At 42.8% G+C, this 72,089-nt stretch overlaps 2 protein-coding genes across 2 annotated transcripts; one reads left to right on the plus strand and one right to left on the minus strand.

Moving 5' to 3' along the window:
- The first annotated feature begins 9,234 nt into the window (after nucleotides 1-9,234).
- On the plus strand, nucleotides 9,235-15,304 carry LOC127341583 (polynucleotide 5'-hydroxyl-kinase NOL9). The gene is made up of 9 exons (XM_051367445.2): nucleotides 9,235-9,664; nucleotides 9,748-9,845; nucleotides 9,962-9,995; nucleotides 11,396-11,547; nucleotides 11,657-11,837; nucleotides 12,589-12,769; nucleotides 13,384-13,483; nucleotides 14,075-14,202; nucleotides 15,010-15,304. The coding sequence occupies exons 1-9, from the start codon at nucleotides 9,387-9,389 to the stop codon at nucleotides 15,157-15,159; spliced, it is 1,302 nt and encodes a 433-aa protein (XP_051223405.1). The 5' UTR covers nucleotides 9,235-9,386; the 3' UTR covers nucleotides 15,160-15,304.
- Nucleotides 15,305-15,777: 473 nt separating this feature from the next.
- On the minus strand, nucleotides 15,778-16,559 carry LOC127341584 (17.5 kDa class II heat shock protein). The gene has a single exon (XM_051367446.2). It carries the CDS (start codon nucleotides 16,453-16,455, stop codon nucleotides 15,976-15,978), a length of 480 nt encoding a protein of 159 aa, XP_051223406.1. The 5' UTR covers nucleotides 16,456-16,559; the 3' UTR covers nucleotides 15,778-15,975.
- Nucleotides 16,560-72,089: the final 55,530 nt, after the last annotated feature.

Consider the following 72,089-nt stretch of genomic DNA (forward strand, 5'->3'; position numbering starts at 1 on the left):
TACGTGCGCCTGTGTCTGAAGAAACGAAATGGACTGACCCATTGATATCGCTAGGGTCCTTCAGCCCATAACTTTTTTGTGTACGAGCATGTATGGTTTTTTCATCTGTCAGATTTAGGTTACATGACAGTACTCCAAAGCATCAGCATCAATATGACTTTGCTGTTGAAAGTTAATCAAAGACATCGAAGGTGTCGCGCTATCCTGTGTGCAGGAAACACGAGATCAGTTTACGCTTTAGTAGCAACCGGGGTTCCACCGACTCTTATATCTACTAACTTTCATGCTCTGGCCTAGGCACCATCCTTCTATAACAAAGACATGTTTGACATGCATGATCTCAGAATAAATCATGCATGGGTGAGTAATATAGACGGCGTGCACTGTAGTGAAGAATAGTTTTACGAGTAATTTAGAAAGTCGCCGCACATGAGTAATATAAAGATGTGACCATACGACCGCGGTCGTGTGACAAGTACTCCATGTACGTGCTTCCTAAATGACACCGCCCGTGTGTATAAAAAAATATGGTGCATTTATGTGCACGAGCTAGGGCTTGTAACGAGGGCGGGAGATTGAATACATATGTAATTATTTGTTGGCTAAATGGGGTAACTATTTATTTCTCAAAACTTACATGATTCATGTGGTTGATTGCGCACCGGTCATTGTCGTAAGAAGCAAACAAGCATTAGTTAATCCAACCACCATGGTTATCAATGGTTACAAACTTGCATCTCTTAATTTATGTTTTTAAAAATAAACTAGAAAAAACATGTTCATATGTAGTATCTTTTTTGGGGGTCTAAATCTGCTTGTAGACAAGGTACCAAAAAAATACTTGTTGGCAACATAAAGAATGATGGTTCTTGTACACTTAAAATGGCGCCATCATTATTTTTCCCTGAGGTGTCAAAGTCTTTAATCAACAAGTATTATTTGGAAAAGGGGTACCTAATCATTCCAACGACAAGATATAAATTAACTAATTCATCTACTTGTCACTAAAACTATTTTTTCCCTCAACTAGCAAGGTATTGTATGGCTAGATTTGTACTTGCTAGTACATGAACCGTCATGGATTGTTGACATAGTCATCTCTAAGAGTGCATAACTTTGACCATTATTTTTTGTGTTAATATGTGTAAAGACTTAAATGATGATATCAGTACTAAACAATGTGACAGTAAAATTATACTATTCTCTTTGCTTAACAAATCCAAAAGTTATATATTGACCATCAATCTTAGAAAGGTTTGTGTGTACACATTCTTCTCGGTCAGTGCTTATATTGTTTATTGCCATGGTTAGATAGACACTAGAAGATAAACACATTGTTGATATCCTTTTTTACATAGACTATAGGAAATTTTGAACCAATAATCGAATCCAAAATTTGCATTAATTGTCCTCCTCCACTGATCTATGCAAATTCATGCATCTAAATCCTTCCACACATGACCATATTAATCTAATACATGATATTGTCTACACATCTAACATAATATATTCATCTATGCATACTCATAGATCCTTATACCTTGTCATAGCATGGATATTTTATGATCATGTCCAAGGTGTTTGTGTGAAGTTGTTATTTTTAGCACATATAATTATATTACATACTTGACATGCTTTGTGCTTCTAACACATTTTGTTGCTGACACAACATCATCGTCCTTCCTTTGCACGACACGCTAGCTCGTGCACTTCAACATTAGGTCGGTCCATTGGTTTTACTTAATGATATATGTATGTATGCGCTCCATGTGTGATATGTTGGTCCTTATCTATATGTTGACCTTATGGGGCTCGTCTAGTTATTGTGAACTCAATCCGAGTGACGACCAATTCATGAATGGTTCCACTCATCTCCATTATATTCATCAATTATTATTTCAAAGGAAATTGTTGGAACTTATGTAACTTTGTTGCTCGTTAGAGAATTGTGAATTTATAGGATGCAATCCTTCCAATACATAAAATGTGATAGCATAAGTTTTTTTCATAAGTAACTTTTCATTTCAAACTAAGATGTCAACATGTAAATATAGATGTCTGGATTTTATTGTATTAGTACATGAGAATCAATAATGTATATGCATATATATTTAGTTGTTTTCGAAACTTATATGTAGATATGAAAATGAGACACTTGCATGTATATGCTCTCTATTTTAATCTTGGCCATATATTCTCCAGCCCTACGGTGATTAAGCATTAGTTTGTTGCATTGATATTTGGTACCATGTTGTTTTGTTATGATTAATTATTGGACACATTGTTTGGTTTCCTCAAGGATGAGGGAATACCAATTCCATCAAACCATTCCTTAGATGTGTTGCAACATGCTAAATCATTTACCCATAATATAGAACTGCCTCTGCAACCATCATCTATTTAAGCTTAGCCGTTCGATTTTATTTACATTTTTTTGAAGTAACCGGTAGGATCACTGCCTTTTCATTTAGCAATAGGGAAAACCGAACACGGTACAAGATGGAATGTTTATTTCATGGTGGAACATGCCGGAAAACACCTAAAGACTAAAAAAACCGAAAAAACTAGTCTGGCTTAGCTGGGATAGTTGGCGCGACAACATAGACCCGCTCCCTCTGGAGGATATCTTCCTTTGCGATCGAGGCTACCTCAATGTAAGTTATACGTTGGCCGGTGAACACCTGTCTGTTTCGTTCCTTCCAGGCGTTCCACGGGACGTAGATAAGCCTTCCGCTAATAATACGCCGTTGGCCACCCGACTTGTCCTTGCTCCATGGAGATGCTTTTTTTGCTTGGTATCTATGTTAGGTGAATTATTTCTGTTCAAATTGTAAGAACTATCATCTGCAAGGAAATACAGAAGGACCATGCCCCTTTAGACTATTTTTGTAGCATCTGTTGTGAAGTCCCTTCCTGTAACACGAGTGTGGCAAATTCTTGTGCTCTCTTGTGAGCTATTGTGACCAACATATGACATACCAATGGCCATTTTGGGAACTTATTTTCTTGGTAAATAGGACTTTCAGTTCCTTTTGGCAGCCTACGCCCATGACAAGCCAATCCAGTGCAGTAATTCCATATCTCAATTGTTGGAATCTCCTAGATCCACTTACGTTGTACAAATGTATAACTCACTAGCCCAGATTAAAATCACTTTGTTTTAGTTGCACATTGATATAGTTGATAAGAATTGAGTGTAGCTCACTTTGTTAGGAAGTGGATGTACAATCCAACTGTCAAGGCTCAAGTCCTCACGGATGCATGTTTTGGTTCTTCTTATTTCAAAAACACAAAAAATCATTATAGAGGCATTCACTACCACATTCCTTTCAAAAAGGAAATAATCTAATTTATTCCTGAATTATTGTAGTGAGTTTCATACAACCTCTTGTAGTGCACCATCTTTTTCCCCTAGATAGAGTATTAAATTTTGATTGATATATATATAGTTCATGGAACACACACACAATTCGAGAACCAAATTCATTTTTTTGCAAAGAGGCTAAATGCAATATATTAAGAAAAGGATACCATCTTCATCATGCACTCACCGATGGAGCGACGTGGGATAATCTCAATGCTAGACCTCCAAACCATGTTGAAGCAAGGCAAACATTGTTCACACAGTGGCCGAGAAGTTATTGTTCAGAGCCAGAATATGCCGACGATAGTGATATGAGAAATAGATCGGTGTTCTAGAGAAGAAAATGACAAAGAGGGTTGGATGGCCGCCAAGATTTGACCAGACATATCCAAGGAGACCCCAACCTCACTAACACCTCGCCGAAGCCGAAGCTAGCAAAACCTCACTGACCGGGGAAGGTACCAACGAATAAAGACACGTATACAACCTGAAAAACATGAAGGCATAACGAGATCCATTATTCCAAAGGAGCAACAACAAGACAATTCCCTCCTTCCTCACAATGCCACAAACGAGACTATCGTCAACGAGGTGTATGAGTTAGTGAAACTTTATTCTTGTTACACACAATGCCGATGTAGCCACGATAGGTTGTTGTTGGATGTATAAACCCTACTTAAAGGACCAACAATCAACGCCGAGTGGAGGTCCAATGCCGAGCTGTAAAAACATATGCGGGGACCCGTTCATTGTTGGCCAGGGGGAGGAGGTGACACAGAGGAGGGCGGTGGGAGGGCCTGGCAACTAAGGTAAGCCATCATGTCGGCTCCTATAACTAGAAAAGAGTTGCAGACCTCCTCGTGGGCTTGAGAGGTAGTATAATGGTTGCAATAATATCTTATCTTATATTATTATGGATAAAATAAATATTGCTGGTTTCTTCTATATAAAGATCTCGCTGCTACTTTTTTTTGCTTAGTCTACCAACGTTATGATCCATAATTGACGTAGATAATATTTTTTTGAAAGAAATACGGTAGAGAAAGCCCGGCCCTATAATGCTTTTTTTAATAATAAGAACCCAAATTTGTGTCCCTGATGATTTAAACCTGGGTGGCTGGGTTGTAAATCCACTTTCCTAACGTGTGAACATCAATGATGTATTGTTGTATATGCAGACATGTTTTAATACAGAAACCATAACTTCCAGAATGTGAGTTTTTCACTAGGTGTAATAAGTAACTATTTGATTTTTATTATTTTAGTCTATGTATACTAATGTTGATGATTATAAATAGACCGGTGGGATTTTTGAAAAAAAACTTCTATAATGTGAGTTTTTCTGTAGCTATTTGTGATACCATCATTTGCTATGGTCTTTCATGCAGTGTATGTTTGATTTAAATTGACTGCCAAAATTATTCTCAACAAATTAATATCACATCGCATAAGCTGACAGACCTTCTGTTTCATCTTTGATATTTGCACACTACAATTTTAGTAGATAACTTTTTGTCTTCGTTCATGATAGATGGGTGAGCCACCATGCGCATTTATGCTCTTCGTCCACATGATCATCCAATGCTACATTGCGTGGTGCTTTTGTGCTACATTATGAAGCTCAACGCAACAAAGGCAATGACCAAGCATTTTGCTCTGTCTTCATGGCATTGTTTACCGTGCTCGTTGCAAATCAGATGTATCAAGCATGGTCTAATGGTCGTGTGGGTCAATCCTCTTTGCAGTCAATGTGGACAAATCTGAACCATGTTGCCTCGTCGCTGAAGGACTGGAGCCGAGCCACCTTTGGCTCGGTTAGGAAGAAGATAAGACAACTCGAGGGTAAACTCCGAGATATTCGGGAGAATGGGTTGTCTATTGATAGTGTGAAGTAAGAAATAGCGATGGTAGAAATTGAACTATGTGAATTATTTGAGCGGGAGGAGATAATGGCACGACAGCGGTCCAGAGTCGACTGGCTCAAAGAGGGAGACCGCAATACTTCCTTATTTCATGCAAGGGCTTCGGCATGGCGGAAAACAAATAAAATTGATATGTTGTTGCGGCCGAATGGCTCAAAGTGTGAGGTACAAGCAGAGATTAAGGTTATGGTTCAAAGCTTTTATGAGAACCTCTTTACTTCTGAAACTTGCACCTTTGATGTAGTTCTAGAAGAAATTCCCTCTAAGGTTACGACAGAGATGAATGAGAACTTTTGTAAACCATACACCAATGAGGAGATTGGTACTGCCCTTTTCCAAATGGGTCCAACTAAGGCACCCGGGCCTGATGGCTTCCCGGCATTGTTTTACCAAACCCATTGGGAGTTTTTTAAGGAGGAAATTTGCCAAGCCGTGAGATCGTTCATTGTGGGTGGGAAGATTCCTAAAGGTTTTTGTGACTCAATTAAAGTCCTCATTCCCAAGGTGCCAAACCAAAACATCTCAAGAATTTTCGACCAATCAGTTTGTGCAATGTGATTTATAAGATAGCCTCCAAAGTCCTAGCGAATAGGTTAAAATTGATCTTGCATGATATTATTTCTGAACATCAGAGTGCCTTTGTGTCGGGTAGGCTGATCCTGATAATTCCCTTATCGCCTTTGAATGCTTACATACTATTAGAAATCAAAATTCCAAGAGACCATTTTTTGCGCTGAAAATAGACATGATGAAGGCCTATGACAGGGTCGAATGGGACTATTTACATGGATGTCTGAGTAAGCTTGGTTTTGCTCCTGAGTGGATCCAATCGGTTATGAGATGTGTAACATGTGTTCTCTATGCCGTAAAGATTAATGGAGAACTGACTTAACCGGTGGTTCCTTCAAGAGGCATTCGTCAAGGGGATCCCATAAGCCCATACTTATTTCTTCTGTGCACTAAAGGTTTGTCATGTTTACTGCAAAAAAATGAGGACCATGGTGAGCTCTATGGAATCTAAAATGATAGATTCGGCCCCCTATTTCCCATTTACTGTTTGTGGATGATAGCATTTTCTTTGCTCGGAGTGATAGTAGGTGCGTGTATGCCCTAAAGTAGACCTTGAAGATATATTGTGATGGATCAGGCCAAAAGGTTAACCTTTAGAAATCATCGGTGTTCTTTGGAAATCATTGCAGTGACCTGATCAAAGATAGAGTGAAGGACAACTTGGCTGTACATAGTGAAATTCTTAATGACTTCTATTTGGGAATGTTTACATCAGTTGGTAGATCCCAAACAGACACCTTCAACTTCATGTATGATATGATCTGGAAATGCATCAATGGAGTGACGGATAGACCGATGTCAAGAGCAGGCAAGGAAACTTTCTTGAAGGCGGTTATACAAGCTATTCTCAGTTACGTCATGAGTTGCTACCAAATCCCAATTACTAACTGTGATAAGATACGTGATGTGATAGCTAATCAGTGGTGGGGTGTGGGAAGAGGGAAAGAAAAAGATGCATTGGAGTTCTTGGGAGTGGTTGTCTTCTCCCAAGGCTCTTGGAGGAATGGGGTTTCGTGACCTGTCATTATTTAATCAGGCGATGCTAGGTCGGCAAGGTTGCCATCTCCTCACGGAGCCAACATCTTTGTGCGCCCGGGTGCTCAAAGGGAGATACTTCCCTTACTCTGATTTTTGGCATGCTCCGAAACCGTGATCATCGTCATACACATGGAAAAGTATTCTGTTTGGCAGAGACCTTCTTCTTAGAGGTGTTTAGTAGGGTGTTGGGGGTGGTAGTGCAATCAAGATCACATCAGATAATTGGATCCCTGATCGACCTCCCTTTATGCTAAAGCCCCTCAAACCAATCCCTGACAATGCTACAGTTAACTGCTTGTTTGATGAAAACTCGAGGGAATGGATCCCTGAAACAATCAATGCCTTCTTTGATCCAGAAACAGCAGCCAAGATCATGCAAGTGCAGATCAGCCGACATGGGGGAGCGAATTTTTGTGTGCTGGCCACATGATAAAAGAGGTATCTATTCAGTCCGGTTGGCATACAACTTTGCTCGGTCTTCTAGTTTCTACTTGACCCGCAGTTGTCGAGGTGGAGGTCTCAGTTCTCGATACTGTGAGGAAGAGAAGTCTTGGAAGGCGATCTGGAAGATTAATGCACCAAACAAAATGAAGATCCACCTGTGGAGGTCTGCGCATGACTGCCTCTCGAGTGGAGTTCAGATGGTTCACCGATATATCCCCACATGTGACTCCTATGTGTTCTGCGGGAGGGAGGAGAATATCGAGTATGCTCTTCTAGGGTGTCAGCATGCACTGGAGGTATGGCAGACTGTTTCCGTATCCAGCTGAACATGCGTGATTTTATGTCAACGAAGGCTTGGTTGTTTGATTTCCTGTCTGGGTCAACGAATCTAGAGGCGACCTTGCTCGCTCTTTCCTTTTGGCATATTTGGGAAGCTCGGAATGATGTTCCGAACAATGTTGATTTGATAGTGCATCACTGCTATCATCCCAAACCGATTCACAGTCGTGAGACTACCGCACCAAGGAAGTGGTCTCCACCGCCTCCAGGAAGGGTTCTTGTTAATGTTGATGCTGCGCTATTCGACAACTTCAGCGTATGGCTTCGGGAGTGGTAATCCGCGATCATCACATTCATTGTCTTCTTGCAGCCAGTGAGCCGTTAGTGGGATTCACTTCGCCTGAACTTGCTGAAGCAATGGCTCTTCGGCGTGCAGTCTCTCTGGCTCACATCCATGGTTTCAACTTTGTAACCTTTGCATATGATTGCTTGTCCTTGATTCAAAGAGTTAACGCGGAGAAGCACACAGATTCCCAGTTGGCAACGTGGTGGCGGATATCAAGTTTCAGGCAACTGCTCTTCAGTCATATGTCTTTACCCATGTTCATCGATCTATCAACGGTGCAACACATGTATTAGCCAGAACCCTGTAATGTTACTAGCCCTGGTTTTGTTTTAGACTATGCTCCAGATTGCATCCTAGAAGCCTTATGTACTAATCGCAAGTAATCAATAAAGTGCCATTTTACCGTAAAAAAGATGTAGAATGTGATGCTGAATCTGGAGCCTTGGAGGCTTGGAGCTCATATCCGTAGGTCCAATCGGCATGCATGTGTGGTGTCGGCTAGTCAGAGACGCCTTTCCACCTTAGAGTCTTCCCTCTTTCAACGAATCATGTGTACCTTAGAGCTTCCCGTTTCTCCACACTCAATGGAAATCCAAGATAGGTGGAACTAGTTTAATTTGATTTATACTTTGTGTTGCATGTTAAGAGCCTGTTAAATTTTTGTAGTTCTTTTGTTTCCATTTTGCATATCTTTGTTATAAGAAAGCTGGATGCTATTCAGTAGGTTATATCGGCTTGATGTGAACTGTTTATATTAGTTAATAAGGATAAATAGGTTAACCAGCTTAGCTTTGGTCGGTTAGCTTGTTGCTGCAAAGTGTTTTTTTTTTCTTTTTTCGGGCCCCTAGCTTTTCTGTGAATTATGAACTATTACGTGTGTATACATATACATACTACTTTCTCTAATAGGGTTGCAAGCGGGGCGGATTGCGGGATGGGACTTTTCACTAACCATGCTGTAAATATGTATCATTTATGGAGCCTATTTGCTCTACTTTTGCTTATGCTCGATGAAAAGCATGACCCCGCTTGTCACCCTAGTACAACCCATAATAAGTGTCATGAATTTAATTTAATTTTAAAATTAAATTAGGGAGTACTTTTATTTGATTTGAATGAAATTCAGCTGAGGTTTCCAACATCTTTTTTCTTGCACGATTTTTTATGGAAACTGCTCAAAAAAGACTGGAGGGCCAGATTGACGTGTGGGCGTGTGGCCCGCTGGAAGAGGTGTTAGGGCTTGCGGGCCGGTTATTTCGCATGACCGTTTCGCTGGGCCAGTTTTTCTTCTCTCCCGCAGTCCCGGCTTGGTTCTCCACTCCCCACCGCCACCGCCACCGCCGCCGCCGCCGTCTCCTCGCCGCCGCGCCGAAGAACCATCCCTCCGGGACCCTCCGTCCCACACTCATCCAGCGGCGCAGCGATGGGGAAGCGCCGGCGGTCGATAAAGAAGCAGCCGGAATCGCCACCTCCTCCCGCATCCCCAGCCACCCACGCGCCATGTCCCGTACCAAGCCCCATCCCCAGCCCTGTCCCGCCGGCTCCGGAGCAGGCGCCGGAAGTTCTGGTCCCTCCGGACTGGGCCTCGGCCGCCGCCTTCATCTCCTCCGACATCCCGCCGCCGGTCGTCCTCGTGTGCGGCCCCGCCAACAGCGGCAAGTCGACCTTCTCCCGCCTCCTCATCAACTCGCTGCTCCCCAGGTGGTCACCGAAACCCGGACCCTCCCGGCTCCATTAGCACTGCTACCTGCCATGCTGTCTGTTTAACTGGTGTTGGTTTGCAGGTACGGGAGGGTCGGGTACTTGGACACCGACGTCGGGCAGCCGGAGTTCTCGCCGCCGGGATGCCTCTCTGTACACGTCGTCGACGAACCTATTGCAGGTAGATGTTCGCATGTGGTGGGGATTAGGTGCTAGGGGAGACGAGTTTTGTTGCTGTGTTGCTGGTGTGCTGGTTCCCTCAGTTCACTGACATTTTGGTTGTTGGCTTTTGTGCAGATTTGCGGTATCCAGTTTTTCGGGAGGCTGAAAGGTGTGACTCCCCGCTATTTCTTCGTGTTAAGCTTGACAAATGATAATACCGGTTACCAGGTTTACGAATCTATGCTTACTGCTTAGTAAGCTAGTGTTACGATGCTTAGAATTAATGCTCATCAATTGTGGCACTAAATTGTTCAATTTGCTCTTCTTTGTGCAATTGTTGCTCAGGATGTGAAGCGGAAATTTTTAGCTCTTAGTACTTTTTTTTTTTTTTTTGTAGATGCTTGATCACTGAATTGTTCTCGTGATGCACAGCTAGTCATACAAACAGGAACATGTTAAAAAAATTACAAGCTCCAAGTTAGTCACAGGTATATAGATGGCTTAAAATTTGGATAAGCTCCTGATTTTACTGCAGGCTAACCCCTAGGTATTTTGTTCCAGTAGAGCAGCTCCTGCTGCTGCTTTCTTGGAGTTGCATTGCAATGTTGCAGATGTAGTAAACTTGCATTAAAATTTTATGCAATTTCGTCCACCAAGGGCTTAAGAACTGAGGTGTTGTGGGATGATTTACTGTAGTATGTGACGCGATAGCACCTACTGTCCGTTCAGGAAATCTGCCCCTCATCTAAACCAACAAAATAAGGGCATAGGGATCTTCTTGAGGAAGTAAATGATGGAGATGTGGATACAAGATCAGCTAGACAGTTAAAGACGATATTAGGTAGTAATCCCTATGGATACAATGTTAAGATTTAGTTATGTTTTAGTCTCTTACGGATAGAATTAGACCTTTTTTCCCAATCTGCTAACATTACTCGCTATCTTGTGCTTAGCATTGTCATATATGTGGATTAACCGGTGAAACAATGAATAATCCACCTAAGCTTCAGAGTCTCTGTACCATGCCAGGGAAGTGCCCTACCGTCGGGTCTCAGACCTGTACCAAATTATGCACATAAGCACATCACATAGATAGAGAGATAAGAACTGGCAACCTTCAGGGATATAAATTTCATACGTCACAGTCACTAATTTCAAGGAGGGGAAGTTGTGTACAATAACATAATCCATGCACCCAACTCCAAACAAATTCATAGATTAGTTTTTCCATAGTAACAAAAGAACAACATTCCTGCAAAAAAGGAGAAGAAGAAAATTTTGACCAACAAAACCTCAATAACATATATAAGTTGTTGGTTGTGTTTACCTGCTGGTGTTAAGTAATTTATCGAAGACCCTTTCTTTCCTGAATCATTTCTCATATATCCTCCTGCCATATATTTCATGTTATTGTTATATCTTATTCCTATCAATCACCAGATCATAGTAGGGTTCCAGAATCTTCGAAATTATCAGCTTGCTCTTTGCGTATTATGTAGACTTATTTTGTATTTTCGATCTATTTCCTTTCTAATGCGGTAACGCCACACATTTCTTTTAAATAATCAGGTGCTGCTTTTATGGTGATATATCTTCAAAAAGGGATCCAGAAACATACCTGAACTCTTTGTTTCTCTTGTATACCTACTTTGTTGAAAAATATCGATCTCCTGGGAGTGAAGTCCTTCCTTTAATAGTCAACACTCCTGGATGGGTGAAAGGTATATATATAATTAATAGTCATCTTAAGCTCCCCAGCTTTGTTTTACCAGCGACATATCTGTGTTTTCATTGTTCACTGTTCTGAAGGTCTGTTTTCGTTTTATGTAGGCACTGGTTTTGATATGCTTGTAGAGATGCTAAGGTATATCTGTCCCACAGTTGTTGTTCAGATACGCACCAGAATGCAGAGAAAGAATCTACCTGATGGGATGTTTTGGTTAGATGATGGTCAAGCAGGACCCAATGTGATTATAATTGATGCTGCATGTCACAAATCCTTATCTGGAGAGTAAGTAAATTTCATTTTCTCAGTTTAATGTTCAAGTCAATGTAAAAAACTGTTTCCAAGTTCAGTAGCTAAAAAACAGTCAAAAATTCCTTAGTGTTTTGATGATAATGGAAAGGCCAGACGCCTGGTGGTGATGAGTTGTAACTCTCTGGGTTCAAGTCTTAAGATCACGGTATTTTCTTAACAATAATAATTTGATGAATATTGGAACATGATAGTGGTATGGTGGAGAGGCTATTTAACCTCCCCGCATACCTCTGTTTGAGTCCTAGGATCAACTGGACGCCTGTCTCTTGTAGCGAAACGAAAGACAAAAAAATTGATAACTGTTTGTGTTGCTGACTAACTTTAGCTAAAACATAGGTGCAGTCTCTTTTATGAGTTCATAGCTAGATGAGCTCGATTTTTCAGACAATAATTAAGTAAGTAACACTGAACACGCCATACCTTCTACATACCAGTTTCCGTGCTGTGCCTTTTCTACTCCATTCCGCTGGAGTAGAAACCACCCAATATAATTTGAACTGAAATACTACCTATCTCTGTGTATAGTTTTGTTGGTAGAAATACATTGCTTTGCATGTCATTTATACTACATTGCTGTAGTTATTATGTGCTTCTTTGATGAATCAACTCTGGTTTCCACATCAGCTGCAGCTGATGGATTCATTATACTCGTAGGCTCATATTCTAAAAAGCACTGATATTTTAATTGAAAAGCAAATGCTAATGTTGTCTTTGCATTCCCTAGATCGTTAAAAAGGAAAGATGGGGGTGGAACGCGTGAACGCCGCCTAGTGGAGTACTTTAAACAATGTTTTCCAAGTGACATATCACTAGCAACAAATAAAGAGCTTGCTTATGCCCTAGCGTCACTCCCACCCTATGAAGTATCATTTTCAGATGTTACAGTTACCCATCTTCATTATGAGGTCAGTTCTCTTTCCGTCGTTTCCGAGCACACTTTGGAACATAACGTGGCACACTTTTTACATTCATTTTCTATTTTTCTTTAGTTAAGAATCAAATTTGAACCAAGCGTGAGCACCTCAGTAATTTAAACTTCTATAAACCAATTCTTTTGACTTCATAAAGTGATGGACAATCATCACACCACTATGTTCCGTACCTTCAAGATTGGTTATGATTTGTGTCAGTTAAGCTGAAGGATGTTAGGAGTAGATTGAATCAAGCAGTACTCTGCAGAGAAATAGGGTTCTGCAAGGACAGTCAATAAAAGTGTTAAGCAACTGGTTCCCGACTAGAAAGGCTTATGGACCCAACTGAAGCACCAACATGCATTAGTTTTCGGTAACATGCTTAGCTAGCTGTTGAATTATCTTTGTCAGCTTTATGAGTTAATGGCTTACTCATTAACCATGATCTTATATTTAGGATATTATCGAGATCAGTATTTTGCAGAAAAGAATCTACCCCAGTTTTTTGTAACGTTTGTAATAAAGAGTACTTGTGTGCTGCACTTCTAGGTTTTTAAAACCACCGAACAGCAACAGATTATACCGTGCATATTATCCTTTCTGTTCAGGTACCCCGTACCGAGATATGGCGTAGCCTGAATGCTACCATAGTTGGCTTGGCAAATAGTTGTGACACAGCTCAGGCAGTCCCTTGGTGTGTTGGGCTTGGTACTTCCTATGCCCCCCTGTCTCTTTCATATACATATATTGGAAATAAATGCAATAACCATATCAATTTGGGGCGAAGCCGCCTGTTTTGGCTTTCATTGGATAGCTATCTATTATGCTTAGATGAGTTCTGAACATGGTGTCTTATATGGACATGTAATTCGAGTATTATTTCTTCTGGTAATCATAGGTTATCAAGATAAATTAGTCACCTCATAGAGTATTATATGTTGGCTTGCACATTCTTTTTGCTAATTTGGTGTACTGAAGAAGTTTGATCAATATTGGAACTAGAAGGGGCATGTGCAAGCAAATTTTCTATAATAATAATTAGCTGTCAAAGAAGCAATTGCAGTTCTGTACAGTGAATCGGTATCCTATGGTTTCAGCAACATAGTTTTGCTGGTTCTCATCTCAGTCTTGTATTAATGATTGCGATTGATATACATCCTAAACTAGTCATTTGGCAATAGCAGCTCAACCTTTATACAAGTCGCAAACCAGACACTTAGAATAGTAACTCCAAGTCTCCAACATCTATATTGAATCTTTGTAGAGTGTAGACATTGACAATGGTTTATACTCTCCCAGGTATCGTAAGAGGCATTGATGTGCAAAGAGGCTTGTTATACGTCATCACTCCTGTTCCTGTTGATTGTCTTCAAAACATAGATCTGCTGCTGCAGGGGCTAATTGATATACCGAGATCAATAATGCAGGTAAACATGCTTGCCCTGGGGATAGTTTATCAAGCTCAATAGACACTTACTAAACAACGAACTCCATATAGACTGATGGATTAGAATATGAATTTGGTGTGTTAGAAAATGAATAGTGAATGTTTTAGCAAATTCAAATACTCTCCCTCCCAATGCATCTGCGCCCTCGTTTTTTCACGTCTTAAATTTGGCCACTGATTTAACCAATAATACATGTATCACTTGTTGTAAAAATTGTACCAGTAAAAAACTTTTCCCAATACTAAATCATTGGTATAACTTTCATGACATATAATCCATGTTGCATTGGTCAAATTGATGGTCTAACTTTGACCTCGAAAACGGTTGCGCCACCTAAATAGGACGGAGGTAGTAAGATATTTGCCAACGCAGAAAGAAGTAAAGCATTAGCACTGGATGCAATATCAACTTTGAATATATGCTTATTTGCTCTAAAGTTGACTTTCAATGCACCGATTGCATTAGTATGCTAAATTTGTAGAACTATGTCTGTGACCCTTCTATACCCTTTTTAGAAATTATAAATAGGTGCTATTGGTACTAGAAGAAAATCAAGCATGGTCGGTACTTGTAATGCTGCAGGAGAATTAAACAGACCGCATAGGAATCATATCAACTGCATTACAGCCAGTAGATCATGCATGCAAAGGGACTTGCTCTGGAGCATATTAGATAGTTTGATCGATCCATGACCGTTGTTTCATGTCCAACTTCTATCAGCCCTGCTGGGCTGCGCATGAAGTTTTGTTGCTTCTCGTTTAACCTTTTTCCTTGCCGCTGACGCAGGTCAAGGGATGCATCTCGCCATACATGTCGACGAATTTACGGGACACGATAAGGGAGAGGGATTTGTATGCGAGGAATTTGAATAGCCCACTGGTTATTCAGAATGGCGATTGCAACACTGACGATTCTGACTCGGATGCGGATATGTAACTTCCGTCATGTTCGCCCCTTCATTTACTGGAGGGCCTTTGGTGCTGGGTCTGTTTGACATGTTGGAACACCAGTAATCAATTTTGATAGTGGATTATGCTTAATTTTGGCTACACAAGAGTGAACGTTTTGTGCCCTGTCTAAAGATTGGACTGATTCGTCTGCCTCTGCAATGTGCGGGTTTGTGAGGCCTCTTTTGTGACTGACAGAGCCCGGGTGCCCCCTGTCTGAGGGAAGAAAATTTAATTAAAGAGTACCGAAAAAATAGAGAAAAACTCTGGAAGTCACATGCTGTCGAAATAAATGAACTCGTGAATGATAACTACCTTTATCTGGGGCTATTAGAAGTAAAAAAGTACTCCAGTGAAATCTGAATAAGTTTTGTCAAGGAAGATGAAATCAGATGTGCTTTGATGTGCATTCTGTTCCGTGATGATCCATTGTTAACCATGATAGTTCCAGTGAAAAAGAAAGATGAGCGGATCCTTCCCAAAATGCTCCTCTGAGTCCTCTCTGCTGAGAAAATCACTCACCCGATATCCAGGACTCAAATTTTGGAAGAGGAAGCATGAGCTCTTGAAATTCTCGAAAACAAAATGTGGCCAAGAGATCCATATATTTATTCAGACAAAGCAGGAGAGCATCGGCATTTCCATTAACGAAACATCACACCATCACACACCGACACGACATTGCCCAGACACGATAACCAGCCTGAACGAAAACACAGACACAACACTCATCACAGGAGATTCACTCACTACTCATCGATCACTACCCTGACTCAGCTTCCATTCAACGTGCAGGTCCTCCAACTCAGGCGACCTGGACCTGGATGGTCTTGGGCTTCTTAGGCTCGGGCGGCGGCAGCTTCTCCACGGACACGGTGAGCACGCCGTCGCGGCAAACCGCGGAGATCTTCTCCATGTCGGCGTTATCGGGCAGCACGAACTTGCGCATCAGCTTCCCCATCCGGCGCTCCATGCGCAGGTACTTCGCGTCCTCCTTCTCCTCCCTCTGGCGCTCGCCGCTGATGACCAGCACCCGCTCGTCCTCCACCTGCACGTTGATGTCGCCGGACCCGAGCCCCGGCATGTCCACCACGAACGCGTACGCGCCGGGGAGCTCCTTCACGTCGGCCGGGGTCGCCGCCATGGCGCGCGCGTCGCGGACGTAGGCGCGCGTCGGGCCCTGCTTCTCGCCGCCGGCGTTGCCGGCCTCATTGTCCGGGATGTCGAGCAGGTGCTGCAGCGCCGTCATCAGCGGGGTCTCCAGCCCGAACACCCTGCCCTCCATTCTCGCTAGCTCGCTCGCTGGATGATCTGTACTTCTGAAGACTCAAGTTGTTGGTTAGATTTTTGTTTCGTGGATTTGCTCGGTGGTGCTGCGACGGCAAGACGATGCGGGGCTTATATATCTGGCCGGAGGCGGGGAGTCTGGAAGGCGATGGAAGCTTCTCCAAAGTGGTGGAACGCGAGCGGTGCGGTGGGGGTGTCAAGGCGAGGTGATGGAGAAAGTTCCAGAGTCTTAGTTGGATTGGCCCCACGTGTCATTCGGGAGCCAAGCGTGACAAGTCATTTCCCTTCGAATTCACGTTTCTGATCTTTGCTCTTGCCACCAAAAAACAATACACCTCTATCTATAAAATGATATTAAAAATTTATCCAAATTTGGATGCATCTAAACACTGTTAAATGGATAGATACATCTAAATTTAAATAAATATTTAACTTTTTTATGGATGAAGGATGTATTTTCTCCATACTAAAAGATTGCTATTTTTTAAATATAGACAACTAATTATACCTATAACTCTCTACATATCCATATCTAGATAAAATTGAGCAGCTTTTTATTAGAAACAGAGGGAGCAATTTAAAATCATTAAAAAGATCCAACCAGATATTTCACACATATATCTCAACAACCTATGGGTGCTGGTTGCACACCAAATTACACGGAATCCGGTATCAGTTGTGTCCCTTGTAAAAAAGATATAGGAATGTGAATGGTGAAATGCTTTCTCTTAACACCAAAATTTGTCATTTTGCATATGACACAAAAATATATACTTTTGGTGAAACGAATATGCGAACCCATAGAACGACGAAAATACGTGATACTAATCCACCCCTTAATAACGAAGAGGTACTAAGTTTCAAACCCCCACCACCAATTTGCCTCAGAAATCATGAATTTCCACAATACCAGTTTGGGTGGCCAGAAAACTACGATTAATGCTCTGATCGTCACTTTTTTTTTACAAGGTTAGCTACCATATATGGTCTTTGTCAGCCTGCCTCACGGATTATTTATGCCCAGCTCATCTCCCTTGGAAAAATCAGGTGTGGTCAATGTTACTTTTGCTGATGACGACCCAAACAAATCGAATGAAGCTAAACACGTTATGCTTTTCTTATACAAAGATTCTCCAAGAATGGCAATGTAGGCATGACAATAGGCAAAACTTAGCATGGGCCAGCGGTTTGTATTGGAACACAAAGCTCACGTTTGACTATAAATACCGTGGGAAGTAGCCATAATACCGTATCTTGTCGAGTGATAGCTCAGGATGGTTGCAGTTATTATTTTTTCTTCTGTTAGTCCAATACATATAGAGAGAGACCCTTTACATATAGTCTCATGAGATATTCGAGGAAACCAAACCAACCGTATATACCACTCTCATTTCCCCCCGGCTAGCTCTCAAGGCTCTACAGTAGCTAGTCGCCCTCCTCCCTTGATCGGGCCGATCCGGAGCCACTCCGCCGGAATAGCCGGCCGGAGGCGGTGAAGGTGAAGCGTCCGAGTAGTCTAGGTCTAGTCTAGGTCTTCACTTTCTCTAGTTTTGCTGTTTACCCTTGTGGATATTGGCGTGATGCCCGTGCTGAGGTGGTGGCGGTGGAGGTTGGGCTACTTCCTGCTACAGGCGGCGGTGCTGCAGCTGCTCGTGATGCTCCGGCGGTCGGAGCCTGATACGGGCGGAGGCAGGTCGTCGTCACCCTCTTCAATAAAGCCCATCTTCTCTTCATCAGATCTGGGCGTTTTCGTCCTGGATTCCCCTCTCTCTGGTCACTCCGGTGGTGGAAACTGGGAGGGGATCCCCGACGAGGCCGCGGTTGACGGATCTGCTGGAGGGATCTCTAGAGTTGTTCTTCTTCCGCGAATCACGCGGTGACCAAGATTGTCACCGTGATCCTTGGCCAACAAGGTGGCCCGTCTTCATCAACCTCCATGGTGGAGGCCCTCATGGTCGGCTGCTGGAGCTCGACGCCGCTGGGGAGTAAAGTGGTTCGTCCCCGACTCTCTGGTGGTAGCCAGGGGCTTGATCTTGGCGCCGGTCAAGAGCGTTCGAGCATTATGCGCTCGGAACTCGGCGGAGACGCATGGAGTTCGCCGGCGGTGGGTGGCAGAGGCTCCCTTGGACCCGATTCCTTTTTCTATCTTTTTGTCAGGGTGGTTTTTGTAAAGTGGAAGGCCCCTTCTTCAAATTTTAGGTTTCTCAGGGCAAGAGATGTAAAGTGGCTTTTCTGTAAGATGTACCTACCACATGGTTTAATATAAGAGCTCCACCGGGGTCGTCTGACCCCACTTTTGTGCAAAACAAAACCCAACCGTATATGAAGGGAGTGGTGGAAAGGATGACTCGGTCAAATAGAGCTCCATCTGAATTGGCTGATTATTCCCATCGGAGTGCATGCTCGCGGTTCATTCAGATCAGATCAGAACAATGTCACAGAGTGCCCCAGACTAAGCCACTTGACCCCTTGCTCGCGCGGGGTGATCGCCGGATCGACGCATCCTCGACCCCTTTCCCGTGGGCGCCATCCTACCGTTTGTCGCTGCCGCCGCAAGCTCGTCTCTGATCGCCTCTCGCGGTACTAGCTAGATCCTCCGCCACCATACGTCCATACGCCTCCAAAATCGCCAGCGACAGAGAGGAGTGAGCTGAGCTGATTTGGACTGGGAGAAATGAATTAATTTGGAGGCGGAGGGGGGGGCTTTTCGCAAGTTTACGTGTCGGTCGGTTGCCGGCCTGGGTCCTGCTTGTTGACGTGGCATAGGTCAACGCGGGTCAGACCAGTTTAGGACCTCGCGTGTGTAGCTAGCAATATATTTAGGACCAGCTCCTTCATTTCCAAAGAATTGGGACTTATGTGAAGCAGCGGGTAAAAAAATAGGGAGTGTCAGTATAGTTTACTCACATTTTTACAGTGCATTTATTTAATATTACAGATATTTCCTAATATATCTGAGAAATTTTAACAGAATTTTTACGTCTTTTTGGTTAGAACGGAGGTAGAATGAAAGATTTAGCATCAAGCACTTCCAAAAAATAATGGTTTATAGCGACAGATAGACAACAACTACTATGAAATCACACGTTCTAATTGGAATGCCCATGGCACGGGTATTCAGCGGCAAAATTGAATAAATACTAGCACATCCGGCCGGCAGGCCCTAACATTGTGACGCTTGCTCCAATCCTCTTTTACGAAATACAATACAACTCTTACAAATATGTACATACTTCATTCTTATGAATGCACGCACACACACCCTGTCGAGGTAGCGACGCACAATGTTCAATTTGTTTTATTGGTGCAGAGGACATCCGACATCTGTTGTTTACTTTTTTCGATAAAAGAAATATATTAATATCGATATATACCAATTACACCCGGTCTCTACAACAACATAGTACCTAATGGTAGTACGGATGCACGTAGCCAAAAACCAAAAAAGAAAAACAAGTTCCGCTACGGTACTCCAGTCCTAGTAACAACAATACAACCACCACCAAAACAGCACCTGAAATCCAGGCTCTCCGCCAGTGATGCCTCCAAGAAAGAAATTGTGCACAAGCGCCGTAGTCGCTCGATCAAAAGATCTTAGGTTTTCACCCTGGAGATAGTCTCAGCTCTCAAAACAATGCTTTCAATAAGACCATTGCCAGGCATAACCAATTAAGGCCAGACATTGGATTTTCACCCTGAAAGGTAGGACACTGAATTTCACCTGTACTGCTGCCCCCACTTGCATAATGTTGTTACGAGACCCAGAATACCAAGCAAATCCGTCAACAACACCACGACTCGATCATCCGCTGCTAGTCCTCCAATCCGGCCTTCAAAAACTTCTCTGTCTCTTATACACCATGAACCAGAATGTCATCTGCTGGAAACACAGAACAGAACTTCGCGTCGCTCCCGCCAGAACCAAACGGTCGGAATAAAGGTATGGGACCGAATACCTCCCAAACATGCAAACTCTAGGCACGAGCGCTGTTACATTTGCTAGCGGAGCTTTCCGGAACTTAACATCCAGCCAAATCCAGAAGGACATGCATAATGAAGATCTTCGTCATGGCGCGAGCGAGATCCAAGGGCCACCACCTTTATTCATGCCGATCGAGCAGCCCCCACACGACCCACCGGAAACCTGCAAGCTGCCGCTCCAAACCCTACCAGTGACCCAGAGGCAAAGCCAGCATAGAAAGGAGATGACACTGTGATGACCCACAAGTATAGGGGGTGTATCGTAGTATTTTCGATAAATAAGAGTGTCGATCCCAACGAGGAGCAGAAGGTGTTGACAAGCAGTTTCGATGAAGGATTCACTGTAAATGCTCGCAGACAAATATTTAGGGGGTTTTGATGTAGCAGATGAATAAAGTACAAGTAAGTAAAATGCGAGAGTAACAATTGCAGCGAGTGGCCCAATCCTTTTTAGCACAAAGGACAAGCCAGTTTGTTTACTTATAATGACCAAACGTTCTTGAGGACACACGAGAATTTAGTCTAGTGCTTTCGCTTCATATAGCTGATTAATCTTCATTGTTTTGATAAGTGTTGTGTGGGTGAACCTATGCTAATGCACCGCCCTTCCTAGGACTAATACATACTTGTGATTATACCCCTTGCAAGCATCCGCAACTACAAGAAAGTAATTAAGATAAATCTAACCACAGCCTTAAACTCTGAGATCCTGCTATCCCTCCTGCATCGATATACCAACGGGGGTTTAGGTTTCTGTCACTCCGGCAACCCCGCAATTAGCAAACGAGTACAAGATGTATTCCCCTAGGCCCATAAAGGTGAAGTATCATGTAGTCGACGTTCACATGACACCACTAGAAGAATAACACCACAACTTAAATATCATAACATTGAATATTACTCAACCATAATTCACTACTAACATTTAGACTTCACCCATGTCCTCAAGAACTAAACGAACTACTCACGAGACATCATATGGAACATGATCAGAGATGATATGATGATGAATAACAATCTGAACATAAACATTGGTTCAATGGTTTCACTCAATAGCATCAATAACAAGCAGAAATCAATACCGGGAGAGTTTCCCCTATCAAACAATCAAGATCCAACCCTAATTGTTACAGCTGTGACGAGGTGCAGCGGTGGAGACGGCGGTGATGATGATGGAGATGATGGTGATGATGATGGAGATGATGTCCAGCTCGATGACGGTGACGATGGCGTCGATTTCCCCCTCCGGGAGGGAATTTCCCCAGCAGATTTCAGCCTGCCGGAGAGCTCTTTTCTCTCTGGTGTTTTCCGCCCCGCAGAGGCGGCTGTGACTCTTCACGACTATCCTCTGGAGCTTAGGTTTTTGGGACGAAGAAGTACGCGAAGGAGAGGAGGCCAGAGGGGGTTGTGGGCCCCCTCCCCACATGGTGGCGCGGCCAGGCCTGGGCCCGCGCCGGCCTATGGGGGGCCCATGGCGGCCCTCCTCGGCTCCTCCTTTTGGCTCTCTTCGTCTTCTGGAAAATAGGATTTTTAGTATAATTTCCATCAATTGTTGATCTTCTGAAATATTGCATTCTGACGGCGCTTTTTCCAGCAGAATCCTGACTCCGGTGCGCGATTCTCCAACAATCATGAAACATGCAAAATAGATGAAATAACATAAGTATCACCTCTAAATACGAAATATATCAATGAATAACAGTAAATTATGATATAAAATAGTGATGAAAAATGGACGTATCAACTCCCCCCAAGCTTAGACTTCGCTTGTCCCCAAGCGAAACTGAACTCGGTAAACAGGACCACATGTTTATGGAGTGAAAAGTCGATAAACCAAATACGGACAAGAAGCATCATATTAATTCACACAAGATATTCTAGTGAACAACTTCCTCATATAATTCAACTTGAAACAAGTAGATGGTAATCACAAATAAAGTTGCATAAGAAATCATAATTGGTTATGGCAAACTTCGTTCTTGGTCAGAGAACAATTAACAAATCGTACTTATCTATCGAGCAGGGCTCTTATGTTAAAGCTTATATGGCACAACTTGCATACTCAATTATAATAATCTCCTCATAATCATTGATAACTTTCAAAGCTATATTCATTCAGATAAAACTTGTACTAAACAAGGAAGAGTAAAAGGCATGATGAAATAGATCACAATATAGATGGTTTGATCACAACAACTCAAATGCTTGCTTAAGATGGAGGGAAATAGGTTTACTGACTCAACATAAAGTAAAAGACATGCCCTTCGCAGAGGGAAGCAGGGATTAAATCATGTGCTAGAGCTTTTTCAGTTTTGAAATCATATAAAGAGAATAAAAGTAAAATTTTGAGAGGTGTTTGTTGTTGTCAACGACTGGTAGCGGGTACTCTAACCCCCTTGCCAGACAAACTCTTGAAGAGCGGCTCCCATAAAATTTATTTTTGGCTGACACTCCTTCCAACCTTTGCTTTCACAAACTATGGCTAACCGAATCCTCGGGTGACTTCCAATCATTCTCATACCATGAAGGAGTGTCTTTTTATTTTAGTTTTATTTAGATGACACTCCTCCCCACCTTTGCTTTCTCAAGTCACGGCTAACCGAATCCTCGGGTGCCTTCCAATCACATACCATGGAGGAGTGTCTATTTGTAAAATTATGAAGGTTAATTAATTGGGGCTGGGCACCCCATTGCCAGCTCTTTATGCAAAGTTATTGGATAAGTGGATGAAGCCACTAGTCCATTAGTGAAAGTTGCCCAACAAGATTGAAAGATAAAACACCACATACTTCCTCATGAGCTATAAAACATTGACACAAATGAGAGATGATAAATTTTGAATTGTTTAAAGGTAGCACACGAAGTATTTACTTGGAATGGCAGGAAATACCATGTAGTAGGTAGTTATGGTGGACACTGATGGCATAGGTTTGGGTTAAGGTTTGGATGCACGAGAAGCATTCCCTCTCAATACAGGTTTTTGGCTAGCAAGGTTGATTAGCAAGCATGAGAGTTGAGGGAAACAAACAAATATACATGTGATAGAAACAATCATGCATCTTCCTTGTAAGCACACACAATTTTAACTTCAGAATAATAAGCTAAGAGCTAACAAGAAAGAAAGACAATGAAACAACTACATGTATTTCTCTTTTCTACTTAAACCTCAATGTATTGTTGCTATTGAACAATGCTAAGTTTGCCAAAACCAAATAGATTTATTCAATGCTCCCAAAGTGATCCCAATATTAATAACAAGATCAATCATATAATAGAGATTGCAAAATAAAATAAGATGTGCAATATGTAAATGATAAGACTTCTCATTAATATTCCATAACGATAACTCACACCAAGGGATACATAGACAACCAGAGCTCTCAAAAAAAACATAGACAACCAACTAAAGGAGAGATACTTCCACACTGCAACCCATCTTATATGATAACTTCCTGATACGTCTCCGACGTATCGATAATTTCTTATGTTCCATGCCACATTATTGATATTATCTACATGTTTTATGCACACTTTATGTCATATTCGTGCATTTTCTGGAACTAACCTATTAACAAGATGCCGAAGTGCCAGTTGCTGTTTTCTGCTGTTTTTGGTTTCAGAAATCCTAGTAACGAAATATTCTCGGAATTGGACGAAATCAACGCCCAGGGTCCTATTTTGCCACGAAGCTTCCAGAAGTCCGAAGAGGAGACGAAGAGGGGCCACGAGGTGCCCAAACCATAGGGCGGCGCGGCCCCCCCCCTTGGCCGCGCGGCCCTGTGGTGTGGGGCCCTCGTGCCGCCTCCTGACCTGCCCTTCCGCCTACTTAAAGCCTCCGTTGCAAAACCCCCAGTACCGAGAGCCACGATACGGAAAACCTTCCAGAGACGCCGCCGCCGCCGATCCCATCTCGGGGGATCCAGGAGATCGCCTCCGGCACCCTGCCGGAGAGGGGAATCATCTCCCGGAGGACTCTACGCCGCCATGGTCGCCTCCGGAGTGATGAGTGAGTAGTCTACCCCTGGACTATGGGTCCATAGCAGTAGCTAGATGGTTGTCTTCTCCCCATTGTGCTTCATTGTCGGATCTTGTGAGCTGCCTAACATGATCAAGATCATCTATCTGTAATTCTATATGTTGCGTTTGTTGGGATCCGATGAATAGAGAATACTTGTTATGTTGATTATCAAAGTTATGTCTATGTGTTGTTTATGATCTTGCATGCTCTCCGTTACTAGTAGATGCTCTGGCCAAGTAGATGCTTGTAACTCCAAGAGGGAGTATTTATGCTCGATAGTGGGTTCATGCCTCCATTGATATCTGGGACAGTGACAGAAAGTTCTAAGGTTGTGGATGTGCTGTTGCCACTAGGGATAAAACATTAGTGCTATGTTCAAGGATGTAGTTACTAGTTACATTACGCGCAATACTTAATGCAATTGTCTGTTGTTAGCATGGTGGTTACTAGTTACATTACTGAAATACACTAGGGATATGTATGTGCATGGTCATGCCCTCTTTATTTGTCAATTGCCCAACTGTAATTTGTTCACCCAACATGCTGTTCGTCTTATGGGAGAGACACCTCTAGTGAACTGTGGACCCCGGTCCAATTCTCTTTACTGAAATACAATCTACTGCAATACTGTTCTACTGTTTTCTGCAAACAATCATCTTCCACACAATACGGTTAATCCTTTGTTACAGCAAGCCGGTGAGATTGACAACCTCACTGTTTCGTTGGGGCAAAGTACTTTGGTTGTGTTGTGCAGGTTCCACGTTGGCGCCGGAATCCCTGGTGTTGCGCCGCACTACATCCCGCCGCCATCAACCTTCAACGTGCTTCTTGGCTCCTCCTGGTTCGATAAACCTTGGTTTCTTTCTGAGGGAAAACTTGCTGCTGTGCGCATCATACCTTCCTCTTGGGGTTCCCAACGAACGTGTGAGTTACACGCCATCAAGCTCTTTTTCTGGCGCCGTTGCCGGGGAGATCAAGACACACTGCAAGGGGAGTCTCCACTTCTCAATCTCTTTACTTTGTTTTTGTCTTGCTTAGTTTTATTTACTACTTTGTTTGCTGCACTAAATCAAAATACAAAAAAATTAGTTGCTAGTTTTACTTTATTTACTATCTTGTTTGCTATATCAAAAACACAAAAAAATTAGTTACTTGCATTTACTTTATCTAGTTTGCTTTATTTACTGTTGCTAAAATGGCCAACCCTGAAAATACTAAGTTGTGTGACTTCACAACCACAAATAATAATGATTTCTTATGCACACCTATTGCTCCACCTGCTACTACAACAGAATTCTTTGAAATTAAACCTGCTTTACTGAATCTTGTTATGCGAGAGCAATTTTCTGGTGTTAGTTTTGATGATGCTGCTGCCCATCTTAATAATTTTGTTGAACTATGTGAAATGCAAAAATATAAAGATGTAGATGGTGACATTATTAAACTAAAATTGTTCCCTTTCTCATTAAGAGGAAGAGCTAAAGATTGGTTGCTATCTCTGCCTAAGAATAGTATTGATTCATGGACTAAATGCAAGGATGCGTTTATTGGTAGATATTATCCCCCTGCTAAAATTATATCTTTGAGGAGTAGCATAATGAATTTTAAACAATTAGATACTGAACATGTTGCTCAATCTTGGGAAATAATGAAATCTCTGGTTAAAAATTGCCCAACCCATGGACTGACTACTTGGATGATCATCCAAACCTTCTATGCAGGACTAAATTTTTCTTCGCGGAATTTATTGGATTCAGCTGCTGGAGGTACCTTTATGTCCATCACTCTAGCTGAAGCAACAAACCTTCGTCATAATATGACGCTCAACTACTCTGAATGGCACACGGAAAGAGCTCCACAAGGTAAGAAGGTAAATTAATCGAAGAAACCTCTTCCTTGAGTGATAAGATTGATGCTATTATGTCTATGCTTATGAATGATAGGACTAATATTGATCCTAATAATGTTCCGTTAGCTTCATTGGTTGCACAAGAAGAACATGTTGATGTAAACTTCATTAAAAATAATAATTTCAACAACAATGCTTCCCGGAACAATTCTAGTAATAACTATAGGCCATATCCTTATAATAATGGCAATGGCTATGGTAATTCTTATGGGAATTCTTACAACAATAATAGGAGTTCACCCCCTGGACTTGAAGCTATGCTTAAAGAATTTATTAGTACACAAACTGCTTTTAACAAATCTGTTGAAGAAAAGCTTGGGAAAATTGATATACTTGCTTCTAAAGTCGATAGTCTTGCTGCTGATGTTGATCTTTTGAAATCAAAAGTTATGCCTAATGAGAATCATCATAATAAAATTGTTACTACAGCAAATGCCATCCAAGTTAGAATTAATGAGAATATAAGATTAATGGCTGAACTGCGTGCTAGGTGGGATAGAGAAGAAAATGAAAAACTAGCTAAAGAGAAGAATGTAGCTAAAGTTTGGACTATTACCACCACTAGTAATGCTAATGCTACACATGTTGCTGCACCTCCTACTATTAATAATAAAAGAATTGGTGTTAGCAATGTTTCCACTTCTAATGCAAAGCGCGAGAAACTGCTAAAACTAAAAGCTAAAGCACTGTGATAAAACTGCTGAAATTTTTTCCAACATTGGGGATGATGATCCCATTGCTTTAGATTATAATGGTTTGAATTTTGATGATTGCCACATCTCTGAAGTTATAAAGTTCTTGCAAAAACTTGCTAAGAGTCCTAATGCTAGTTCTATAAATTTGGCTTTCACACAACATATTACAAATGCTCTCATAAAAGCTAGAGAAGAGAAACTAGAGCGCGAAGCCTCTATTCCTAGAAAGCTAGAGGATGGTTGGGAGCCCATCATTAAGATGAAGGTTAAAGATTTTGATTGTAATGCTTTATGTGATCTTGGTGCAAGTATTTCCGTTATGCCTAAGAAAATTTATAATATGCTTGACTTGCCACCGCTGAAAAATTGTTATTTGGATGTTAATCTTGCTGATCATTCTACAAAGAAACCTTTGGGGAAAGTTGATAATGTTCGCATTACCGTTAACAATAACCTTGTCCCCGTTGATTTTGTTGTCTTGGATATTGAATGCAATGCATCTTGTCCCATTATATTGGGAAGACCTTTTCTTCGAACTGTTGGTGCTATCATTGATATGAAGGAAGGTAATATAAAATATCAATTTCCTCTCAAGAAAGGTATGGAACACTTCCCTAGAAAGAGAATGAAGTTACCTTTTGATTCTATTATGAGAACAAATTATGATGTTGACACTTCGTCTCTTGATAATACTCCCTCCGACCCAAGGCTTAAGGCGTTAATTTGTGAGCGCGGTTATTAAGGAGAACGGTGCATGCATATTGTTTCCTAATGTGCCCCTCATAAATCGCTACTAACTCTCTCCTTTAATTTCTCTCCGTCCCTTCGGCAGCCGCAAGATTCTCCTCATTAATCTCCATAGCCAATCACGCTCCGGTTTTAGAGGGGCCTAATTGGAAGGACATTTAATTCACATTAAAGGAAGGAGCGCATGCATCGCTGAGCCAATTGCTGCCCTTACTTTTAGGATGCTGTTAACGTACGGGAGGGGCAGTTTTGGGGGAAAGAGACTAAAACTCACCCCGCGCCTTAACCCTTGAGGAAAAACTGAATTTTTTTTTACGCCTTAAGCCTTGGGTTGGAGGGAGTACTTGATACACACTTTCTGCGCCTAGCTGAAAGGCGTTAAAGAAAAGCGCTTATGGGAGACAACCCATGTTTTTACCTACAGTACTTTGTTTTTATTTTGTGTCTTGGAAGTTGTTTACTACTGTAGCAACCTCTCCTTATCTTAGTTTAGTGTTTTATTGTGCCAAGTAAAGTCGTTGATAGAAAAGTTCATACTAGATTTGGATTACTGCGCAGAAACAGATTTCTTTGCTGTCACGAATCTGGGCTGTTTTCTCTGTAGCTAACTCAGAAAATTATGCCAATTTACGTGAGTGATCCTAAGATATGTACGCAACTTTCATTCAATTTGAGCATTTTCATTTGAGCAAGTCTGGTACCTCAATAAAATTCGTCAATACAAACTGTTCTGTTTTGACAGATTCTGCCTTTTATTTCGCATTGCCTCTTTTGCTATGTTGGATGAATTTCTTTGATCCATTAATGTCCAGTAGCTTTATGCAATGTCCAGAAGTGTTAAGAATGATTGTGTCACCTCTGAATATGTTTATTTTTATTGTCGCTAACCCTCTAATGAGTTGTTCTAAGTTTGGTGTGGAGGAAGTTTTCAAGGATCAAGAGAGGAGTATGATGCAACATGATCAAGGAGAGTGAAAGCTCTAAGCTTGGGGATGCCCCGGTGGTTCACCCCTGCATATATTAAGAAGACTCAAGCGTCTAAGCTTGGGGATGCCCAAGGCATCCCCTTCTTCATCGACAACATTATCAGGTTCCTCCCCTGAAACTATATTTTTATTCCATCACATCTTATGTGCTTTGCTTGGAGCGTCGGTTTGTTTTTGTTTTTTGTTTTGTTTGAATAAAATGGATCCTAGCATTCACTTTATGGGAGAGAGACACGCTCCGCTGTAGCATATGGACAAGTATGTCCTTAGTTTCTACTCATAGTATTCATGGCGAAGTTTCTTCTTCGTTAAATTGTTATATGGTTGGAATTGGAAAATGATACATGTAGTAATTGCTATAAATGTCTTGGGTAATGTGATACTTGGCAATTTTTGTGCTCATGTTTAAGCTCTTGCATCATATGCTTTGCACCCACTAATGAAGAAATACATAGAGCATGCTAAAATTTGGTTTGCATATTTGGTCTCTCTAAGGTCTAGATAATTTCTAGTATTGAGTTTGAACAACAAGGAAGACGGTGTAGAGTCTTATAATGTTTACAATATGTCTTTTATGTGAGTTTTGCTGCACCGGTTCATCCTTCTGTTTGTTTCAAATAAGCCTTGCTAGCCTAAACCTTGTATCGAGAGGGAATACTTCTCATGCATCCAAAATACTTGAGCCAACCACTATGCCATTTGTGTCCACCATACCTACCTACTACATGGTATTTCCCGCCATTCCAAAGTAAATTGCTTGAGTGCTACCTTTAAAATTCCATCATTCACCTTTGCAATATATAGCTCATGGGACAAATAGCTTAAAAACTATTGTGGTATTGAATATGTAATTATGCACTTTATCTCTTATTAAGTTGCTTGTTGTGCGATAACCATGTTTACTGGGGACGCCATCAACTACTCTTTGTTGAATTTCATGTGAGTTGCTATGCATGTTCGTCTTGTCTGAAGTAAGAGCGATCTACCACCTTATGGTTAAGCATGCATATTGTTAGAGAAGAACATTGGGCCGCTAACTAAAGCCATGATCCATGGTGGAAGTTTCAGTTTTGGACATATATCCTCAATCTCATATGAGAAAATTATTAATTGTTGTTACATGCTTATGCATAAAAGAGGAGTCCATTATCTGTTGTCTATGTTGTCCCGGTATGGATGTCTAAGTTGAGAATAATCAATAGCGAGAAATCCAATGCGAGCTTTCTCCTTAGACCTTTGTACAAAGCGGCATAGAGGTACCCCTTTGTGACACTTGGTTAAAACATGTGCATTGCGATGATCCGGTAGTCCAAGCTAATTAGGACAAGGTGCGGGCACTATTAGTATACTATGCATGAGGCTTGCAACTTGTAAGATATAATTTACATGATACATATGTTTTATTACTACCGTTGACAAAATTGTTTCATGTTTTCAAAATCAAAGCTCTAGCACAAATATAGCAATCGATGCTTTTCCTCTATGGAGGACCATTCTTTTACTTTCAATGTTGAGTCAGTTCGCCTATTTCTCTCCACCTCAAGAAGAAAACACTTGTGTGAACTGTGCATTGATTCCTACATATTTGCTTATTGCACTTATTATATTACTCTATGTTGACAATATCCATGAGATATACATGTTACAAGTTGAAAGCAACCGCTGAAACTTAATCTTCCTTTGTGTTGCTTCAATGCTTTTACTATGAATTATTGCTTTATGAGTTAACTCTTATGCAAGACTTATTGATGCTTGTCTTGAAGTGCTATTCATGAAAAGTCTTTGCTTTATGATTCACTTGTTTACGCATGTCATATACATTGTTTTGATCGCTGCATTCACTACATATGCTTTACAAATAGTATGATCAAGGTTATGATGGCATGTCACTCCAGAAATTATCTGTGTTATCGTTTTACCTGCTCGGGACGAGCAGAACTAAGCTTGGGGATGCTGATACGTCTCCGACGTATCGATAATTTCTTATGTTCCATGCCACATTATTGATGTTATCTACATGTTTTATGCACACTTTATGTCATATTCGTGCATTTTCTAGAACTAACCTATTAACAAGATGCCGAAGTGCCAGTTGCTGTTTTTTGCTGTTTTTGGTTTCAGAAATCCTAGTAACGAAATATTCTCGGAATTGGACGAAATCAACGCCCAGGGTCCTATTTTGCCACGAAGCTTCCAGAAGTCCGAAGAGGAGACGAAGAGGGGCCACGAGGTGCCCAAACCATTGGGCGGCGCGGCCCCCCCTTGGCCACGCGGCCCTATGGTGTGGGGCCCTCGTGCCGCCTCCTGACCTGCCCTTCCGCCTACTTAAAGCCTCCGTTGCGAAACCCCCAGTACCGAGAGCCACGATACGGAAAACCTTCCAGAGACACCGCCGCCGCCGATCCCATCTCGGGGGATCCAGGAGATCGCCTCCGGCACCCTGCCGGAGAGGGGAATCATCTCCCGGAGGACTCTACGCCGCCATGGTCGCCTCCGGAGTGATGAGTGAGTAGTCTACCCCTGGACTATGGGTCCATAGCAGTAGCTAGATGGTTGTCTTCTCCCCATTGTGCTTCATTGTCGGATCTTGTGAGCTGCCTAACATGATCAAGATCATCTATCTGTAATTCTATATGTTGCGTTTGTTGGGATCCGATGAATAGAGAATACTTGTTATGTTGATTATCAAAGTTATGTCTATGTGTTGTTTATGATCTTGCCTGCTCTCCGTTACTAGTAGATGCTCTGGCCAAGTAGATGCTTGTAACTCCAAGAGGGAGTATTTATGCTCGATAGTGGGTTCATGCCTCCATTGATATCTGGGACGATGATGAAAGTTCTAAGGTTGTGGATATGCTGTTGCCACTAGGGATAAAACATTAGTGCTATGTTCAATGATGTAGTTACTAGTTACATTACGCGCAATACTTAATGCAATTGTCTGTTGTTAGCAACTTAATACTGGAGGGGGTTCGGATGATAACCTGAAGGTGGACTTTTTAGGCATAGATGCATGCTGGATGGCGGTCTATGTACTTTGTCGTAATGCCCAATTAAATCTCACTATACTCATCATAATATGTATGTGCATGGTCATGCCCTCTTTATTTGTCAATTGCCCAATTGTAATTTGTTCACCCAACATGCTGTTTATCTTATGGGAGAGACACCTCTAGTGAACTGTGGACCCCGGTCCAATTCTCTATACTGAAATACAATCTACTGCAATCTTGTTCTCTTGTTTTCTGCAAACAATCATCTTCCACACAATACGGTTAATCCTTTGTTACAGCAAGCCGGTGAGATTGACAACCTCACTGTTTCGTTGGGGCAAAGTACTTTGGTTGTGTTGTGCAGGTTCCACGTTGGCGCCGGAATCCCTGCTGTTGCGCCGCACTACATCCCGCCGCCATCAACCTTCAACGTGCTTCTTGGCTCCTCCTGGTTCGATAAACCTTGGTTTCTTTCTGAGGGAAAACTTGCTGCTGTGCGCATCATACCTTCCTCTTGGGGTTCCCAACGAACGTGTGAGTTACACGCCATCACTTCCCTACTCATGATATGACACTACTTGATAGTAAAAAAGTAAAAGATAGTGATGATGTGATACCGCGGCACTCCCCCAAGCTTGGAACAAACCAAGGGGATGCCAATACCGATGATGAATTACTCCTTCGGCGGTGGTGATGATTTCTTCCCATCATCAGACTTCCAGGGAAGAGGCTCTCCATCAACAAACGACATCTTGGTCTCGGGAATCCTGAAACTAGCAGCATAGCTTATGTGTTTAAACCTGTTTTCATACTCACAGTTTTGATTCTGAACATCATAGAGTTGAGCTTGGAGTTTGTTGGTGGTGTCGTGAAGCGAGAGGATGTCGTCCCACAGCTTTGCAGTCTCTTGTGTCCACCAATAACTTCAGACACAATCTTGTGGAAGATGTCCACTTCACGCTCAGCCATCTTCTTGTAGTTGTAGACCTCTTGCTCTAGCTTCTCCATCCTGTCTTCCAAGCTTCCTTCTCCTTTAGGACCCTGGACATCTTTGATCTGCAACTCTCCATCAACGAGCAGCAGTTCCTTGGGGTGCATCTTCAGCTCGTTCATGTACGGGTTGACGACGTCCTCAAAGAAGCTGTCCTTCGGAGTTCTCGACGAAGACATGATGGCCATAAATCCGAAGCAGATCCTGGTAGAAAACAGCTCGAAACAAAACACGTCGAGAAAATGATATACGGACCTCCAGGGGTCCGGGGGATTATATAGCAGGAATTTTTACGTCAAAAGGAAAATACAAGGTCGAACCAGAGTCGGAAAGGAGCAGCGAGGAGGCCTCCTCATAGGGCGGCGCGGCCAGGATGGGGCTCGCGCCGGCCTATGGTGGCACGCCCTCGTGCGTCTCCTCCACTCCGTTTCGATCTCGTAATTTTTCATATTTTTCAAAAACAGCAAAAACATTGTTCGGAAAGTTAAACGCGGACTTTTTATTACCAGTACTGTTACCTATTCAAAGTCGAACTCTGCAGAACTGTCAATTTGGCCTTTGATGAAAGCTTCCGGAGTCACCACTCGAATAACATCAACATCTTCATTATAAGAATCTCCAGAGATATAATGCTTGAGTCTTTGTCCATTCACCACTTGTGTGGCATCTCCTTGCAGAGAACTAATTTTAATTGCTCCTGAACGATACACCTCCACAATGACATATGGTCCTTCCCATTTTGAGAGTAATTTCCCTGCAAAAAATCTGAGACGAGACCGATACAATAGGACTTTATCCCCAACATTAAATTCTCTTTTAATGATTCTTCTATCATGCCATTTCTTAACTTTCTCTTTAAAGAGTTTAGCATTTTCATAAGCTTCACTTCTCCATTCATCTAGAGAACTCAATTGTAGCAATCTCTTCTTACCGGCAAGTTTAGGATCTTTATTTAATTCTCTTACAGCCCAATAAGCTTTGTGCTCTAGTTCTAAAGGTAAATGATAAGCTTTTCCATAAACCATTTTATAAGGTGACATACCCATGGGATTTTTATAAGCAGTTCTATAAGCCCATAGTGCTTCCTTCAATTTAATAGCCCAATTCTTTCTAGATTTATTAACAGTCTTTTGCAAGATAGATTTAATCTCTCTATTTGATAATTCTACTTGCCCACTAGTTTGAGGATGATAAGCAGAAGCAATCCTATGATTAATACCATATTTAGCAAGAGTTTTTCTAAAACCACCATGAATAAAATGAGAACCTCCATCAGTCATAAGATATCTAGGAACTCCAAATCTAGGAAAAATAATATCCAAAAGCATTCTTAAAGAGGTCTCACCATCAGCACTTTTTGTGGGTATGGCTTCCACCCATTTAGTAACATAATCAACAACAACAAGTATATGAGTGTTACCTTATGAAGAGGGGAAAGGTCCCATGAAGTCAAATCCCCAACAATCGAATGGTTCAATAACAAGAGTATAATTCATAGGCATTTCATTGCGTCTGAAGATATTACCAACCCTTTGACATTCGTCACAAGATAAAATAAACTTCTTTGCATCTTTGAAGAGAGTTGGCCAATAAAAACCTGATTGTAGAACCTTTTGCGCGGTTCTATCTCCGGCGTGATGTCCTCCATAAGCACTACCATGGCACTTACTCAATATCTCTTGTTGTTCATATTCGGGAACACATCTTCGCAGAATACCATCCACTCCTTCTTTCTATAAGTGTGGGTCATCCCAAAAATAATGCCTCAAATCATAACAGAATTTCCTCCTTTGCTGAGCTGAAAAGGTTGGAGGCAAGTACTTGGAAACAATAAAGTTAGCATAGTCAGCATACCAAGGACTGTCTCGCGAGCTCACCTTTATTACAGCTAATTGTTCATTTGGAAAACTATCATTAACAGGAATAGGATCATAAGCAATATTTTCCAATCTAGACAAATTATCAGCACCTTTCCTATCTATAATATGTAAATCAAATTCTTGCAACAAAAGCACCCATCTAATAAGCCTTGGCTTAGCATCTTTCTTTTGCATAAGGTATCTAATTGCCGCATGATCAGTATGAATTGTAACTTTTGAATCAACAATATAGGATCTAAACTTGTCACAAGCAAAGACTACAGCTAACAATTCTTTTTCAGTAGTAGCATAATTTCTTTGAGCAGCATCAAGAGTTTTACTAGCATAATGAATAACATTCAATTTTTTATCTACTCGCTGTCCAAGAACAGCGCCTACAGCAAAATCACTAGCATCACACATAATTTCAAAAGGTAAGTTCCAATCAGGAGGTTCAACTATAGGAGCAGTTGTTAAGGCTTTCTTTAGAGTTTCAAAAGCTTCCTTACAATCATCATCAAAAACAAATGGTACATCTTTTTGAAGAAGATTAGTAAGAGGCTTTGAAATCTTAGAAAAGTCTTTAATAAATCTCCTATAAAACCCAGCATGACCAAGAACACTACGAATACCTTTAACATCCCTGGGATAGGGCATCTTCTCAATTGCTTCAACTTTAGCTCTATCAACTTCAATACCTTTCTCGGAAATTTTATGTCCCAATACAATTCCTTCATTAACCGTAAAGTGGCATTTCTCCCAATTAAGAACAAGGTTAGTTTCTTCACATCTCTGCAAAACTTTATCGAGGTTTCACAAGCAATTATCAAAAGAATTCCCATAGACAGAAAAATCATCCATGAATACCTCCACAATATTCTCGCAAAAGCGATGAAAAATAGCAGACATGCATCTTTGAAAAGTAGCAGGAGCATAACATAAACCAAAAGGCATGCGTCTATAAGCATAAGTTCCATAGGGACAAGTGAAAGTGGTTTTCTCTTGATCTCTAGTTTTAACAGCAATTTGTGAAAACCCAGAATAACCATCAAGAAAGCAAAAATGAGTATTTTTAGACAACCTTTCTAACATTTGATCAATAAAAGGCAAAGGGTAATGATCTTTCTTAGTAACTTTACTAACTTTTCAATAATCAATGCACATTCTATACCCTACAACTACTCTTTGATGGATGAGCTCATCATTATCATTAGGCACAACAGTCATTCCTCCTTTCTTAGGAACACAATGCACAGGACTAACCCATCTACTATCAGCAATAGGATATATAATACCAGCTTCAAGAAGTTTTAATACCTCATTCCTTACCACATCCTTCATTTTAGGAATTAGACGACGCTGATGTTCAACAACAGGCTTTGCATCATCTTCCATATTAATGGCATGTTGGCAAATAGAGGGAGAAATCCCATTCAAGTCATGAAGAGTGTAGCCAATAGCTCCTCGGTGTTTCTTCAATATTTCCAATAACCTTTCTTCCTCAAACTCTGAAAGCTTAGAACTAATAATAACAGGATATATTTTCCTATCATCAATATGAGCATATTTAAGGTTATCAGGCAATGGTTTTAAATCAAAAACAGGATCTTCCTTTGGTGGTGGCGTTGTACCTAGATCTTCAACCGGCAAGTCATGTTTAAGAATAGGTTGACGAAGGAAAATTTCATCAAGCTCATTTCTTTCTTCCCTAAAGACTTCACTCTCACTATTCTCCAAATGTTGCTGCAAAGGATTATTAGGAGCAAGAGCAATAGATGCACACTGTTCAACTCTAAAATCATTATTAGGCAGATCAGCTTTATAAGGAGTTTTGGAAAATTTGGAGAAATTAAACTCATAAGATTCACCAGCAAATTTAGTCACAATTTTCTCTTTCTTGCAATCTATAACAGCTCCACAAGTATTTAGAAAAGGTCTACCGAAAATGATAGGACAATGCTTACTAGCAGCAGAACCAAGTACTAAAAAGTCAGCAGGATATTTAATCTTACCACATAGAACTTCCACATCTCGAACAATACCAATTGGAGAGATAGTTTCTCTATTAGCTAGCCGAATAACCACATCAATATCTTCAAGTTCACAAGAACCAATTTCGTGCATAATCTCCGTGTAAAGCTCATAAGGAATAGCACTAATACTTGCACCAATATTGCATAAACCATAATAACAATGATCACCAATTGTAACAGATAGCATAGGAACACTAGTTTTCCTAGACTTATTAGGATGTGAAACAATATTAGAAGCATCTTCACAGAAAATAATATGACCATCTTCAACATTTTCAGTCACAAGATCTTTAACTATTGCAATAGCAGGTTCAACTTTTATTTGCTCTTCAGGTTCTATAGGTTTCTTTTAACTTTTATTAACATCACTATTTATAACAGAGTACTCCTTCATTTTAGCAGGGAAAGGAGTTTTTTCAATATAAGCTTCAGGAAGAACATGATCAACAGTTTCAATTACAACACATTTATTTATAGATGAATCAATTTTATCTTTATACGGTTCATGATACTTATCAAAATTCTTCTTAGGCAATTCATAATGAGAGGCAAAAGCTTTATAAAGATTTGCAACGACTTGAGAATCAAGACCATAAGTAGCACTCATATTACGAAATTTATCAGTATCCATAAAAGCTTCAATGCATTTATAATCATAATTTATACCTGACTCTCTATCTTTGTCGTTCTCCCATCCTTCAGTATTCTCCTGGATCCGGTCAAGAAGGTCCCTTTTAAACTCTTGTTTGTTGCGTGTAAATGATCCAGAACAAGAAGTATCCAGCAAGGTCTTATCTTGAAAAGAAAGTCTTGCATAGAAATTATCAATGATAAAATTACCAGGAAGCTCATGAATGGGGCATTTGAGCATTAAAGACTTCAATCTCCCCCACGCTTGGGCAATACTCTCCCCACCATGAGGCCAGAAATTATATATGCGGTTCCGGTCTTTGTGAATTTCACTTGGAGGATAGAACTTAGAATAAAATAGGGGCACAATATCATTCCATTCAAGAGAATCCCCATTATTCAGTAATTTATACCAATGCGCCACTTTACCAGACAGCGATATAGAGAATAGTTTCTTCCTAACTTCATCCATAACAATACCAATAGCGCTTCACTCCTCGGCAACGGCGCCAGAAAATAGTCTTGATGACCCACAAGTATAGGGGGTGTATCGTAGTATTTTCGATAAATAGGAGTGTCGATCCCAACGAGGAGCAGAAGATGTTGACAAGCATTTTCGATGAAGGATTCACTGTAAATGCTCGCAGACAAATATTCAGGGGGTTTTGATGTAGCAGATGAATAAAGTACAAGTAAGTAAAATGCGTGTCGTCGTGGTGAACGAGCAGATGCCATGGGATGGCTTAAGTTGGGGCCGAATGGGCGCTAGAGGATTCGGGGGAGGGTTTTTGATTAGATTGGATGAACTTCCGGATGCTTTCCTCAAGAACCATGCCTATGCTAGAGGTAGAAGAAGAAAGACACAAGGAAGAACTCTGCTCTAGATCTTTCTATTCATTGATCTTATGAGGTTACAGGTTTCTCGTACATACATGCCTCTATCTATCTTGTTGTGCCCGCGATGGGGTGTGCCCCCTCTCCTTATATAGAGGAGAGGGTGGCTTATAGGGGAAGGAACCCTAGGAAACCCTAATGGCATCTTTGAACAGACAAACTACTTTACAAAGTAACTTTAATCATACGTGACGCCGGTATCCTCTTTAATCAGGGAGGCTGACGTCCTCCGGTTGCTTTTGGCGTCACCTTCCTCTTTGGCTCCAGGGCTTCGTTTAAAGCTACTTTGCTTAGCTCATCTTTGTCCTCTAGCTCTGGAGAGAATCTTTGACCAGTCTTGCCGACGTGCTACATCGCACTTCTTACCGGTCCTCCGGTGTCTTCTTAGCTTATACCGGTACACCCCTCTTGGGGATACCGGTATAGACTTACTCAGCCCAACGCTTAACTTCAAGCTCCGGAATAAACATTAAACCGATATCCTGATGGCTCAAACCATTCGGTTTGGCATGCCTTTGGCATACCGGGGGTCATCCCCCCAACATTAGTCCCTGAAGCTGGTATAGTCCGGCGGATTTTATCCGACGGACCATGCCAGGTTCCCATATCCTAAGGTACCGGTTTAATCTTTCCGGTTGTCAGTTTAGATCTTCCGGCATCTTTGCCGGACTTACATTTTCCTTTCTTTGTAAAGTACTTCCGGTATCTATGTCATTAAACTCCTCCTCGGTGAAGTCGAGAATTTCTCGGGTACAGTGCCTGTCAGAGACATGCGCACTGTTTCTGACGCGCCAGTGCCAGGGGTCACTTCCCTTCGGCTTCTGCGCCCGCAATTACTGCGCCACACCGGATCCTGGCGGCCGTTCCGGATCCGTGCGGCCTCCCTGTGGCATTTTATTTTTCGCGCGTGTATCATCGCGCCACGTGGCGGCCCACAAACTGAACCGCCGTGGCCCAGCGGTTGCCAGCCCACTACTTCCTCCTTCTATATAGAGGGAGTGCGGTTCTTCTTCGCCTTCTTCCCCGCACTCGCCCACTTCCCAGCGCTTCGAGCTCCTCGCCCCTTGCGCTCTCTTCGCCGCCGGTCTCCACCAGAGCACCGCTCCCGACGAACCTGCGCCGCTGCTCCCGCTGTGCTGAAGGTCTCCGCCGCGCAGAGATCCACCGGCGCTCCTTTGCCGGCGCTGCTTCGAGCTTTCTTCAGCGGCTTTCGCCTCTCTCCGTCGCCGGCCTTCGTCGATGTCCACGAGCTCGCCGCACCTCCGGCGACCTTCTCCCTCATCTTCTCCGCCGCCTGAGGTTAGGCCCGATACGCATTTGCCTCCCTCTTCTTTGCTTTTCAGATCTTGGGCCGGTAGGGTATTTATTTTCTCTTTTCTGTTGTTTTTCCTCTTACTCATAGATCTTCGTGCAAGGGTAGATCTTGGGAAAACTGTTTTTTGGGTAGAATCCGGCTATGTCTACCGAAGATTATCCTTCCGACTCATCTTCCAGTAGCCGCCAGAGCGAAGCCTCCGATAGTCTTTCCGCCGAACTCTCCCGGATGGAATCTGATACCGGAAGAGGTCAAGAGGCCGGCAGCTCTGGCCAGGGTTCCGGGGTGGATCTATCCGGTATCACCCGCGGAGCCTGGAAAGGCTCCGACGTGACGCAGCATGAGATCGATTGGTTGTACCGTTCCCGGAGGATACCGGCAGGAGTTTGCTGCCGGATTCCGCGCGACGATATTGAACCGGTGCTCGAACCCGGTGAGTTCTTCGTTTTCCTTGCTCATTTTGAGCGCGGCTTCGGCCTTCCTGCCTCCGACTTCTTTCGTGAGTTCTTGGATTTTTATCGACTCCAGCCTCACCACCTTCCTGGCAATGCCATTTTCTACCTTTCTTGTTATGTTTCCTTTATGGAGGGCTACATCGGCCTCCGTCCTACTAAGGAAACTTTTGCTCGCTTCTTTATCCTTCGGATCAATTCGGTCCAAGGCAAAGATATTCCTAAACCCAAACCCCCCGTTCAATGCGGGTCTTGTATCATCGGCTCCCGTCAAGGGAGCCCCTTTTTTAAGTTCTCCGGTCTCGAGTCATGCCGGGCATGGCAAGAGACCTTTTTCTATGTGAAGAACACCAGCGACGCGGATCTCATCAATCTGCTGGCTTTCAATCCGGTGGTGCCCTCGAAGGCCAATTGGAGCTTTAATCCGAAGACTAATCACATCGAGACCAACCGGATTATCCGCTTCATGGACAAGCTGATGAAGGAGACGAACATTAGTTCTGACGACATCATCCGCACCTTCATCTCCCGCCGGGTGCTTCCCCTCCAGCGCCGGGCCCATAAAATAAGTGAAATGTATGGCCCTCGTGATCCCACCAAGATCACCGGCCTCCCTCTAAGCAAGGAGGATATAGTGCTTAAAGCTAGGCAGATCTGCCAAACAGACATGCCGATGGACTGGGAGTGGGGCTTCGTGCCTCTTAGCTCCACCAACCCTCCAACTAACGAAGTAAGAGATTACGCAATCCAGGTTGTTGTACCGGTAGCTTTATGTTGTGGCTAACTGTCTTTCCATTCTTTTTCAGGCCAAGGAGCGCTTTCCTCGCATTGCTGCGGAGAAACGAGGCCCTCGCCAGAAGCGGGATCTTGACGAGGTTCACCCCGATCCTTATATTCATTGGACCGACCTCAAGATGGGCCGCACCCACACCTCGCGCCCCGGTAACTTTTCATCCAAAGCTTCTGGTTCTGATGATGAGGTCGTTATCCTTGAGGTAGTTTTCCCTTCCGGTTTCTCATGCTTTATTGTTATTTCCCTTCTGTAGATGCTCCCTCAGCCAGCACCCAACCACAGGTTCATGAGCATGTGGCTCCTCTGCAGGCCGAGGTTGGCCGCGAGTTCCTGGAGAAACTCACCTCCCAGGGCAAGAAGAACAAGGCTCCGGCTCCAGAGGCCAGTTCAAGCCAAGGCCCTCCCGCCAAACGCTCCCGGACGGAAGTCGTTGGAGGGAAGGAAGTTGGCAAGAAGCGCTACCAGAGGAAACAGATGCCGGTTGCTTCCGGGTAAGTTTTCGTTTCTCTTTTTGCTTCGTTTTACAGACTTTTTCTTCCGGTTGCTCTTTCTGAGCCTTTCTCTTTTTCTTGCTCAGCCCTGCGCTCAAGCTCTCCAAGAGCGCCAGCGGCATGAGGCCGGAGAGCTCTGAGGGAACCGCAAGGTCCTCATCTCTTCTTTACTCAAGCCCGGTACCATCTGGTACCGGCAACCCTTCTGCCTCCCCTCTGGGAGGCACTCCAAGTGCGGGGCGCGCGGCCCCTACACCTCCAGATCATCGCGCGGAGGAGGAGCATGTTTCCCCTTGATGTCTACTCACGCTTCTTTTCTTGTAGACAGTGTTGGGCCTCCAAGAGCAGAGGTTTGTAGAACAGCAGCAAGTTTTCCCTTAAGTGGATCACCCAAGGTTTATCGAACTCAGGGAGGAAGAGGTCAAAGATATCCCTCTCAAGCAACCCTGCAACCACAAAGCAAGAAGTCTCTTGTGTCCCCAACACACCCAATACACTTGTCAGATGTATAGGTGCACTAGTTCGGCGAAGAGATAGTGAAATACAGGTAGTATGGATGTATATGAGCAGTAGTAACGGTGCCAGAAAATACTTGATGCTACAACTGGCGTGTGGATGATGGTGGTAATATTGCAGGAAGTACAGATGCAGTAGAACAGTAAACAAGCAGTGATTGCAGTATTTGGAAATAAGGCCTAGGGATCATACTTTCGCTAGTGGACACTCTCAACATTGATCACATAACATAATAGATAAATGCTATACTCTACACTCTCTTGTTGGATGATGAACACCACTAATTGTGTAGGGCTACAAGAACCCTCAATGCCGGAGTTAACAAGCTCCACAATATTCGATATTCATATTTAAATAACCTTAGAGTGCATGATAGATCAACACAACTATACCAAGTACTAACATAGCATGCACACTGTCACCTTCATACTATGAAAGGAGGAATAGATCACATTAATACCATCATAGTAATAGTTAACTTCATAATCTACAAGGGATCATAATCATAAACTACGCCAAGTACTACATGATGCACACACTATCACCATTACATCATGAAGGAGGAATAGAGTACTTTAATAACATCACTAGAGTAGAACATTGATAAATAGTGATACAAGCACATTGCAATCATAAAGGGATATAAATAATCACTTCACTATGCTATTCATAATAGTGAATAAGTATTCTGTGAAATATAGCCTAAGAGACCCACACGGTGCACACACTATCACCTTTACACACGTGGGACAAGGAGTCTCCGGAGATCACATAAGTAAAATCCACTTGAATAGCATAACGACATCTAGATTACAAGCTCATCATATGAATCTCAATCATGTAAGGCAGCTCATGAGATTATTGTATTGAAGTACATAGGGAGAGAGATTAACCACATAGCTACCGGTACAGACCCTTAGCCTCGATGGAGAACTACTCCCTCCTCATGGGAGACATCAGCGGTGATGAAGATGGCGGTGGTGTCGATGGAGATGCCTTCCGGGGGCACTTCCCCGTCCCGGCGGCGTGCCGGAACAGAGACTCCTGTCCCCCAGATCTTGGCTTCGCGATGGTGGCGACTCTGGAAGGTTTCTCGTACCATGGCTTTTCCGTATCGAAGATTTAGGTCAGGGACCTTTAAATAGGCGAAGAGGCGGAGTCGGAAGGCTGACGAGGCGGTGACACCATAGGGGGGGCGCCCCCCTTGGGCCGCGCCGCCCTGGCATCTGGTGGCCCTGTGGCCCCTCTCTGGTTCCTCTCGGGTGTTCTGGAAGCTTCGTGGAATTTTAAGACTCTGGGCGTTGATTTCGTCCAATTCCGAGAATATTTCCTTACTAGGATTTCTGAAACCAAAAACAGCAGAAAACAGGAACTGGCACTTCAGCATCTCGTCAATAGGTTAGTTCCGGAAAATGCATAAATATGACATAAAGTATGTATAAAACATGTAGGTATTGTCATAAAACAAGCATGGAACATAAGAAATTATCGATACGTTGGAGACGTATCAGCATCCCCAAGCTTAGTTCCTACTCGTCCCGAGTAGGTAAACGATAACAAAGATAATTTCTGAAGTGACATGCGACCAACATGATCTTAATCATACCATTGTAAGCACATGCAATGAATGCAGCGATCAAAGCAATGTTAATGCAATGAGTAAACAATTGAATCATATAGCAAAGAATTTTCATGAATAGTACTTTTAAGACAAGCATCAATAAGTCTTGCATAAGAGTTAACTCATAAAGCAATAAATTCATAGTAGAGGCATTGAAGCAACACAAAGGAAGATTAAGTTTCAGCGGTTGCTTTCAACTTGTAACATGCATATCTCATGGATATTGTCAATGCAAAGTAATATAATAAGTGCAATATGCAAGCATGTAAGAATCAATGCACAGTTAACACAAGTGTTTGCTTCTAAGACAGAAGGAAATAGGTAAACTGACTCAACATGAAAGGTAAAAGAATGGCCCTTCGCAGAGGGAAGCATGGATTGCTATATTTGTGCTAGAGCTTTTATTTTGAAAACATAGAGAGAGCATAAAAGTAAAGTTTTGAGAGGTGTTTGTTGTTGTCAACGAATGGTAATGGGCACTCTAACCCCCTTGCCAGACAAACCTTCAAAGAGCGGTGATGGCGTGTATTTCACACGTTCGTTGGGCAACCCCAAGAGGAAGGTATGATGCGCACAGCAGCAAGTTTTCCCTCAGAAAGAAACCAAGGTTTATCGAACCAGGAGGAGCCAAGAAGCGCGTTGAAGGTTGATGGCGGCGGGATGTAGTGCGGCGCAACACCAGGGATTCCGGCGCCAACGTGGAACCTGCACAACACAACCAAAGTACTTTGCCCCAACGAAACAGTGAGGTTGTCAATCTCACCGGCTTGCTGTAACAAAGAGTTAACCGTATTGTGTGGAAGATGATTGCTTGCAGAAAACAGTAGAACAAGTATTGCAGTAGATTGTATTTCAGTAAAGAGAATTGGACCGGGGTCCACAGTTCACTAGAGGTGTCTCTCCCATAAGACGGCAACAAAGATGTTGGGTGAACAAATTACAGTTGGGCAATTGACAAATAAAGAGGGCATGACCATGCACATACATATTATGATGAGTATAGTGAGATTTAATTGGGCATTACGACAAAGTACATAGACCGCCATCCAACTGCATCTATGCCTAAAAAGTCCACCTTCAGGTTATCATCCGAACCCCCTCCAGTATTAAGTTGCTAACAACAGACAATTGCATTAAGTATGGTGCGTAATGTAACTAGTGACTACATCCTTGAACATAGCACTAATGTTTTATCCCTAGTGGCAACAACACATCCGTAACCTTAGTGGTTCTTGTCACTCCTCCAGATTCACGGAGACATGAACCCACTATCGAGCATAAATACTCCCTCTTGGAGTTACTAGCATCAACTTGGCCAGAGCATCTACTAATAACGGAGAGCATGCAAGATCATAAACAACACATAGCATAACTTTGATAATCAACATAACAAGTATTCTCTATTCATCGGATCCCAACAAACGCAACATATAGAATTACAGATAGATGATCTTGATCATGTTAGGCAGCTCACAAGATCCGACGATGATAGCACAATGGGGAGAAGACAACCATCTAGCTACTGCTATGGACCCATAGTCCTGGGGTAGACTACTCACACATCACACCGGAGGCGACCATGGCGGCGTAGAGTCCTCCGGGAGATGATTCCCCTCTCCGGCAGGGTGCCGGAGGCGATCTCCTGGATCCCCCGAGATGGGATCGGCGGCGGCGGCGTCTCTGCAAGGTTTTCCGTATCGTGGCTCTCGGTACTGGGGGTTTCGTCACGGAGACTTTTTATAGGCGGAAGGGCAGGTCAAGAGGCGGCACGGAGGCCCCACACTACAGGCCGGCGCGGCCAAGGGGGGGCCGCGCCGCCCTATGGTGTGGCCCCTCCGTGGCCCCTCTTCGTCTCTCCTTCGGACTTCTGGAAGCTTCGTGAGAAAATAGGCCCCTGGGCTTTGATTTCGTCCAATTCCGAGAATATTTCCTTACTAGGATTTCTGAAACCAAAAACAGCAGAAAACAGCAACTGGCACTTCGGCATCTTGTTAATAGGTTAGTTCCAGAAAATGCACGAATATGACATAAAGTGTGCATAAAACATGTAGATAACATCAATAATGTGGCATGGAACATAAGAAATTATCGATACGTCGGAGACGTATCAGCATCCCCAAGCTTAGTTCTGCTCGTCCCGAGCAGGTAAAACGATAACACAGATAATTTCTGGAGTGACATGCCATCATAATCTTGATCATACTATTTGTAAAGCATACGTAGTGAATGCAGCGATCGAAACAATGTATATGACATGAGTAAACAAGTGAATCATAAAGCAAAGACTTTTCATGAATAGCACTTCAAGACAAGCATCAATAAGTCTTGCATAAGAGTTAACTCATAAAGCAATAATTCAAAGTAGAGATATTGAAGCAACACAAAAGAAGATTAAGTTTCAGCGGTTGCTTTCAACTTGTAACATATATATCTCATGGATATTGTCAACATAGAGTAATATAATAAGTGCAATAAGCAAATATGTAGGAATCAATGCGCAGTTCACACAAGTGTTTGCTTCTTGAGGTGGAGAGAGATAGGTGAACTGACTCAACATTGAAAGTAAAAGAATAGTCCTCCATAGAGGAAAAGCATCGATTGCTATATTTGTGCTAGAGCTTTGATTTTGAAAACATGAAACAATTTTGTCAACGGTAGTAATAAAGCATATGCATCATGTAAATTATATCTTATAAGTTGCAAGCCTCATGCATAGTGTACTAATAGTGCCCGCACCTTGTCCTAATTAGCTTGGACTACCGGGTCATCACAATGCATTGTTTTTACCAAGTGTCACAAAGGGGTACCTCTATGCCGCCTGTACAAAGGTCTAAGGAGAAAGCTCGCATTGGATTTCTCGCTATTGATTATTCTTCAACTTAGACATCCATACCGGGATAACATAGACAACAGATAATGGACTCCTCTTTTATGCATAAGCATATAACAACAATTAATAATTTTCTCATTTGAGATTTGAGGATTGTTGTCCAAAACTGAAACTTCCACCATGGAGCATGGCTTTAGTTAGCGGCCCAATGTTCTTCTCTAACATATGCATGCTTAACCATATGGTGGTAGATCTCTCTTACTTCAGACAAGACGGACATGCATAGCAACTCACATGAAATTCAACAATGAAAAGTTGATGGCGTCCCCAGTGAACATGGTTATCGCACAACAAGCAACTTAATAAGAGATAAAGTGCATAATTACATATTCAATACCACAATAGTTTTTAAGCTATTTGTCCCATGAGCTATATATTGCAAAGGTGAATGATGGAATTTTAAAGGTAGCACTCAAGCAATTTACTTTGGAATGGCGGAAAAATACCATGTAGTATAGGTAGGTATGGTGGACACAAATGGCATAGTGGTTGGCTCAAGTATTTTGGATGCATGAGAAGTATTCCCTCTCGATACAAGGTTTAGGCTAGCAAGGCTTATTTGAAACAAACACAAGGATGAACCGGTGCAGCAAAACTCACATAAAAGACATATTGAAAACATTATAAGACTCTACACCGTCTTCCTTGTTGTTCAAACTCAAAACTAGAAATTATCTAGACCTTAGAGAAACCAAATATGCAAACCAAATTTTAGCATGCTCTATGTATTTCTTCATTAATGGGTGCAAAGCATATGATGCAAGAGCTTAATCATGAGCACAATAATTGCCAAGTATCACATTACCCAAAACATTTATAGCAATTACTACATGTATCATTTTCCAATTCCAACCATATAACAATTTAACGAAGGAGAAACTTCGCCATGAATACTATGAGTAGAAACCAAGGACATACTTGTCCATATGCTACAGCGGAGCGTGTCTCTCTCCCATAAAGTGAATGCTAGGATCCATTTTATTCAAACAAAACAAAAAAACAAAAACAAACCGACGCTCCAAGAAAAAGCACATAAGATGTGATGGAATAAAAATATAGTTTCAGGGGAGGAACCTGATAATGTTGTCGATGAAGAAGGGGATGCCTTGGGCATCCCCAAGCTTAGACGCTTGAGTCTTCTTGATATATGCGGGGGTAAACCACCGGGTGCATCCCCAAGCTTAGAGCTTTCACTCTCCTTGATCGTGTTGCATCATACTCCTCTCCTTGATCGTGTTGCATCATACTCCTCTCTTGATCCTTGAAAACTTCCTCCACACCAAACTCGAAACAACTCATTAGAGGGTTAGTGCACAATATAAATTGACATATTCAGAGGTGACACAATCATTCTTAACACTTCTGGACATTGCATAATGCTACTGGACATTAATGGATCAAAGAAATTCATCCAACATAGCGAAAGAGGCAATGCGAAATAAAAGGCAGAATCTGTCAAAACAGAACAGTTCGTATTGACGAATTTTAAAATGGCACCAGACTTGCTCAAATGAAAATGCTCAAATTGAATGAAAGTTGCGTACATATCTGAGGATCATGCATGTAAATTGGCTTAATTTTCTGAGCTACCTACAGGGAGGTGGACCCAGATTCGTGACAGCAAAGAAATCTGGAACTGTGCAGTAATCCAAATCTAGTACTTACTTTTCTATCAACGGCTTAACTTGGCACAACAAAACACAAAACTAAGATAAGGAGAGGTTGATACAGTAGTAAACAACTTCCAAGACACAAAATAAAAACAAAATTACTGTAGTAAAATAACACATGGGTTATCTCCCAAGAAGTTCTTTCTTTATAGCCATTAAGATGGGCTCAGCAGTTTTGATGATGCACTCGCAAGAAATAGTATTTGAAGCAAAAGAGAGCTTCAAGAGGCAAATTCAAAACACATTTAAGTCTAACATGCTTCCTATGAAGAGGAATATTGTAAATAATCAAGTTCAAGAAGCATAATGCAACAAGCGTAGAAAGATAAAACAAGTGTAGCTTCAAAAATTTCAGCACATAGAGAGGTGTTTTAGTAACATGAAAATTTCTACAACCATATTTTCCTCTCTCATAATAACTTTCAGTAGCATCATGAGCAAACTCAACAATATAACTATCACATAAAGCATTCTTATAATGAGTCTCATGCATAAAATTATTACTCTCCACATAAGCATAATCAATTTTATTAGTTGTAGTGGGAGCAAATTCAACAAAGTGGCTATCATCATATATAGGAGGCATATTGTAATCATAAAAGAAAATTTTCTCCTCAATGCTTGCGGGACTAAAAAGATCATGCTCATCAAAGCTAGCTTCCCCAAGCTTAGAATTTTCCATAGCATTAGCAACAATGGTGTTCAAAGCATTCATAGTAATAACATTCCCATTAGCATGCATATAAAGTTCCATGGGTTTTTTAATTCTCTCTTCAAACACATCATGTCCTAATTCAAGATAAAGTTCATAAAGATCTCTCATATTTTTGTTGTTTTCCATTATGCTTAACTAGTGAAATAAAAACATGCATGATATTAAGTAAAGTAAAACAAGTAACTAATTTTTTTGTGTTTTTGATATAGCAAACAAGATAGCAAATAAAGTAAAACTAGCAACTAATTTTTTTTGTATTTTGATTTAGTGCAGCAAACAAAATAGTAAATAAAACTAAGCAAGACAAAAACAAAGTAAAGAGATTGGGAAGTGGAGACTCCCCTTGCAGCGTGTCTTGATCTCCCCGGCAACGGCGCCAGAAAAAGTGCTTGATGGCGTGTATTTCACACGTTCGTTGGGCAACCCCAAGAGGAAGGTATGATGCGCACAGCAGCAAGTTTTCCCTCAGAAAGAAACCAAGGTTTATCGAACCAGGAGGAGCCAAGAAGCACGTTGAAGGTTGATGGCGGCGGGATGTAGTGCGGCGCAACACCAGGGATTCCAGCGCCAACGTGGAACCTACACAACACAACCAAAGTACTTTGCCCCAACGAAACAGTGAGGTTGTCAATCTCACCGGCTTGCTGTAACAAAGAGTTAACCGTATTGTGTGGAAGATGATTGCTTGCAGAAAACAGTAGAACAAGTATTGCAGTAGATTGTATTTCAGTAAAGAGAATTGGACCGGGGTCCACAGTTCACTAGAGGTGTCTCTCCCATAAGACGAACAGCATGTTGGGTGAACAAATTACAGTTGGGCAATTGACAAATAAAGAGGGCATGACCATGCACATACATATTATGATGAGTATAGTGAGATTTAATTGGGCATTACGACAAAGTACATAGACCGCCATCCAACTGCATCTATGCCTAAAAAGTCCACCTTCAGGTTATCATCCGAACCCCCTCCAGTATTAAGTTGCTAACAACAGACAATTGCATTAAGTATGGTGCGTAATGTAACTAGTGACTACATCCTTGAACATAGCACTAATGTTTTATCCCTAGTGGCAACAGCACATCCGTAACCTTAGTGGTTCTTGTCACTCCTCCAGATTCACGGAGACATGAACCCACTATCGAGCATAAATACTCCCTCTTGGAGTTACTAGCATCAACTTGGCCAGAGCATCTACTAATAACGGAGAGCATGCAAGATCATAAACAACACATAGCATAACTTTGATAATCAACATAACAAGTATTCTCTATTCATCGGATCCCAACAAACGCAACATATAGAATTACAGATAGATGATCTTGATCATGTTAGGCAGCTCACAAGATCCGACGATGATAGCACAATGGGGAGAAGACAACCATCTAGCTACTGCTATGGACCCATAGTCCAGGGGTAGACTACTCACACATCACACCGGAGGCGACCATGGCGGCGTAGAGTCCTCCGGGAGATGATTCCCCTCTCCGGCAGGGTGCCGGAGGCGATCTCCTGGATCCCCCGAGATGGGATCGGCGGCGGCGGCGTCTCTGCAAGGTTTTCCGTATCGTGGCTCTCGGTACTGGGGGTTTCGTCACGGAGACTTTTTATAGGCGGAAGGGCAGGTAAAGAGGCGGCACGGAGGCCCCACACTACAGGCCGGCGCGGCCAAGGGGGGGGCCGCGCCGCCCTATGGTGTGGCCCCTCCGTGGCCCCTCTTCGTCTCTCCTTCGGACTTCTGGAAGCTTCGTGAGAAAATAGGCCCCTGGGCTTTGATTTCGTCCAATTCCGAGAATATTTCCTTACTAGGATTTCTGAAACCAAAAACAGCAGAAACAAAGAATCGGCACTTCGGCATCTTGTTAATAGGTTAGTTCCAGAAAATGCACGAATATGACATAAAGTGTGCATAAAACATGTAGATAACATCAATAATGTGGCATGGAACATAAGAAATTATCGATACGTCGGAGACGTATCAAGCGGCTCCCATGAAACATTTTTATTTTTGGGTGGCACTCCTTCCAACCTTTACTTTCACAAACCATGGCTAACCGAATCCTCCCAGTTAGGCTGGACGCCAAGGAAGGCTTCGCAGAGGGTGATGAAAATGGAAATGTGGAGGATAGAATTGGGCGTGAGGTGGTGAAGTTGCAGACCGTAAACAAAAAGTAATCCCCGAAGGAAAGGGTGAATGGGGGCAGAAAGGCCGCGGATGAGGTGGTCGACAAAACTAACCCGATACTCCACTTGAGGGGTTGGGTAGCTTTCTTCGCTGGGGAAGCACAACGCTTTGGGCTTCTTGCTGATCCCCAGTTTCTTCAGGAGGTTGATGTCTTGGGTGGAGATTTTGGATCTCTCCCACTCGGCACTTCCCAGTGATACGCGTACAGCACGCGTCCGTTGGGAACCCCAAGAGAAAGGTGTGATGCGTACAGCGGCAAGTTTTCCCTCAGTAAGAAACCAAGGTTTATCGAACCAGTAGGAGCCAAGAAGCACGTTGAAGGTTGATGGCGGCGAGATGTAGTGCTGCGCAACACCAGGGATTCCGGCGCCAACGTGGAACCTGCACAACACAACCAAAGTACTTTGCCCCAACAAAACAGTGAGGTTGTCAATCTCACCGGCTTGCTGTAACAAAGGATTAGATGTATAGTGTGGATGATGATTGTTTGCAGAAAACAGTAGAACAAGTATTGCAGTAGATTGTATCGATGTAAAAGAATAGGATCGGGGTCCACAGTTCACTAGAGGTGTCTGTCCCATAAGATAAATAGCATGTTGGGTGAACAAATTACAGTTGGGCAATTGACAAATAGAGAGGGCATGACCATGCACATACATGATATGATGAGTATTGTGAGATTTAATTGGGCATTACGACAAAGTACATAGAACGCTATCTAGCATGCATCTATGCCTAAAAAGTCCACCTTCAGGTTATCATCCGAACCCCTTCCAGTATTAAGTTGCAAACAAAAGACAATTGCATTAAGTATGGTGCGTAATGTAATCAATAACTACATCCTCGGACATAGCATCAATGTTTTATCCCTAGTGGCAACAGCACATCCACAACCTTAGAACTTTCACATCGTCCTGCATTTAATGGAGGCATGAACCCACTATCGAGCATAAATACTCCCTCTTGGAGTTAAGAGTAAAAACTTGGCCAGAGCCTCTACTAATAACGGAGAGCATGCAAGATCATAAACAACACATAGATAATAGATTGATAATCAACATAACATAGTATTCTCTATCCATCGGATCCCAACAAACACAACATATAGCATTACAGATAGATGATCTTGATCATGTTAGGCAGCTCACAAGACCCGACAATGAAGCATAATTAGGAGAAGACAACCATCTAGCTACTGCTATGGACCCATAGTCCAGGGGTGAACTACTCACTCATCACTCCGGAGGCGACCATGGCGGTGAAGTGTCCTCCGGGAGATGAATCCCCTCTCCGGCAGGGTGCCGGAGGCGATCTCCTGAATCCCCCGAGATGGGATTGGCGGCGGCGGCGTCTCTGGAAGGTTTTCCGTATTGTGGCTCTCGGTACTGGGGGTTTCGCGATGAAGACTATATGTAGGCGGAAGGGCAGGTCAGGGGGCGTCACGGGGGCCCCACACGCTAGGGCCGCGCGGGCCCCTTTGGGCCGCGCCGCCCTAGTGTGGCGGCGCCCCGTGGCCCCACTTCGTCTTCCCTTCGGTCTTCTGGAAGCTTCGTGGGAAAATAGGCCCCTGGGCATTGATTTCGTCCAATTCCGAGAATATTTCCTTACTAGGATTTCTGAAACCAAAAACAGCAGAAAACAGCAACTGGCTCTTCGGCATCTCGTTAATAGGTTAGTGCCGGAAAATGCATAAATATGACATAAAGTATGCATAAAACATGTAGATATCATCAATAATGTGGCATGGAACATAACAAATTATCGATACGTCGGAGACGTATCAGCATCCCCAAGCTTAGTTTCTGCTCGTCCCGAGCAGGTAAACGATAACAAAGATAATTTCTGGAGTGACATGCCATCATAACCTTGATCATACTATTGTAAGCATATGTAATGAATGCAGTGATCAAAACAATGTAAATGACATGAGTAAACAAATGAATCATATAGCAAAGACTTTTCATGAATAGTACTTCAAGACAAGCATCAATAAGTCTTGCATAAGAGTTAACTCATAAAGCAATAATTCAAAGTAAAGGTATTGAAGCAACATAAAGGAAGATTAAGTTTCAGCGGTTGCTTTCAACTTGTAACATGTATATCTCATGGATAATTGTCAATGTAAAGTAATATAACAAATGCAATATGCAAGTATGTAGGAATCAATGCACAGTTCACACAAGTGTTTGCTTCTTGAGGTGGAGAGAAATAGGTGAACTGACTCAACATAAAAGTAAAAGAAAGGTCCTTCAAAGAGGAAAGCATCGATTGCTATATTTGTGCTAGAGCTTTGATTTTGAAAACAAGAAACAATTTTGTCAACGGTAGTAATAAAGCATATGTGTTATGTAAATTATATCTTACAAGCTGCAAGCCTCATGCATAGTATACTAATAGTGCCCGCACCTTGTCCTAATTAGCTCGGATTACCTGGATTATCATCGCAATACATATGTTTTAACCAAGTGTCACAAAGGGGTACCTCTATGCCGCATGTACAAAGGTCTAAGGAGAAAGCTCGCATTGGATTTCTCGCTATTGATTATTCTCAACTTAGACATCCATACCGGGACAACATAGACAACAGATAATGGACTCCTCTTTAATGCATAAGCATGTAACAACAATTAATTTTCTCATATGAGATTGAGGATATTTGTCCAAAACTGAAACTTCCACCATGGATCATGGCTTTAGTTAGCGGCCCAATGTTCTTCTCTAACATTATGCATGCTCTAACCATTTTAGTGGTAAATCTCCCTTACTTCAGACAAGACGGACATGCATAGCAACTCACATGGTATTCAACAAAGAATAGTTGACGGCGTCCCCAGGAACATGGTTATCGCACAACAAGCAACTTAATAAGAGATAAAGTGCATAAGTACATATTCAATATCACAATAGTTTTTAGGCTATTTGTCCCATGAGCTATATATTGCAAAGGTGAAGAGTGGAAATTTTAAAGGTAGCACTCAAGCAATTTACTTTGGAATGGCGGAGAAATACCATGTAGTAGGTAGGTATGGTGGACACAAATGGCATAGTGGTTGGCTCAAGGATTTGGATGCATGAGAAGTATTCCCTCTCGATACAAGGTTTAGGCTAGCAAGGTTATTTGAAACAAACACAAGGATGAAGCGGTGCAGCAAAACTCACATAAAATACATATTGTAAACATTATAAGACTCTACACCGTCTTCCTTGTTGTTCAAACTCAATACTAGAAATTATCTAGACCTTAGAGAGACCAATTATGCAAACCAAATTTTAGCAAGCTCTATGTATTTCTTCATTAATGGCTGCAAAGTATATGATGCAAGAGCTTAAACATGAGCACAACAATTACCAAGTATCACATTATCCAAGACATTTTAGCAATTACTACATGTATCATTTCCCGATTCCAACCATATAACAATTTAACGAAGAAGAAACTTTCGCCATGAATATTATGAGTAAAGCCTAAGGACATATTTGTACATATGCAACAGCGGAGCGTGTCTCTCTCCCACACAAAGAATGCTAGGATCCATTTTATTCAAACAAAACAAAAACAAAAACAAACCGACGCTCCAAGCAAAGTACATAAGATGTGATGGAATAAAAATATAGTTTCACTAGAGGAACCTGATAATGTTGTCGATGAAGAAGGGGATGCCTTGGGCATCCCCAAGCTTAGACGTTTGAGTCTTCTTGATATATGCAGGGGTGAACCACCGGGGCATCCCCAAGCTTAGAGCTTTCACTCTCCTTGATCATGTTGTATCATCTCCCTCTCTTGATCCTTGAAAACTTCCTCCACACCAAACTCAAAACAACTCATTAGAGGGTTAGTGCACAATCAAAATTTACATGTTCAGAGGTTACATAATCATTCTTAATACTTCTGGACATTGCACAAAGCTACTGAAAGTCAATGGAATCGAAAAATCCATCAAGCATAGCAAAACAGGCAATGCGAAATAAAAGGCAGAATCTGTCAAAACAGAACAGTTCGTAAAGACGAATTTTATTGAGGCACCAGACTTGCTCAAATGAAAATGATTAAATTTAATGAAAGTTGCGTACATATCTGAGGATCACTCACGTAAATTGGCATAATTTTCTGAGTTACCTACAGAGAATTAGACCCAGATTCGTGACAGCAAAGAAATCTGTTTCTGCGCAGTAATCCAAATCTAGTACGAACCTTACTATCAACGACTTTACTTGGCACAACAATGCACAAAACTAAGATAAGGAGAGGTTGCTACAGTAGTAACAACTTCCAAGACTCAAATATAAAATAAAAGTACTGTAGTAAAAACATGGGTTGTCTCCCATAAGCGCTTTTCTTTAACGCCTTTCAGCTAGGCGCAGAAAGTGTATATCAAGTGTTATCAAGAGACGAAGCATCAACATCATAATTTGTTCTAATAATAGAATCAAGAGGTAACTTCATTCTCTTTCTAGGGAAGTGTTCCATACCTTTCTTGAGAGGAAATTGATATTTAATATTACCTTCCTTCATATCAATGATAGCACCAACAGTTCGAAGAAAAGGTCTTCCCAATATAATGGGACAAGATGCATTGCATTCAATATCCAAGACAACAAAATCAACGGGGACAAGGTTATTGTTAACGGTAATGCGAACATTATCAACTCTCCCCAAAGGTTTCTTTGTAGAATTATCAGCAAGATTAACATCCAAATAACAATTTTTCAATGGTGGCAAGTTAAGCATATTATAGATTTTCTTAGGCATAACGGAAATACTTGCACCAAGTTCACACAAAGCATTACAATAAAAGCCATTGACCTTCATCTTAATGATGGGCTCCCAACCATCCTCTAGCTTCATAGGAATAGAAGCTTCGCGTTCTAGTTTCTCTTCTCTAGCTTTTATGAGAGCATTTGTAATATGTTTCATGAAAGCCAAATTTATAGCACTAGCATTAGGACTCTTAGCAAGTTTTTGTAAGAACTTTATAACTTCAGAGATATGGCAATCATAAAAATCCAAACCATTATAATCTAAAGCAATGGGATCATTATCCCCAATGTTGGAAAAAATTTCAGCAGTTTTATCACAAGCAGTTTCAGCAGTTTTAGTAGTTTCAGGCAGTTTTTCGCGCTTTGCATTAGAAGTGGAAACATTGCTAACACCAATTATTTTACCATTAATAGTAGGAGGTTCAGCAACATGTGGAGCATTAGCATTACTAGTGGTGGTAATAGTCCAAACTTTAGCTATATTATCTTCTTTAGCATTTTCTTCTTTTTCCCACCTAGCACGCAATTCAGCCATCAATCTTATATTTTCATTAATTCTAACTTGGATGGCATTTGCTGTGGTAACAATCTTATTATTATGATTTTCATTAGGCATAACTTTCGATTTCAAGAGATCAACATCAGCAGCAAGACTATCGACTTTAGAAGCAAGTATATCAATTTTCCCAAGCTTTTCTTCAACAGATTTGTTAAAAGCAATTTGTGTACTAATAAATTCTTTAAGCATAGCTTCAAGTCTAGGGGGTGTGTTCCTATTATTGTTGTAAGAATTCCCATAAGAATTACCATAGCCGTTGCCATTATTATAAGGATATGGCCTATAGTTGTTACTAGAATTGTTCCGGTAAGCATTGTTGTTGAAATTATTATTTTTAATGAAGTTTACATCAACATGTTCTTCTTGAGCAACTAATGAAGCTAACGGAACATTATTAGGATTAATATTTGTCCTATCATTCACAAGCATAGACATTATAGCATCAATCTTATCACTCAAGGAAGAGGTTTCTTCGACAGAATTTACCTTCTTACCTTGTGGAGCTCTTTCCGTGTGCCATTCAGAGTAATTAATCATCATATTATCAAGGAGCTTTGTTGCTTCACCAAGAGTGATGGACATAAAGGTACCTCCAGCAGCTGAATCCAATAGGTTCCGTGAAGAAAAATTCAGTCCTGCATAAAAGGTTTGGATGATCATCCAAGTAGTCAGTCCATGGGTTGGGCAATTTTTAACCAAAGATTTCATTCTTTCCCATGCTTGTGCAACATGCTCAGTATCCAATTGTTTAAAATTCATTATGCTACTTCTCAAAGATATAATTTTAGCAGGAGGATAATATCTACCAATAAAAGCATCCTTGCATTTAGTCCATGAATCAATACTATTCTTAGGCAGAGATAGCAACCAATCTTTAGCTCTTCCTCTTAATGAGAAAGGAAACAATTTTAATTTTATAATGTCACCATCTACATCCTTATACTTTTGCATTTCACAAAGTTCAACAAAGTTATTGAGATGGGCAGCAGCATCATCAAAACTAACACCAGAAAATTGCTCTCGCATAACAAGATTCAGTAAAGCAGGTTTAATTTCAAAGAATTCTGCTGTAGTAGCAGGTGGAGCAATAGGTGTGCATAAGAAATCATTATTATTTGTGGTTGTGAAGTCACACAACTTAGTATTTTTAGGAGTACCCATTTTAGCAATAGTAAATAAAGCAAACTAGATAAAGTAAATGCAAGTAATAATTTTTTTGTGTTTTTAATATAGCAAACAAGATAGCAAGTAAAGTAAAACTAGCAACTAATTTTTGTGTGTTTTGTTTTAGTGCAGCAAACAAAGTAGTAAATAAAATAAAGCAAGACAAAAACAAAGTAAAGAGATTGGGATGTGGAGACTCCCCTTGCAGCGTGTCTTGATCTCCCCGGCAATGGCGCCACCCAGATCCACGGAAGCCATCGTCGATTCTGGCGTGCTGTGTCTGGTCAATCTACGCGGTGGCATCAACAATGGCGCAGGAATGCAGCTTGGGAGAAGATGAGCTCAGGGAGCTGTGGGGCGCAAGAGGAGTTTTTGCAGAGGAGAGCAGGAGAACGGCGCGAGCGGAAGTGCTCGAGGAAGAAGAAGGAGATCTTATATAGAGGTGCGGCGAAGCGGCGCACCGTTGGATGGAAAAAGTCTCTGGCAGATGATGTACACGTGGAACAGGGGTAAAACATAATTTCACCTTGATGGAGTTACAGTGCGTGCGCCAGGAAAAGTGGAGAACGTGTGTCCCCCACTTCCACGACGTGTCAATACAATGCGAAAATTGGGCCCGCAAGGCAGAAACAGGGAGCATCTCGCGATTTCCAGGAATTAAGGTCTTGGCTATCGTCAGCAATGACATCACTTTAGCAAGGGAAAAAAAAGTTTGACTTAACAGCTTTGTAAAAGTGGCGACGGTAAAAAATATTGGAGAGCCTTTGATCAAATACAAGTTTTTGATCAAATGCTCGGGGGCTACTTTGGAAAAGTGAAAAATTCGAGAAAGACAAAATAGAAATGGCAAGAGCCTATGATCAAATACAAGTATTTGCTCATAGCCTCGGGGGCTACTCCCATCGGGAGTGCTGTTCGCGCACCCGAGAGATTTTGACAAAATATGTGACAGGAGAAAATATAGCGACATAAGGTGTGGAGCCTACACCCAAGCACAAGTCCTTGGTTGTAGCCTCGGGGGCTACTCCCATCGGGAACGCTGTTCGCGTGCCCGATGAAATTATAAAAAAAAAGGAGAGAGATGGAGAAAAAGAAGAAGAAAAAGTGAGCATATTTCGAGTTATATACTTAACTCGACATATACTCCCATCGGTAAAGCAATATAAGTCATCCGTTGACTCAATAAAATGTGCCATTCCAACAGCCGAATAAGCACTCGACAATATATTCTCAGAACGCCAAAGTTGCGAACAATTTCTGAATGCCGCAAATTTGCGAAGGTAAGACCCCAGATCCGTTCTGTGTGGCGTGGCGCCGTCTCTGACGTCGGTTTGCTACTTTTATCCATATCAACAGATACGAAGAAAAATCCTAACGGACGCGTTAGGTACCCGATAAATATGACTGGGACTCGACAGAATGGTAAGACCTTAAGCGGCACCTGTCGAAGTTTACACCAGTATCCCGAGATCATGTCCAGGGACGTGATCTTGAAGTAGGTTTTTGCGGATTGCCACTAGAGCAGTTAACTAGTACCTGATCCGTCAGATGAACTAGCCCCAACTACCATTATCCCTGTACAATATAGAAATTCATATGAAGAAATATGGAGAAGTTTTAAGTTGTCGAGTAAAAATAAACAGTGGAGATTTTCCCTGACTCTACGATTCAAGCAAAATCTCGGGGGCTACTGACATAGGCATCCCAAATGGGCCTGCCGAATATAGTACCCGGGGTTTACTGAAGGCCCACGACCCGAAGAATATGAAGATTCGGAAGCCCAAGTTGATATTTAGGAAAGCTAGAGTTGTATTAGAAGACGATGGTTGTAATCTTGCGGGATGGGTTGGAAACCCTCCCGGACTCTGTAACTTGTACAATACGAATCCCTCGACTCCACCTCCTATATAAGGGGGAGTCGAGGGACAAAGAAAGCATCGAATCATTGTCTCTCAAACCCTAGTTTTCATAATCGTCGAGTACTTTTCGGCTGAAACCTTCGAGATCTACTTGCCCTCTACTTCCAACTAAACCCTAGTCTACAACCCGTAGGCATTGACAAGTTAATACCTTGTCACCTGCCAACAATCTCATACAATGAAGGAGTGCCTTTTTATTTTAGTTTTATTTAGATGACACTCCTCCCCACCTTTGCTTTCTCAAGCCATGGCTAACCGAATCCTCGGGTGCCGTCCAACAATCACATACCATGGAGGAGTGTCTATTTGTAAAATTATGAAAGTTAATTAATTTGGGGCTGGGAACCCCATTGCCAGCTCTTTTTGCAAAATTATTGGATAAGCGGATGAAGCCACTAGTCCATTGGTGAAAGTTGCCCAACAAGATTGAAAGATAAACACCACATACTTCCTCATGAGCTATAAAACATTGACACAAATAAGAGGTAATAACTTTTGAAGTGTTTAAAGATAGCACTCAAGCAATTTACTTTGGAATGGCAGAGAAATACCATGTAGTAGGTAGGTATGGTGGACACAAATGGCATAGTGTTTGGCTCAAGGATTTTGGATGCATGAGAAGTATTCCTTCTCGATACAAGGCTTAGGCTAGCAAGGTTATTTGAAACACAAGTATGAACTAGTACAGCAAGACTCACATAAGAACATATTGCAAGCATTATAAGACTATACATTGTCTTCCTTGTTGTTCAAACACCTTTACCAGAAAATATCTAGACTCTAGAGAGACCAATCATGCAAACCAAATTTTAGCAAGCTCTATGTATTTCTTCACTAATAGGTGCAAAGTATATGATGCAAGATCTTAAACATAATCCATATGAGCACAACAATTGCCAAGTATCAAATTATTCAAGACATCATACCAATTACTACATGTAGCATTTCCCGTTTCCAACCATACAACAATTAACGAAGCAGTTTCAACCTTTGCCATGAAAATTAAAAGCTAAGAACACATGTGTTCATAAGAACCAGCGGAGCATGTCTCTCTCCCACACAAGCATGAATTTATTCAAACAAAACAAAAATGAAAACAAAAGCACATAGACGCTCCAAGTAAAGTACATAAGATGTGACCGAATAAAAATATAGTTTCAAGAGAAGGAACCTGATACTTTGTCGATGAAGAAGGGGATGCCTTGGGCATCCCCAAGCTTAGATGCTTGAGTCTTCTTGAAATATGCAGGGATGAACGACCGGGGCATCCCCAAGCTTAGACTTTTCACTCTTCTTGATCATATTGTATCATCCTCCTCTCTTGACCCTTGAAAACTTCCTCCACACCAAACTCAAAACAACTCATTAGAGGGTTAGTGCATAATCAAAATTCACATGTTCAGAGGTGACATAATCATTCTTAACACTTCTGGACATTGCACAAAGCTACTGAAAGTCAATGGAACAAAGAGATCCATCCAACATAGCAAAAGAGGCAATGCGAAATAAAAGGCAGAATCTGTCAAAACAGAACAGTCCGTAAAGACGAATTTTTAAGAGGCACCAGACTTGCTCAGATGGAAATGCTCAAATTGAATGAAAGTTGCGTACATATCTGAGGATCACTCACGTAAATTGGCAGAATTTTCTGAGTTACCTACAGAGAATTCAACCCAAATTCATGACAGCAAGAAATCTGTTTCTGCGCAGTAATCCAAATCTAGTATGAACCTTACTATCAAAGACTTTACTTGGCACAACAATGCAACAAAACTAAGATAAGGAGAGGTTGCTACAGTAGTAACAACTTCCAAGACTCAAATATAAAACAAAAGTACTGTAGCAAAATAAACACATGGGTTATCTCCCAAGAAGTGCTTTCTTTATAGCCATTAAGATGGGCTCAGCAATTTCAATGATGCACTCGCAGGAAATAAGAGTTGAAGCGAAAGAGAGCATCAAGAATCAAATTCAAAACACATTTAAGCCTAACATGCTTCCTATGCATAGGAATCTTGTAAATAAACAAGTTCATGAAGAGCAAAGTAACAAGCATAGGAAGATAGAACAAGTGTAGCTTCAAAAATTTCAGCACATAGAGAGGTGTTTTAGTAACATGAAAATTTCTACAACCATATTTTCCTCTCTCATAATAATATCCAGTAGCATCATGAGCAAACTCAACAATATAACTATCAAATGAAATATTCTTATCATGAGTTATATGCATAAAATTATTACTCTCCACATAAGCATAATCAATTTTAGTAGTTGTAGTGGGAGCAAATTCAACAAAGTAGGTATCATTATTATTCTCATCATCAAATATAGGAGGCATATTGTAATCATAATTAAACTTATCCTCCATAGTAGGCGGCACCAAAATACCACTATCATTATAATCATCATAAATTGGAGGCAAAGTATCATCAAAGAAAATTTTCTCCTCAATGCTTGGGGGACTAAAAATATCATGCTTATCAAAACCAGCTTCCCCAAGCTTAGAATTTTCCATATCATTAGCAACAATGGTGTTCAAAGTATTCATACTAATATGTTCCATGGGTTTTTTAATTTTTGCATCAAACCATCCATGTCTTAACTCAGGAATAATTTTAAAAGCTCACTGTTGCTTTACATTATGCCAAACTAGTGATATAAAAACAAGAAACAAAAAGATGCAATTGCAGGATCTAAAGGAAATAGCTTCGAGTACTTACAATGGCGCCGGAAAATAGCTTAGTAGCCGAGATCCGGAGTGTGAGTACCTTTTACCTTTCCTCCCCGGCAACGGCGCCAGAAAATAGCTTGATGTCTACTCACGCTTCTTTTCTTGTAGACAGTGTTGGGCCTCTAAGAGCAGAGATTTGTAGAACAGCAGCAAGTTTTCCCTTAAGTGGATCACCCAAGGTTTATCGAACTCAGGGAGGAAGAGGTCAAAGATATCCCTCTCAAGCAACCCTGCAACCACAAAGCAAGAAGTCTCTTGTGTCCCCAACACACCCAATACACTTGTCAGATGTATAGGTGCACTAGTTCGGCGAAGAGATAGTGAAATACATGTAGTATGGATGTATATGAGCAGTAGTAACGGCGCCAGAAAATACTTGATGCTACAACTGGCGTGTGGATGATGGTGGTAATATTGCAGGCAGTACAGATGCAGTAGAACAGTAAACAAGCAGTGATTGCAGTATTTGGAAACAAGGCCTAGGGATCATACTTTCGCTAGTGGACACTCTCAACATTGATCACATAACAGAATAGATAAATGCTATACTCTACACCCTCTTGTTGGATGATGAACACCACTAATTGTGTAGGGCTACAAGAACCCTCAATGTCGGAGTTAACAAGCTCCACAATATTCGATATTCATATTTAAATAACCTTAGAGTGCATGATAGATCAACACAACTATACCAAGTACTAACATAGCATGCACACTGTCACCTTCATACTATGAAAGGAGGAATAGATCACATTAATACCATCATAGTAATAGTTAACTTCATAATCTACAAGAGATCATAATCACAAACTACGCCAAGTACTACATGATGCACACACTGTCACCATTACATCATGAAGGAGGAATAGAGTACTTTAATAACATCACTAGAGTAGCACATTGATAAATAGTGATACAAGCACATTGCAATCATAAAGGGATATAAATAGGCACTTCACTATGCTATTCATAACAGTGAATAAGTATTCTGTGAAATATAGCCTAAGAGACCCACACGTGCACACACTGTCACCTTTACACACGTGGGACAAGGAGTCTCCGGAGATCACATAAGTAAAATCCACTTGAATAGCATAACGACATCTAGATTACAAGCTCATCATATGAATCTCAATCATATAAGGCAGCTCATGAGATTATTGTATTGAAGTACATAGGGAGAGAGATTAACCACATACCTACCGGTACAGCCCCTTAGCCTCGATGGAGAACTACTCCCTCCTCATGGGAGACAGCAGCGGTGATGAAGATGGCGGTGATGTCGATGGAGATGCCTTCCGGGGCACTTCCCCGTCCCGACGGCGTGCCGGAACAGAGACTCCTGTCCCCCAGATCTTGGCTTCACGATGGCGGCGGCTCTGGAAGGTTTCTCGTACCGTGGCTTTTCCGTATCGAAGATTTAGGTCAGGGACCTTTAAATAGGCGAAGAGGCGGAGTCGGAAGGCTGACGAGGCGGTGACACCATAGGGGGGGCGCGCCGCCCTGGCATCTGGTGGCCCTGTGGCCCCTCTCTGGTTCCTCTCGGGTGTTCTGGAAGCTTCGTGGAATTTTAAGACTCTGGGCGTTGATTTCGTCCAATTCCGAGAATATTTCCTTACTAGGATTTCTGAAACCAAAAACAGCAGAAAACAGGAACTGGCACTTCGACATCTCGTCAATAGGTTAGTTCCGGAAAACGCATAAATATGACATAAAGTATGTATAAAACATGTAGGTATTGTCATAAAACAAGCATGGAACATAAGAAATTATCGATACGTTGGAGACGTATCACCCCTCTGGAAACACAAGACACCGGCGCCAGCAACATCGGCGCCGATTCTGAAGCTGCCGGGAGGGCGGAACCTCAGGTTCCTCCCGTCCCGAAAAGAAAGAAGAACAAGACTACGGATTCTTCCCCCTCCAAGCCCGTGCCGGACTCTTCCACGCCGGCAAGCTCTACTCCGGGCCAGGACGCACCCGACGCCCGTTCGCCGCCCAGGACTTCGCCCGCGCCTCCACCAGAAGCTCCCACCGCCGAGCCAACCGGGGCCACACCGACGCCGCCGCCAAGCCAAGGACCTACCGCGGCCGAGCCTGTGCCAACTCCAAGCCAAGGGCCCGCCACGGCCAAGCCGACGCCGCCGCCAGAAGGCACCAAGCCCCTCAAGCCAGAATCTTTCAAGGGGAAGGCCACGGCTTCCGGCACTGCTACACCTGGCTCGCAGCAGTTGGCGCTGCACGCCGGCCGCGCCGCTGTTGTGGCCGGATAAGTGGTCACTGGCTAGCTTGGCCAAATCACAGAGCTGAAGCGTGGAGGCAACGAGCTGGGACATTTTCTCGCGTACGCTGAAAAGTGGAACCGAGCGGATGTGTCCGCGGCTACGCGCGGGCTGGGGAAAGACCGGCTTCCGGCGGTTGACCCCGCTGGCCCCCGGTGTACTGAGCAGCACTTTATACGGCTGCGGCGGGCGGTGAAGGAGCTTGACAACGCGTGGCACGACGCCACCAACAACGTGGTGGTAAGCTACACCGAACTCTTTGCAACTTTTTCAGCTCAAGCCGGTTTCACTTTTTCTGGATTATGTATATCTCCTCAGTCCCCGAGTTTCGTGTTGAGAGCGTAGCTCTTAGCGCAAAACTTAGTCAAGAACATAAAGAAACCGGCTTCTTCTTATAGTCCTTTTTTACTTGAACAGAGCACGGCGGACGCCCGGAAGCGCCTCTTTGAGGAGCTTCTGTGGGAGCACCGGGATCTTGCCGAGGCCCACAACCACTGCCAAGGTGAGCTCTTTTATCACCGGCTTCTTTTCGCCGGTTGGTGTTCCTTTTCGTTACTTACAATTTTTTGGCATAACAGCTATCCCGGAAGCCTCCATTGAGGCCCTCAAGGCCCAGCTCAGCGTCCTTCAAGGTATCGCTCCTTTTCCGGTTGACTTGCCTTTCTGCGTTTTACCAATTATACTTTTGTTAACATTTCCGTCCCGGACTCTAGATGAAAAGGAGCAGCTCATCCAGGAGCATCGCAAGGCTCTGGACGCCCAGGAGCTCATTTCCAGGGGGCTGAAGGATAAGCTCATCCAATTCGGGCTCCGGCATGATCAGGAGCTGAAGGATGCCAAAGCTGCAGCTGAGGCGAAGCTCAACAAGGCCCTGGAGGATTCTATCAACTCCACCGCGGTGCTGCGGACGGAGCTGGAGGAGGGAGGCAAGGCGCGGAGAGCGGCCGAAGATCGGGCCGCCCTCCTAGAGGCAGAGCAGAAGGAATATGACCTACTGGTCATGCAAACCGACGCGCTCGCCCTCCGTAAGTTTCTCTTCTTTCTTTTCCGGCTTTTGCTTATAAGCTTATATCTTCCGCTAGGATGTCCTTATCTTTTTTCCTTTGTCTTGCAGGGCTCTTTCCGGATTCACAGGTGTACGCGCAGAAGAAGGTGGCAGAGCGCCGGGTTCAACAAGCGTTCAAGAATTCGGATGCGCCCTGGGATCCTTATGACCACCTGGTCGCGCTCTCCGCCCGGGTCTCGCACATGCGCGCGGTGGACATCCCCGATGTGGCGATCCAGCTCTTCAAGGTACTTTGGCCTGAGGAGGAGGTGCCAGCTAACCTGACGCTCACCTCCGAACGCCTGAAAGGTGCCGGCCGGAGGATCCACGAGTGGCAATGGTCAGCAGCTCGTGCCGGAGCAGACAAGGCGCTACGCACCGCCTGTTCCTGGTATGAGGACCTGGACCTGGACGCCTTCCACACCCTGCGCCAAGATGCTCCCACCGATACGGATCCGGCTCTCACCGCCAAGCGGAAGGACCGCGCCTACCGGATAGCTGAGTATGCGGCGGTCCGCACCTTCATCCCTCCTCCTCCTGGTGTCACGGACTATCTTAGTGACTTTGAAGAAGAGGAAGACGAAGATGAGGATGCCGGAGAAGATGCGCCTCCGGAAGTTCCCGACGCCGGTGATGCTCCACCTGAAGCTCCCCTTGCCTGAATGTGCTTACCCTGTGTTTGTTGAACCCTGTTGACTCAAAACAATGCTTATTAAATTCCACCCCGGTATGCCGGGGTTTATGATGTAATATAATACTTAGCCGTTCTTTTGGCTGCGCTACCATAATACTTAGCCGTTCTTTCCCGGTATGACAGCGTCACCTACGACGACAATGCAAGAGTAACAATTGCAGCGAGTGGCCCAATCCTTTTTAGCACAAAGGACAAGCCGGTTTGTTTACTTATAATGACCAAACGTTCTTGAGGACACACGGGAATTTAGTCTAGTGCTTTCGCTTCATATAGCTGATTAATCTTCATTGTTTTGATAAGTGTTGTGTGGGTGAACCTATGCTAATGCACCGCCCTTCCTAGGACTAATACATACTTGTGATTATATCCCTTGCAAGCATCCGCAACTACAAGAAAGTAATTAAGATAAATCTAACCACAGCCTTAAACTCTGAGATCCTGCTATCCCTCCTGCATCGATATACCAACGGGGGTTTAGGTTTCTGTCACTCCGGCAACCCCGCAATTAGCAAACGAGTACAAGATGTATTCCCCTAGGCCCATAAAGGTGAAGTATCATGTAGTCGACGTTCACATGACACCACTAGAAGAATAACACCACAACTTAAATATCATAACATTGAATATTACTCAACCATAATTCACTACTAGCATTTAGACATCACCCATGTCCTCAAGAACTAAACGAACTACTCACGAGACATCATATGGAACATGATCAGAGGTGATATGATGATGAATAACAATCTGAACATAAACCTTGGTTCAATGGTTGTCGAGGGTGCTCCTCGTCAATGCCCTCCGATAGGGGCTTAGGGTTGATGGAATCCTGCAAGCTGATACGAGACATCGGTTCACAGACAAGCGGGGAGAGCAATTTGCCCAGGTTCGGGGCCCTCGATGAGGTAAAACCCTTACGTCCTGCCTGTCTGTTCTTGATTATGATGATAATGGGTTACAATGGGGTGCCGAATAGTTCGGCTGAGATCTCGTCGAGATGGCTAATCGCTAAGGTGACCTAGCTGTAAGCTTTTGTTGGCTAAGATTGCTAAGATTGATCGTGTCCCTCGGCAGCCCCTCTCCTGGCCTTTATATAGGAGGCCAGGTCTCAAGAGGTCTAACCGAATACGACTAGATTTACTGTAGTTTAGATCCGATCTTTCCTTGTTTGACCGCTTCCTTGTCTTGCCCGTCAAGGAACCTTCTGGTGCACCGTCCTAATGGCCCGCCTTGCTTCCGAGTGTCTTCATGGGCCTCCAACTAGATGGTACAGGATAGGGCAACATTGTTTACCCGAAGGGTAGTGCCCACGTCAGTAGCCCCCGAGTGTCTAGCCGAAGATAGTTCGGGTAGAGACTAAAACACGTCTCCTCCTGATGTTCTTCTCCTTCATTGTCCTTGTTCATCTTGAATCTGCTTCACCTTCTTCTATCGGGTGCGCGTCAGCGCTCCCGATGGGAGTAGCCCCCGAGTCTAGGTACAGATGCTTGCAATCCGTGCGTAGACTCAAGTTGTACCACTCGAATATTTCGTCCTGCCGAAGTTTTTTCTGCAAATCTTCATAGGTCATCCGATATATTTTCTTTATGCAAGGGATAATGAGTAACGTGCCCAACTTTTGTTGGTTAACTGCCGATGGCAAAACAACGTTACCCTACACAGAATCAAGTCCCCGGGCATGATCCTGGAGTGCAAAAAACTTCTATCGGGTGCGCGTCACACGCTCCCGATGGGAGTAGCCCCCGAGTCTGGGTGCGAGTGCTTGTAACTTAGTGCAGACTCGAGCTATTCAAACAATTTTTCTTCAATCCCTTCTTCCTTCGACTGCTCATTCTATCGGGTGCGCATCACGTACTCCCGATGGGAGTAGCCCCCGAGTCTGGACGCGGGTGTTTGCAGCCGGGTGCAGACTTAAGTCAAGCAATTATCTCTTCCTTCGAAACATTTTTCCTTCGAGTCTTCATTTTATCGGGTGCGCGTCAGCGCTCCCGATGGGAGTAGCCCCTGAGTCTAGGTACGGATGTCTGCAGCCGTGCGTAGACTCAAGTCCTTCATCCGATAACTTTTCATTTTTCCTTCGAATGCTTCTAGTTTTTTTCATGACGTCACTGATGACGCTATACTGAGACCTTGATTCTTACTGACAGGACGTATCCGGCTGGGCCTATTTTTCTTTGTCTGGCCCGTTTCGCACAGTCACCAAGGCGTCTCCTCGATTTCTGCAATCTTGAAAAGATCCATTAAAGAGACCGGTAGCAACGACACGTGCCTACACAGCTCCTAACTTCTCCTCAAAATCTCCAAAGGGCGAGAAATCCCTAATCTTTTCCACGTTTTCCGTAGCATCTTCTCATTCTTCTCCTTCTTCCTTCCTTTGCCGTTGATGCGCCGCCACCACTGCTTTTCCAATCTTCATCAGATCTCACAATGGTGAAGAAGAAGAATCCTGCCGCCGCCAGTTCCACCAGCGGAGGCACCGCCGCCAATTCCTCCTCTTCTCTTCCGAAGGGGAGCGCTTCGAACGCTCCTCCCCCATCTCCGGCGCCGCCAGCGCCGTCGAGCTCAATGGTCAAGCCCGGAGATTGGGTAGCATCAACCGTCACCAAGCGTGACGAGAAGAGATCCCGAAGCCTGGGATTAATATCTTCTGACGAGGGAAACGTGATCTTTCCAGGTGCGATTTCTCGGCCTGATCCCCCTGCTGGCTTTACCGTGATGTTCTTGTCTTTCCTATATCGAGGCCTTTCGCTTCCCACTCACGAATTCCTCCTCCATCTCTTGCGAACGTACGAAATTCAACTATGGCAACTTACCCCCAACTCAATCCTCCACGTTGTTGTGTTCATCACCCTTTGCGAGGCATTTCTGGGTATCAAACCTCATTTCGGGCTCAATTTCCCAATGAGAGAATCCGTGCAGGGGTGGAGGATGAAATGGTTTTACATCAAGGACTCCCTGCCACCCGAATCTCAGATTCCTTGCTTTGCCGATGTCTCCGAAGCCAAGCCCAAGAACTCCTGGAAGAATATTCTCTCCCGATGAAAGAGTAACAGCCGAAGAACTATTTGCCAAATTCCTTCGAATCAAAGAGGCCGATGGCCAAACTATGATTGGCACAGAGGTGGCAGCGGTATTCTTGAAACGCCGAGTCCAACCAGTCATGGCCAGAGTTCACCCGATGTGGTTGTACTCAGGTCCAAAGGACGAAACCATGATTAATGCTGCCGATCTGTCGGAAAAGGAGTTGCTTGACGAAGTCCGTCGCCTTACTTCCTTTAGCCAAGAAGATTCGATTCCATTGATCTCTTCTTATGTTCCCCTTGACGCTGACCATCCACCATCAAAGGTATTTTTCTTTCTTCACGTTCCCATTATGCTGCTTTTACTTAGCCGACATAACTACCATTGTTCTTACTTGTTATTTTCTTTGACAGATCCCCATATTTTCTGAAAATATGCATGATTCGCCGGATGATACTTCTGAGGGGAGAGGCTCCTCAATCCACGTAGATTTTCACACTGTCGAGCACACATGCCCAGAGGATGAATATAACGGTCCGATAGATTTTGAAGTTGCTCACACCGACCTTCCTTCCTTAGCCGATGATGCTCGCGACGTAGATGGATCACCTTGTAATGGCGACGCTGACCGTGATGCCTTTGCTAATGCAGATGCGGAGGAGGCCAGGGCTTCACCTGCGAAGAGGCCAAATCTGACGCTGCGCCGCCGGTCGTAGTGGCTTCCGAAGATTCGGCTCCTAAGGCAGCCCCTGTGGCTCAAGCATCGACAGCTTCTTCCCTTTCCAAGGGAAAAGATGTTCCTCCAACTGCTGCCGCCGTGAGTCCTCCTTTTGTAAGTCCTTTTCTGATGCAAATTTCTTGGAGCGTGCTTTGTTTAACAATTTTTGGTAAATCATCTTTCTTTCTTAAGGACCTGCGAGGCGTTATTTCCTCTTTGGAGGCCTTCGCCTCCCAATTCACTTCTCTAGAAGCTGACAAGGCTCGGCTACAAAAGGAAGTCAAATCTGCCTCCTCGAAATTGGATGGCGCAGTCAAGATAGCTGCTGAGGCTCGCCAAGAGGTCAACTCCTTGAAGGAGGAACTGGGCAAGCTGAAGGAGAAGCTGAAGGAGGAGGAAGCATCCAAGCTGGCTGCTGAAGCTCGGGCAGCCGAAAAGGATGAACTCCTTCGTCAATCTTCCTTGGCTTTACTTGGTAATCTTTTTCGTACACCTCTGTCGATTGATGCACTTATGGATTCGATCCTTTTGCCAATGTATTTTTTTTCTTTCTTTCCCCTGCAGAAGTGGCGAACATCCCTGCTGATGCCCTGGACAGAGTTCCAAACAATTCTCCGGCAAATGCTATGTCGATGACTCTTGCCTCTCACCAGCTTACGCGAGAGCTTCTTGTAAAGGGAAAGGGTGCCCTGGCGCGGATGCACTTGATGATTTTCCCCAAGACCAAGCAGGACAAGACCGTGGGGCAGCTGATCGATGCCTTCGCGGTTGACACCAAGGAGGTTATCGAGGTATTCAAGCGTACATCGCGCACTTATGGTGCTGTCCTTGCCTTCCAACTTATGATGGGTTACGGCTTTAAGGGTGATATCGAAGAGATGACTAAGGAGCTGCCTAAAGAGCAAGACGGGCAGCTTGTTGACTTAAGCGCCTTTAAAGCGTCTGCCCTTACTTGTGCTCGCCAGCTCCTTGAACTTGTTTCATCAAGGAAGTCGTCGGCTGGACCTAGTTTATCGACTCAGACCCAAGCCCCTTGATTTTTGTAACAAACTTATGCTCGAGCTGATGTGAAACATTGTTCTGCTGCAAAACTCATGCGTGTAATAAACTCCGTGGTAGCAATGTTATTAGCACACTTGTGTTATGATATTTCTTCTTGTATTTCTCCCGATGGGAGTTACTTCGGATTCTCAGCTGTACCATATCCATCATCCTTTGTAACGGTGTTTCCTGCAGGTCTCCCCAGTACCCTCATTTGTCGACGACTCTTCGGGTGCTCTTCCTCAATGTGACTGGATCCAGCGTATGAAGGATCGGATTACGCAGATGGAAAAGGACCTGCACAGCACTTATGCCTTAGCTGCTATTGTCAATAAGAAGAGCGAGATTGCAGCCGACGTGGAGCGGTACGCTCTTACTGAGCTGCATAAAGCTACCGAGAGTTTGAACTGTAAGTTTCCTGATTCCTTTGCCCTTTTGTCAACAACGCCTTGTCTGATTCTTTATTGATTCCTTTGCCAGTCATAGCTTTGAACCGTGCGGAAGAGAACAAGCGGATACACGAGTGAGTGCATGCTTTAACCCAGCTATCCTCATCCGAAGAAATTTTCTGGCGGGAACACTCGAAGGCTTCGACTGTCGCGAAATTTCAGCATCGGGTCCAACAAGTCCACCAATTCTTTGACAAGTGCTACAAAGCAATGAGGGTGGTTTGGAAGACGATGTTCCCTTTAAACGCAATTCCCCCTATGCTTTTGACTTTGATGTCCGAGTTTGGAAGCGCCAAGAAGATTCGGGACTTAGTGCGAGCTCAAGTTTTTGCAGGGGCCAAGTGTACGCTTGCCCTTGTGCTTGCTTGTTATCCCTCAGCAAGTTTGCTGTCTATTGCCAACGCAACTGGTGACTTGGAAGCACTGTATCCGAAGGTATTATTGCCTGCCAATATAATTGTCGACAGGCTTGAGGAGGAGTCAAAGGTACCTGAAGAAAGGGAAACTCCGCAAGGGTGATGTCAGGGTTTAAAGTTGTTTTTGTAAAATAAATTGCTTTGGCTAGTCCATCCAAGTTTTAGGATTGTTAAGCCGAAACTTTTTATTTGGTAAATACATGAATATGTACTTTTACCATGTCGATGCCGTTGGCAAATTTTTGAAGGAGCAAATCTTAATTGCCCGTTAGATGTATGTATACTAGTTGGTCAGCAAATCATTATGAGTGATCAGCTCGTGTTGCAGGTTTTGTTAAACCTGTTGTATGCGCAACTTTGCTTTCAACCGACTGTAAGTTTCGACAGTCACTCCCGAATATTTCGGGTGCAATGATTCTGCCGATGAGCCCGTTGTTCTTTGATATTTCC

Source organism: Lolium perenne, chromosome 3 (assembly GCF_019359855.2).
Source record: "Lolium perenne isolate Kyuss_39 chromosome 3, Kyuss_2.0, whole genome shotgun sequence".
NCBI classification, from domain to species: domain Eukaryota; kingdom Viridiplantae; phylum Streptophyta; class Magnoliopsida; order Poales; family Poaceae; genus Lolium; species Lolium perenne.

What these genes read in the sequence shown, in the direction of transcription:
- LOC127341584 (XM_051367446.2), bottom strand. Translation starts at nt 16,455, where the DNA reads ATGGAGGGCAGGGTGTTCGGGCTGGAGACCCCGCTGATGACGGCGCTG.
- LOC127341583 (XM_051367445.2), top strand. Translation starts at nt 9,387, where the DNA reads ATGGGGAAGCGCCGGCGGTCGATAAAGAAGCAGCCGGAATCGCCACCT. An exon ending in GTTTTTCGGGAGGCTGAAAG is followed by an intron (nt 9,996 to 11,395) that starts GTGTGACTCCCC and finishes TTAAATAATCAG; the next exon opens with GTGCTGCTTTTATGGTGATA. An exon ending in TTACCCATCTTCATTATGAG is followed by an intron (nt 12,770 to 13,383) that starts GTCAGTTCTCTT and finishes CTTTCTGTTCAG; the next exon opens with GTACCCCGTACCGAGATATG.